This window comes from Triticum dicoccoides, chromosome 2B (genome assembly GCF_002162155.2).
Source record: "Triticum dicoccoides isolate Atlit2015 ecotype Zavitan chromosome 2B, WEW_v2.0, whole genome shotgun sequence".
In the NCBI taxonomy this organism is placed as follows: Eukaryota; Viridiplantae; Streptophyta; class Magnoliopsida; order Poales; family Poaceae; genus Triticum; species Triticum dicoccoides.
Window position 1 is genome coordinate 70,125,451 of NC_041383.1, and position 72,089 is coordinate 70,197,539.

Genomic DNA, 72,089 nt, shown 5'->3' on the forward strand with positions numbered 1-72,089 from the left:
TCAGAACGACGATGACGACGATACATTTGGCAACGTCGATCAGTACTTTGCCGAACATGGGTACGATGGCGACTTCATGGGGGCTCCTTCTAAAGAACCCAACCCAACAAAAGACGTGCGCGATCTAGCTGATATCGCGGAGAAGCCAAGTTGCAACAGGCGTCATCTGCCGTTCAGCTCTCAGGAGACGCCTCCAGCTGCCGATTTCACTGAGCCTCAGATAGGCGAGGTGCAAAATATTATCAGCCCAAACAGACTCAAGAAGGAGGTATGTGAGCAGAACTCAGTCCCATTACAGGAGAAGAAGAAGGCACGCAAAAGAAAGACTAACAAGGGTGCGAGCCAGCCGGCACCGAGTACGATCCGTGCTCAGGACGGGCCACCTTCACCTGAGGATATCTCGAGGAGGGTGCATGTGGAGGGTAGGGCGATGCTACCGACAAATATGCTCAATGCTGCAAGCGGTGCTATGCGGAGTCTGCATGACAGTGTTCTTTCTTTGGAGAAGCAGCGTCTCAGAGAGAAGGATGTGGCATACCCGGTTTTCGCGGCCAACGTGCCAGAGGGCAAGGGCTTTGTGGATAACTCCATCGGGCGTACGATCATCCTGCGGTTTGATGACATCCACGCTATGATGAACCTTCATCCGCTGCACTACACCTTCGTTCGGCTATTTTCGCTGAGTATGGAGATGCGGATCATTCGCGACAAGACCCCAGACATCGTGATAGTCGACCCCTTCTACATGCGTGCCAAGATCTTGGGCAGCGCTGGGGACCGGCAAGTCACGAGTTCTTACCTCGAAGGCGTCATTCTGGCAAACCAAGATAAGGATAACTTCCTCGTGCCTTACTTTCCCAAGTAAGTCCTCCCCTCAACCGGCCCGTAACATATGAATTCTTAGATTTCGATCGTTTTTCTTTTAACATTCCGTGTTTTCTGCAGTGACACACATTGCACGCTCATCCTCCTAAGCCCCAAATATTCCATGGCCACCTATTTCGACCCGGACCGTCAGTCGAACGTAGAGTACACAAATGTCAAGAAGGTTCTTCATGATGTTCTCCCCGGCTACGCCAAATCTGGAGGCACCTTCACCAGGCCTATTCGTAAGTACGGCAAGCACGTGTTCTCCCACAATACGACGTTCTGCTGTGTCAAGCAGCCGCCTGGCGGTCAAAAGGGTGCCTACTACACCATCCATCACATGCGGGCGATCGTACGGGACCATCATCAACTTCTGCTACCGAGTAAACTCAAAGATTGGGCCGCGAGTGTGTCGGCAATCCAGGACGCGGACATCAGACAAGAATTCTTTCGCATCCAGTCGGAGTTTGCGGAAATCATCCATCAAGATGTCCTTCGTACATCGGGGCAGTTCTACCTCAGAAATCAACCATCCAACAGTGACATCGACACAATGCTACAAATGCAGGCTGACAACGCCCGTTCTTTCATGACTCCCACGATAGACGGCGGCTTCATCCATGCTCCGGTCCCTTGAGTCGAGTCGAAAGCAGTGATGCTGTGTGTAGTTCTGAAACATCGATTGGCTCATGTTGTAATTAAACTTTAATGAACTTGTAGTATGTCTCTTTGGTTTTGAGAGTCGTTCAACTTAGATGTAATCGATGCTATTAATGTCTTGCTTTTCTCTTCTGATCTTCTGTTGCATACTTATATATTTCTTATGTATTGTCTATGAATTGGTACTAACGTTTCGTTTGGCTAGTGCATAGCGATGCCGTCGTATGTCGTGTACAAGGGTAAGGTTCCCGGAGTCTACGACGACTGGGAGGAGTGTCGGAGACAGGTTCACCGATTCAGCGGTAACAGTTACAAAGGGTACACCACTAGGGCCGAGGCCGAATCTAGATACGCCCGCTATCTAGCGGGAGAGGGGAGGGAGCGTTGGAGGAACCGGATGAAGACGAGTTTCATCGTGATGATGCTCATCGTGATGACCGTAGCTCTCTTCTATGTGATGGTAGTTTAGATGATCGATATCGACTTGTAATGTGAAGACAAACTCGCTACTCGCTATCTCGAGACTTGTAATATAATGTTCTATCTTTGTTCGGTCTTTTCAATTCGGAGACTAATATGATGAATTGTATTCAGAGACTAATATGATGAATTGTATTCAGATACTAATCTTCTATTGTATTCGATGAATCTGTTGTTGATGTGTGCTGTCTATATTTTGTCCAATTATACATTTTGTAACCTGTGCAAAAAACAGAAAATAAAAAAATAAAAAAACCTAATATTCCTACTAATGGCGCATCACATCACAGTGCGCCATTAGTATGCCAAAGGATACTAATGGCGCATCATTAAACAGTGCGCCATTAGTATGCCGAAGTTACTAATGGCGCATCTTGCTGTTATGCGCCATTAGTATGCCAAAGCACCTGGGTATACATGGCCCCCTGGGAGGCATACTAATGGCGCACTGTTGTATATACTAATGGCGCATCCTGTGGTGCGCCATTAGTATACCAGATACTAATGGCGCACCAGTGGTGCACCATTAGTAAAATATACTAATGGCGTGGCACTAATGGCGCACCACTAATGCGCCATTAATGGCCAAATTAGGTGCGCCATTAGTAGGCCTTTTCCTAGTAGTGATGTACTCCTACATGGCCTCTCATCGATACCTTTACCACATCGTGTTCAAAAACATCACTCTCATTACCAGCATGATCATTTCACTCTAGCCCATCACCCAGATGAACCAGACCTGACACGACTCTAAGCATAGCAGGCATAGCAAGGTAGGAACAACACATACATATGGCTCAATCAACTCCTACACATGCTAGTGGGTTTCATCTAGTTACTGTGGCAATGACAGGTCATGCAGAGGAAATGGGTTCAACTACCATAGCACACAGCAGTTTGAAACGCGTTGTCTTAATTCAGTAAAAAGAGAGCAGAGGCGAGAACATGGAATTGTATCGCTATGATCAAAAGGTTGGTTGCTTGCCTGATGGTTCGGTGCACTAGTATTGTTCTTTGTTAGGGTAATCGTGGTACTCCTCGAGGACAGAACCCGCCGCAGAGAGCACCGATACACAAACATCACCAAACAATATGCAACAATATGATGCATGCATGAGACATGACAAAATGACTGTATTGGGCTAATGCAACTAAGACCAGATGGGTTTTAACAATTTTGAACCAAAGATTCAAGTTTCAAACTCATAAATGGCCCTTTTAAGTGATTTATCTTGTTCTGCACTAAACATCAGGTTAGCTTGCTTAAACATGCATGAACCCAGTACAAATGGATAGATTGGATTTTTCTGATCATTTTTCATATATAACACTTTGCATTTGGAGCTACACATTAATTTCTATGATTTTTTGAAGTTTGTGATATTTTCTGGAATTTCCTGTGTAATAATAATTCCAGTAAATAACTTACTGCGTCAGCATTACGTCAGGATGACGTCAGTGGTCAACGGAACAGTCCAGGTCAAACCTGACTAGTGGGCCCCGCATGTCAATGTAATTTGTTTAACTAAATATTAGTTAATACTAATCCTAATTAGTTAACAGGGCTGGGTCCCACCTGTCATTGACCCAGGGGGTCAAACTGGGCCCACCCGTGGTCAAACGGGGGTCAACGGGGTCAACTTGCCAGCGTTTAGCCATCGATGAGGCCAAACGCGGCGGCACAGTTGCGGGTTTCGCCTACATGGCACCGTTCGAGGCGCCGCTGGGCTCTACGGTTAGCTGGGAGCGAGCCGTGGCGGGTGGTGTAGGTGGTTGGGCTTGGGGTCGCCGGAAACGGCGCCGGTGACGTGTTTGGCGGCGGACGGAGCTCGGGTGAGCTCGAACCCGTCGCTAGGAGGCACGACGAGGCACGAGAGTTAGTGCGTTGGGCTCCTGGGGGTGTGGTGAGACTAGTGGACAGGGTGGCGCGGCCGTTGTGTTGCCGGAACCTCGTCGGCGAAGAGCTCCGCGGCGGCGCGTGCGGGTAAGCTCGGTGTGCTCGCTGTGATGCACGAGAGCGAGAAAGCCAAGGGGAGAAGGTAGCTAGGCTCACGGCGGTCTTGTAGAAGCAGACGGCGCGGTCGGGGACGAGCTGGTGCGGCGGCGACGGCAAAGGGGATCTCCGGTGGTGGAGGAGTCGGGCGAGGTTGGTGCAGAGGCCTCGGGGCAAGCGAGCGCTCGGGGCTTGGCTAGAAAGGGGTTGACAACTTACTGAACCGTACCCTACCTATGGCAGGGACAAGTGGTAGTATGAAACAAGTGTGGGGGTTACTGGAACAAGACTCCATCTATGGTCGACTCAGGAGGTTTAAGTATTCCCTGCATGATTAGCATAACGAATATATTTCATCCAACAGACAGAATCGCCACTCATCATACCCCATCATGCCATACCGGGCACACTCGTCTCGACGAGGGACTAGGGACAAGCTCAGGTCTACCCAAGACAGAGACTTTACCGGCTTCCTTCCGGCAGGCACGAAAAGCATTCGAGAATGATTGCTGTCACAAGTATGACCATTTCCAACAGCAAGGACATCGCCAATATGCATTCATGCAAATGATCGTATCACCACATAAAATAACGAGTTCTACGTATTACGGTGGTGTTATAATCGTGTTAAACAACACAAAAAATATATTATGTCGGGGTTCAGAATGCTTGCCTTCAAGAATATGCAAGTGGGGGTGCATTTTTGAAAGATCCTTCTTCTTCAAAAACCTATTTTTGAAATTATTCAAATTAACACATAGTTTCAAAAACAGTGAAAACAAGTTGTCTGAAATTTCTTCAAATAAATCTTAAAATAAACTAGACTAAATTTGAGAGAAGTAGGAAAAAGAATCAACTTATTTGGAGTTTTGTTTTAAAAGATATAGCCAGTCAAAGTTTTGGTCAAACTCTGTTTTTAAAATAAACAGAAAAAGGAACACGCTTCGATACAGAATACGCCTTCGGGGTAGGGGATACGTACTCAAGAATTTACGCTTTCATTTATCCAGCGTGGACGGGCGCGTGGGTCACTGACAGTGGGTCCACGGGGCCCACTGGTCAGGTTTGACCAGTCGTCTCTCCCTCCTCTTCCTGTGCCCGAGCGGAGGTGGGACTCCGGCGCTGCTCGCCGGCGAACGGCGGCACCGTTCGAGAAACGGAGGCCATCCGCGGGCTCTAGGGGTCGAGGCGGTCCCTTCGGTGGTCACTATGGTCCCTGGGGTGGACGGAGTCGCCGGCGGCGAGCTCCGCAGCGGACAGTGGCCGTCGGCCAGGGTGGGGTTCTTTCCTCTGGCGGCTCCTGATCAAAATTGAGCAGGGGGATGGATTCAAGAGATGAAGGGAGAGCTTCTGGTGAAGAGAGTGGAGATGGGGAGGCCCTGGTGGCGCCGGAATGATCGAGACAGTGGCGGCGGCTGTGGTTGCCGGAGAAGAAGAAGACGACCTTCTCTGGTCTTTCTACTTCTACGGGAGGATCAGTGAGGGAGTGATAGCGGTGGTATGAGTTTGCTTGAGGACCTGGACGAGCTCGGGGGTCCTTAAATAGGCGATCGGGGTCGGTTCCGATGGTTGCCGTGGATAAGATCACCGGCGACCGCCATTCTTTAACAGCAGGGGGACGTGGCAGCGACGAGCGCTTGCGGACAAGCTTGCGGATGAGCTTGAGCTGCTCCAGGGGGCAGCTGGCGAGCGCTAGTGGCTCGGGCGGCGCCGTCCGGGGCCGGAGCCCACTGTGGCCGGTCGCTAGCCGCCGTGGCCGACCTGACGGCGGCGCTGTAGGGCGCCAGGGGCGGCTCTGCTGCGAGGGAGGGGGCGGGCGTGCTGGCTGCGAGTGGGGAGAGGCCAGAGCGGGCGCGGGGAGGCGGTCGTGCAATGCGGCGGCTCGGTGCCCGCACGTGCAAAATGTGCGCCCTAGGCGCGCCCAGAGCACGCACGAGACATGCTAGATAGAATGCCAGGGTAGCCTAGAGTGCTTGAGCGAGGCTCGCAAATAACAGGACTAGGTTAGAGCTAGTAAGGAGATCAAGTGACATGGTGGTTAGGTCAGGGGATCAAGTTCACAATGCAGACCAAAGATCATGCCAAATCTGTGCAAGCACCCAAGGTGTTCGACAGAATGCTAAGTGCATTTAGGCAACTCTTGGGGTGGCCAAAATCTCCAGATCCTAGTCTCTTTAGAAGATAGAGATGGTGGTAATGTTAGTTGGACAAGACTAGAAACTTGCTAGTGCAAATATTTGAGAAAACCAAATCTGGTCGGAAGGAAAAGGATAAGGTTTCATGGACCAAAAATACTCCCATGGGGCCACTCTCCTCGACTTAAGGGTTTGGTAAGGTGTACTACAAGCAGGAGAAAGCTCATGGTCACTAGAGTACAAATAGTTAGGGATGCAGTAGAAAACACCCAACTGGGCCAGAATGAAAAAGAGGTTCATTCACTCAAATTTTTCAAAGGACATGTCAGGACCCCGACTCAATGCCACATCGATCTAGCATGTAACACCTCATATCACTTTGCGACCTCACGCACGGTATTCCCACGGGTGTCGTCTTACCTTTGCCCGGGACCATTTGCGCCTTTTGGCACACGTATATGATAGTGTCTCTAGCATCCATATGATAAGGAGCCCGGGCTGACATGGCTAGTCGTGAACCCAAAGTGGCACAAACTTACAGGGACAGGCATCGATGACCCAGCATCGAACGTGTCGGTCATCAGCGAGTGAATCCGGGCTGTAGCGCTAGGCTAGCAGGACTCCGGTAAACCGGGCTGTAGCGGGCTAACAGGACTCCGGTATCCATCGCGTGACATTTCCCCGAAGGGACAGACACAGGAACGAAGAAGTATGCATGCCGGCCAGCCTAAGTGTTCCGGAGCAGTAGCAAGCTACCATGGCTCAATGAAAGCACTAGGAGGCATTTCCCGGTAAGAGAGGCTACTAAGGATAAACAACTAGATAGTCTGATCCCACACATATCAAGCATTTCAATCATACACACAATATGCTCGATATGTGCAAATACAACAAGGCATCACAACATGACTCTACAACACAAGTACTTTATTTAAAGGCTCAAAGAGCCATACATATCATACACACAAGTACGGGTCACACGACCCATCATTCAAGTCATAAAACATACAAGCCAACAGCGGAAGTAACTTGTCTGAGTATAGACAACTAGTAAAATAAAAGAGGCTTGGGTAAGCCTAGCTATACTACATGGTCCTTCACAAGCTCAGCATCACCACCTGGGCCTCAGTCTACTTATCAATGTCAACGTCTACGAAGAACCCGTCAGAAGGGGTTGTAGCATCTTCTGTAAAATTTAGAGACATTAAAACTGCGCATCTTTTCATCCATCTCAGGCCACAAGCATTTTCGGCCGTTGGATTTTCAGGTCTATATGTGCTTCCTTTCGTTGACTAGGAGCGCTACACATAAGGGCCGCTGCTCCTGTAACAAATTCGGGCATCTCTTGTTAAAATGGGCCTAATGGGCTTCCTGGTAAGATAGTTTTCTTGTTCGCCCCGTGAAAACAAATCCGGCCTCAGGCAGTGCCGCTCGCCTCGTCTCCTTCGCACACACACATCCGTCTTTCTTCTCGAAAAAAAGGAGCTCGGCCCGCACGGGCAGGCAGATAATGTGCGAGCCGAAGAACCAGGCGGCCAACAGCGCGTTCAGGTCAGGTGTGGCGGCCATGGCGATCCTAGACATGGTAGGACCGATGCAACCGACCGGGTACCCTCCTCGGGCGCGGCACGACGCGGTGATGCGGACATTGAATCGTCTAATGTCGATTCAAGTTTGTTTCCCGGCGATTCCAGAAGTAAATCGCAGTTTCTACAAGCCATTAACGGCAATCGATATGCACCCCTGTCCGTCCTAACATAAGTAAGTCAGTTACATTGTTGATTCATGCTAATGCCTTTACTGGATGCGCCTCCATATAATTTGTCCTGCTGCTCCTTGTCCATTCCCCTTCTTACTTCCACAAAATCTTCTCCAGCAGCCATGATTGATGCTTACCCGACCCCCATGACATATGTGACCTACTGGCTACTTCCTACCTCACATGCTCCCCTATATTGTGTGTATCCAATTTTTTAATTCAGACTGTTCTTCATGTTCCCAAATGGATGCAGGCTCTCCAGCTCGATTGATTGGAGCTTTCTTATGCTTGGTTTGATCTTTGCTGCTTCTGCTGGATTGCAAGGTGAAGCACTACTTACAACATTGTTGATTTCTGGGCTGAGTATTAACATTAAATGACCATGTATTATATTGTAAGTCATCTCTGATTAAAGTTATCTGGTAAAATCTCATGTCAGTATACTTGCGCAGATCCCCCGAACTTAAGCGGAGGATAAACATGTGTATGAACAATAGGTGTAGATATTTTCATCTTCTCCAACGTACTTAGAATTAGTTGTGCATGACATGTGCTGTTTTTTTGTGCTAATTATTGGTGAAGGTCAGGCGAGTACTAATCTTCTAATTCTGTTGTGCTTTTCTTTGTTCATATATGCTCAAATCTGAACTATTTGACTAAATTCTGTTTCTTTTTGGTGAATGATGTCTACAAAATTGCATCTATACAGTATGTGAACTCACTATCATCTAATTTCTGGAACATTGGCAAAATATGCATCGGTTTTCAGAACACACAATTATGAGTATATGCATCATTTCGGTACAAGTTCGAATTTTGGATGCAGATGTTTCTCTGTGACTTGTTTCACAACAGTGGTTGCTTACATGTTCCTTAGTGTAGTTCTCCTGATTATGATTACTTGCTGACTTGTCCATACAAGTAGACCATTCTTCATGTTTCTTATTAAGAATATATTTTTCAGACAATTAAGCTCCCTTTGAATAAACTGTGCACAACATCAAGGACTATCCAGATCCAAACATGCACATCTTCAAATGGATTTGGAAAACTGATGTTATGCCAAAAGTTTGCTTCTCTGTCAAAAAATTGTTAAGCATATGAACAAGCTGGATCTTCAAAAAGGTAAGTATTTTTTGGATTGTTAGTGCGTATTATTCCAGTCTGTACATTTACTTGACCCTATCTATGAACTTTCTATGACTTGATTCGCCCACATTGTACCTGGTACTGAAAATCAATGTACTATTACTATATAACCAGTAAATACATTCTCTCACATTTTTGTACCATCTATACAGCTCAAAGTGCAAGAGGAACTATTGAGATGGTGTATGCACAACCAGAACGTTGGTGCTACTACATAACAGAGGTGAGCCACCAATTGATAGAATGCATATGGACATGTTTCTTTTACAACGATCTGACCATTGTAAGCTCTTATAGTCCGTTTTATATTCATATGTAGACTTGAAAGCAACTGACTAACTCCAAACTAAAAGGATTTGGCACCTCAGAGACCAATTGTTTGTAGTCAAATTCTACACACTGGTCTCGCTTCCTCGTAGTTCCTTTGGAAAATTTTCTATCTCGATGATCAGTTTATTCTGATACGGTTCTTGTATTTTTTCTATATCACTAACCCTGACCAACTATGCTTATGTATCAAAGACTGCTTGTGATATTTTTCAATATCACTAACCCTACAGGAAAGATGAATTGCCAGCGCTTATACTCATCTATAATGTTATAACATTCTCCTATGTATGCCTACTTTGTGTTCTTGTATAACTATTTTTACGCTCTATTACTATAGTCTACATATGTAGACTGCCCCTCTAAAGAGCTGAATTATCTGAAGTTATGGCAATGCCTATTTGCATCGCCCACTATTATCATGTGTATGCTTTGTGCTTTCAATGATGCAGCTTCTTACAATATTAGGGTCATCATCTATGATGCTGCCTTGTAATGATCAATTAAAAAAAGAATATGCAGCAACATCTCAAATTCCCGATTCAAACTCCTCACGCGCGACACCTTAGTTGAAGCAATTTCAAGATAAGACCCAAGTTAAAAAAACCAAGTCCTCTCCTACCACTACACTACTTGGCTCTTTTCTATTGATGTCCAATATATAGGCAGTTTATGCAAATGTAATTTCCATGCTGTTTTGCCACTATGTTTTTTGACAGCATGTTTTATGACTATATATTTATAAAAAACATATTATTCAATTGAAATAATAGACGGATGCGGCAACGCGCGTCATCAATGATCTAGTGTAAATTAAAGCAACATGAGTACAAAGGTACTCAGCAAGACTTACATCAGACCCTACATACATGCACATTATCAAGAAGGGTTGGTGGGGTTATTGCAGCAAGCCAGCTTTGACTCTTGGCTACGCTATCCTACGAGACTCCAACTTGAAATGGTTTTGTGCACTTGAGTCCACTACTCACCACTTCAATACACCACCGAGGATCCACCTCCGTCATCCTACGGAAGAGCCATCCTCGGCACTCACGCTTATCTTGAGGCTTTTAGGAGTATCCATTTACTTGTCTATGAACTGTATAGGCAACCAAGTAGTCCTTTACCGCGGACGCGGCTATTCGAATAGATGATGTTAACCCTGCAGGGGTGTACTTCTTCATCCACGCTCTGACCACTTACCGCCGATTACATGACATGTACTCGGCAACCTTCAAGCGGAATCCCAACGTGGGTGTCGGCCATGACCTACCTAAAAACCTAAGTCTCTAGTCTAGGTTTATCGCCTATTCAGGTTTCATCCACAGGGAGTCCGGTCGAGGTTTCCACATACGGCCCCGAATGATGTGTGCAGGGTTCCCGAGATACCTAACGGGCATCCGGTACACCATGCCACGTACCTACCGCATCACAGCCCACCCCGCGGGTAAGCGCTGTCCACGGCCTCCAGTAGGCTACAAACACCAGAAACTACTTGCAACTCCTGGACAAAGGACTAGGGTGAATAAGAAGCCGAGACGGTCCATTGGTTTCGGGCCCAATGCATGGTAGTAGCTGATTCTTAAATCACACATACAGATCTCGGTGCTTAAGGACGACTTCAATGAAACAACCCACCATGTACTCCTACATGGCCTCTGATCGATACCTTTACCACATCGTGTTCAACAACATCACTCTCATTACCGGCATGATCATTTCACTCTATCCCATCAACCAGATGAACCAGACCTGACACGACTCTAAGCATAGCAGGCATAGCAAGGTAGGAACAACACATACATATGGCTCAATCAACTCCTACACATGCTAGTGGGTTTCATCTAGTTACTGTGGCAATGACAGGTCATGCAGAGGAAATGGGTTCAACTACCATAGCACACAGCAGTTTGAAACGCGTTGTCTTAATGCAGTAAAAAGAGAGCAGAGGCGAGAACATGGAATTGTATCGCTATGATCAAAAGGTTGGTTGCTTGCCTGATGGGTCGGTGCACCGGTATTGTTCTTTGTTAGGGTAATCGTGGTACTCCTCGGGGACAGAACCTGCCGCAGAGAGCACCGATACACAAACATCACCAAACAATATGCAACAATATGATGCATGCATGAGACATGGCAAAATGAGTGTATTGGGCTAATGGAACTAAGACCAGATGGGTTTGAACCATTTTGAACCAAAGATTCAAGTTTCAAACTCATAAATGGCCCTTTTAAGTGCTTTATCTTGTTCTGCACTAAACATCAGGTTAGCTTGGTTAAACATGCATGAACCCAGTACAAATGGATAGATTGGATTTTTCTGATCATTTTTCATATATAACACTTTGCATTTGGAGCTACACATTAATTTTTATGATTTTTTGAAGTTTGTGATATTTTCTGGAATTTCCTGTGTAATAATAATTCCAGTAAATAACTTACTGCGTCAGCATTACGTCAGGATGACGTCAGTGGTCAACGGTATAGTCCAGGTCAAACCTGACTAGTGGGCCCCGCGTGTCAGTGTAATTAGTTTAACTAAATATTTGTTAATACTAATCCTAATTAGTTAACAGGGCTGGGTCCCACCTGTCATTGACCCAGGGGGTCAAACTGGGCCCACCCGTGGTCAAACGGGGGTCAATGGGGTCAACTTGACAGCGTTTAGCCGCCGATGAGGCCAAACGCAGCAGCACAGGTGCGGGTTTCACTTACAGGGCACCGTTCGAGGCGCCGCTGGGCTCTACGGTTAGCTGGGAGCGAGCCGCGGCGGGTGGTGCAGGTGGTTGGGCTCGGGGTCGCCGGAAACGGCGCTGGCGACGTGTTTGGTGGCGGCCGGAGCTCGGGTGAGCTCGAACGCGTCGCTAGGAGGCACGACGAGGCACGGGAGTTAGTGCGTTGGGCTCCTGGGGGTGTGGTGAGACTAGTGGACAGGGTGGCGCGGCCGTTGTGTTGCCGGAACCTCGTCGGCGACGAGCTCCGCGGCGGCGCGTGCGGGTAAGCTCGGTGTGCTCGCTGTGATGCACGAGAGCAAGAAAGGGAAGGGGGATAAGGTAGCTGGGCTCACGGCGGTCTCGTAGAAGCAGACGGCGCGGTCGGGGATGAGCTGGTGCGGCGGCGACGGCGAAGGGGATCTCCGGTGGTGGAGGAGTCGGGCGAGGTTGGTGCAGAGGCCTCGGGGCAAGCGAGCGCTCGGGGCTCGGCTAGCTCGAAGGAGAGGAGGGCGGCAGAGCTCCTGGACATGGTGGCGCGGCGCAGGGACGACGGAGAGCGCGGGCTTCACGGTGGTGCGGGCGCGGCAACGTCATTCATGGTGCGGGAGAGCGAGGGAGAGAGGCAGGAGAGCGAGTGAGGTGTCCAGGGGGTTCGTGGCACGACGTGGAGGTCGTACCGGCCAGCAGAGCGGCGAGAGGAGGAAGCAGGGCGGCGGCCAGCTGTGTCGCGCGCGCTGGAGCTGCTGTCGAGCACCTGCCTGCCTGCCTAGCCAAGTCAAGCAGCTCGCTGGAGCGGCTGCTGGGCTGGGCCAGCTAGGTGGGCCGGCTAGTGGGCTGCCAGGTTAGTTCCCTCTCTCTCTCTTTTATTTATGTTTTCTATTTCTTGTGTAACTTTGTGGACTTTCTAAAAATACCTAGGCAACTCCAAAATTTAGCGAACTGCTTATGGCCACTACCTGGAATATATTCAGCATGGAACATTTTAGTTTAGGACTATCTGAGCATTTGAAATATTTTATATAATTTAAATGCCTAAACTCAAATACTTATGATTTAATTCAAAGACCTTAGGATGACCTAGAAATTTGTGCACCACTTTTGGCAGAGGTTCTGAATCAAGACAAAAATGATGGACATTTTAGAAGGGCATTTCAGGTTCATTGAAATTATTTTTAGTAAGCCCTAGTTGGATTCAGAAGGGGCTGGGGGTTCTGTCATCCCCATTTCAAGTTTTTGTTGAATGGAATAGACATGATGCAACACTCTAATGCATGAACTAGCTAGGGTGTGACAACTCACCCCCACTCAAAAGAATCTCGTCCCGAGATTTAGGTTCCTCTGGGAAGAAGGCGGGATACTCAAGTTGAAGACGATCCTCCCTTTCCCAAGTTGCTTCCTTCCCAGAATGGTGCGACCATTGAACCTTGAGAAACTTAATATTATGACGTCGAGTGGTACGCTCGGCTTGATCGAGGATACGAACGGGGTACTCTCGATATATGAGGTTATCTTGAAGATCAAGCATTTCGTGGTCCACTCCACGGATAGGATCCGAGAAGCAACGCCTGAGTTGAGAGACGTGGAAGACATCGTGAACTCTGGAGAGATGCGAAGGTAGTTCCAATTGGTAGGCAACTTCTCCTCGCTTGGCAAGAATGCGAAAAGGTCCAACGTAGCGAGGAGCCAATTTGCCTTTGATACCAAAACGATGGGTTCCCTTTAGAGGAGTAACCCGAAGGTTAGCCTTCTCGTCAACCTCAAAAGTCATAGCCTTATGTTTTCGGTCTTATTGACTCTTTTGACGAGATTGGGTTGTTTTCAACTTTTCACGAACGATGCGAACTTGCTCTTTTGCTTCCTGGATCATATCCGGGCCACAGAATTGTCTTTCCCCGGTTTCTGACCAGTTAAGAGGCGTTCGACACCTTCGTCCATAGAGAACTTCAAAAGGGGCTTTACCCAAGCTACATTGATAGCTGTTGTTATAAGCAAATTCGACAAATGGAAGGCATTTCTCCCAATCCATTCCGAATGAGATAACAGAAGCTCGAAGCATGTCTTCTAGAATCTGGTTGACGCGTTCTACTTGACCACTTGATTGAGGGTGAAAGGCAGTGCTAAAGGAAAGGCGGGTTCCCATTGCATTTTGGAAAATTTCCCAAAATCGAGAGGTGAAGAGACTTCCTTGATCCGAGTTAATTTCCAGTGGAACACCATGGAGGGACACTATTCGGGAGATATACAAGTCTGCTAGCTAACTAGCGGTTATACTCTCGCGAACAGGTAGGAAATGGGCCACTTTGGAAAGACGATCGACAATGACAAAGATAGCGTTATTCCCTCTCTTGGTCCTTGGAAAACCAGTGATGAAATCCATACCAATTTTATCCCATTTCCATTCAGGAATATCTAAGGGTTGAAGGGTGCCAGCAGGCCGTTGATGCTCTGCTTTTACACGACGACAGACGTCGCAGTTAGCAATATATTGAGCAATTTCTCTCTTCATCCTAGTCCACCAGAACCTCTGGCGTAGGTCCTGATACATCTTAGTGCTACCGGGATGAATGGTGAGAGGAGATTCATGAGCTTCCTTAAGTATCAATTGCCTCAGTTTTCGCACTTTGGGAACCGCTAGACAGTTCCCGAAGTATACGACTCCTTGATCATCAATGGAGAAACAATTTGCAACTCCTTTCTTGATGTTTCTTTTGATATGGGAAATCCCCGGATCTACCTTCTGAGCTTTGATGATCTGATCCGTAAGGGTAGGTTTCGCCACAAAGGTGGAAAGGAATCCTTGAGGAACGATGTGAAGGTTAAGCTTCCGAAATTCCTCATGGAGAAGTGGTTGACTTTGTTGTAACATCAGATTGTTACAATAAGATTTACGACTTAGTGCATCAGCCATGACATTGGCTTTTCTTGGGGTGTAAGTTATCCCTAAGTCAAAATCTGTGATCAACTCGACCCAACGTCTTTGCCTGAGATTCAAATCCGGTTGGGTGAATATGTACTTCAGACTTTGGTGACCAGTGAAGATTTCGCAACGATTACCGAGGAGGTAATGTCGCTAGGTTTTAAGTGCATGGACTACAGCTGCAAGCTCTAGATCATGAGTAGGATAATTTTCCTCATGTGGGTGCACTTGCCGTGAAGCATAAGAAATTACATGACGATCTTGCATAAGAATGCAATCTACTCCTTGTCGCGAGGCGTTGCAATAGATAACAAAGTCCTTAGGGAAATCTGGTGGCACCAATACGGGAGCAGATGTCAGGCGTCTTTTCCGTTCTTGAAAGTTGTGCTCACATTGTGGGGTCCACTCGAACTTTTTATCTTTCTTGAGGAGTTCAGTTAGAGGTTTAGCAACTTTGGAGAAGTTCTCGACAAAACGGCGACAATAGCTCGCTAAGCCAAGGAAACTCCGAACTTGCTTAACCGATTCAGGTGGAGTCCAATTAAGGACGGCTTGAACTCGCTCGGGATTGACAGCAATACCTTTAACAGAAATTACATGTCCTAGATAGGTCACTTCTGGCAACCCAAATTCGCATTTAGAGAACTTGGCATAAAGGCGATGCTCTCGAAGTTTCATCAACACTAGTCTTAGATGCTCAGCATGTTCTTCCTCATTCTTGGAGTAGATGAGTATATCATCGAGGTAAACCGCGACGAATTTATCCAAATACTCCATGAAGATTGAGTTCATTAACCGAGAGAAGGTGGCTGGAGCGTTGGTTAAACTGAAGGACATGACGGTGTACTCGTATTGGCCGTAACGAGTAACAAAGGCCGTTTTGGGAATGTCCCCATTCCTGATTTTGATTTGATGGTAGCCTAACCTCAAATCCATCTTAGAGAAGACTAAGGATCCAGCGAGCTGATCATACAGATCGTTGATCCCGGGGAGCGGATACTTGTTCTTTATTGTGACCAAGTTGACGGGTCGATAATCTACAACCATCTGATCCGTACCATCCTTCTTCTTAATGAAGAGGACGGGAGAAACCCATGGAGACGAACTAGGACGGATGAAACCCTTTTTCAAGGACTCATCGAGTTGTTTCTTAAGCTCGGCTAGTTCTAGTGGTACCATCTAATAGGGTCTTCTAGAAATTGGAACAGTTCCTAGAATGAGATCTATCACGAACTCGACATCTCTGTCAGGTGGAACACATGGCAATTCTTCTGGAAAGACATCCGGAAAGTCACGGACTACCGGAGCGTCTTCGTGGTCTGGCAAAGGACTGGCATTAAGAGAATATAGCTGTCGCTTGGCTACTCGGGTCAAGACATTGACTATCGTTCTCGAAGGATGTGTGAGTTGAACAGTCCTAGAGAAGCAATCAATCTTGGCATGATGGGCTGACATCCAGTCCATACCCAAGATGATATTAATATCCGAAGATTTGAGAGCTATCAATGACGCGAGAAAAACAAGTCTGTCGACTTGAATTTCATTCGCATGGCTTACTCTAGAAGTTTGCCATTTGGATCCCGGGGTTTGAATTACCATGGAGGTGGGCATCTCACAGAATGTGGTGTTATGCAGTCGAGCATAGCTCTCGGATATAAATGAATGAGATGCTCCAGTATCGAAAAGAACAGATGCCGGGTGGAAATTAACAAGGAGCGTACCGAGAACGATGTTGGGATCCTCCTTAGCTTCTTCCGCAGAGATACAGTTAACATGGCCACGTGCAGCGGTGGCCGGCTTGGCGTAGACCACTTTCCCTGTCGGCTTGCCATGGCCAACAGCTTTTCCAGACTGGCTGGGGTTGGTCTGGGGACACTCGCGCAGGTAGTGGCCCGATTCCCCACACTTGAAGCATGTCACGGAGCTGGTGCATGGAGGAGCATTGTTGGTTGGACCACCATAGGGCTTAGCTGGTGAATATTGTTAAGCTGGGCGAGGCGCCTGATAGGATGGCCTCGGTGTGAACCTGGGTGGCAGGGCAGTGTTAGGCACCCACACCCGGCGCTTGTGTGGTCCAGCACCGGATGAGGAACCCATGTCACGGCCATGCTTATGTGTTCCTTCATAATCAGTCTAACCAGACTCAGCACTGATGGCCTTGTTTACAAGCTTCTGAAAAGATGTGCACTCATGTAAACGGAGGTCACGGCGAAGCTCAGGGCTAAGTCCCTTGCGGAACCTTGCCTGCTTCTTGGCATCGGTGGAAACTTCCTCAGTTGCATAACGTGCTAGGTTACCGAACTCCCTGCTGTATGCATCCACAGAGAGTCTACCTTTAGTGAAACTGCAGAACTCCTCACGTTTACGGTCCATAAGACCCTATGGAATGTGATGATCACGGAAAGCCTCGCTGAATTCAGCCCATGTAGTGACCTGGCCCGCTGGGCGCATGGCTTCATAGTTCTCCCACCAGAGACTGGCAGGGCCTTCGAGATGATATGCAACAAATGTGACCTTATTAGCCTCAGCTACGAGTGCAGAGTGTAGCTTGTGAGTAATACTGCGAAGCCAGTCATGGGCGTCGAGAGGCTCGACGGAGTGGTGGAAGGTGGGTGGATGTAAATTGATGAAGTCACTGAGCGACACCAAGTTATTCCTCTAATGCTGTGCTGTGTTCTGTTCGATGCGCTCCAACAAACGGTTGGTCGCCCGCTTGTTTCTCTCAGCCTCCAGCATAACCTCGGCTAGAGAAGGAGGCTGAGGCAGGTTTACATTCCTGACTTCACTGCCTTCGGCCTGCTCCTAGGAAGCAGGGTTGTTGTGGGTGTTGACCATCCTAGGAAAACAAAACAATGGTTTAGTCCAGGATGATAAGATTCTGACATAGAGATGTAGAATGTAATGGATAACTCGGAATGCAAGATGATCATCCGTATGACATGGTAGATTGAAATGCCCCGGATTCGATGCGCCAGGTGTGTGCCAGTTATTCGCCGTCATTGCCATGTCATTTTCTTGCGTGTTGCATTTTGCCATGTCGTCATCTGCATTTCATCCGCATGTTTTTCAAAACTTGCATCCGTTCGGGTTCCCCCGGTTCTCTCCGTTGTCCGTTCCAAGCCCAGACACACTCGCACGCGCCCGCGGCACCTCCGAAATATTATTTTATAAGTGGCACAAAAATGTTCTCGGAATGGGATGCAACTTGGTATGCGATCTTATTATAGTGTAGACAGAGCGCCTGTCAAGTTTCGTCACATTCGAAGCTAGTTTGATAGCCCAACCGTTAAATATATAGCGGCACCGTTGCTGGTATTTACGTCGGACGTTTTTTTGTCGGGCTGCCTTCTCCCCCTCTATTCTCAGCCCGAGGCTTTCTACACAACCTACCTAGGCCTACCTAACCCCCCCTCTCGATCGGATCCGTCGGATCGCAATCGAAGGCTCCGAAACAGCCTCAAACCCACAACCTAACCCCTCTTTCTATAAATAGCAGCCCCCCTTGCCATTTTTGTCACCCCTAACCTCCCTCCTTGATTTCCGTGCCGTCCAATCATCAGCCACCGCCATCTCCCACCTTCTCCTTCGATTCCGGCGCCCTCCACCTCCACCGCGACACTTGGCGCGCCCCGATTGGCCCAACCACCACCATGCGGCGCCCCTGACCACTCCCGGGCCTCCACGAGTCCTTCCCGCGCCCCACTTTGCCACGGGCCCGCCAGGACCCAGATCTGGCCCTGGGAAGCCCGCCCGAGCCCGTGCACGCCACCGTCCGCCCGATCCCGCAGGCCCGCACATGCCTGGCTCGGGAGCTCCTCTGCCCGAGCTCCCTCGCCGCGACCCCGCCGCCTTCCGGCCGCCGTCTACACCGCCGGCGACCAGCGCCTCGCCGCCGACGACCACCCAGATCCCTGCCGTCGGGTCTCCAGGTTGCCCTGCCCCGCCGCGACTTCTCTTCCTCCTCCTTGCTCTCCCTCTCTCTCACGTCTCTGTCTCTCCTTCTGTACAAGGATTCGCCGCCGCTGCCCTGGGAAGCTTCGCCGACCCCCGCCCCCACCGGATCCGGCAGGTAGCCCACCGGATCCACTTGTTTTCGCTGCGCCAAGCCCCTCCTGGCCTCCCTGCCGACCGGCGCCAGCGCCGCCTTGCCATGGCCGCCTCCCTCCTGCTCAAGCGGGAGGAGGACGAGCGCCCGCTCGGGTTTGCCTCAGTCCCGTGGGCGCCGCGAGTGACTAGCCCAGCCCAGGCCTTCCGCCGGCCGGCCTCCTTCCCTCCTGGGCCAAGCCCACTCTGGTGAGAACCCGAGCCCAGTCCCGCTGCTCTATCTGCCGCCCTGTGCGCCGTGTAGTTATCCGACACTCAGTTTTCGTTCCAGCAAATTCGACTAAGTCCTGAGATTTTGTCAGCATGTTGCATTCTTGTGTGGCTTTTAACTTTCTACTCGTAGCTCCGATGCATGCATATGATATATCAAAATGTTTGCTAAGAGATGCTCTACATTTCATTCCATTGCATCATGTTCATTTGAGTCCATCTGGATGCCTGAATCATCGTTGCAAGAGTGCTATATGATGTTGTCTGCTGTCTGTTAACAGAACTTGCTCATTTGTCATTTTTGCCATGATTGATGTGTGCATCCTATGAGGTTGATGTCTACATGTGTTTTGATCTATGCCATGCCATCTTTACAGTGGTGTATGCCATGTATTTTTGTGGTCAATGTGGTGACTAGCACAAGCATGCAAACTAGGCTTCGTGATGTTGCTGATTTTAGTCCCTGTTCTGCTGTTATTTTGATGCCATGTAAACTTGATACTACAGAGAGATCCATGCATATTTGGAGATACTTCAGTAAGGATGTTTTGAACATATGGTTTTTATCTAGCCATTCATGCCCCTTTTTGCAATAATGGAGTAGTCTAGCATGTCATTTTAGTGCTCTACTTTTGCTACAAAATGTTTCCTAGCAGATTGTTTACATATTCAATTTTGCCAAGGTTGTTGTAGTTGATCCTTGCATGCTATGAACTTGTTCTTGCCTTGGTTTATTTCATAAACATGTCTTCTTGCTGATGCTATGCTTATATATTCATGCAATGACTTGTGGTGAGTGAATCGAGCTTGTTAAGTAGTGTACTTGCTGTTGCTGTTTTGCTAGGCTGAATCTGTTATTTCATGATGCTATATAAACCTGCTTCTACAAGTCATTCTATGCATAATCTGGAGATGTTCACTAAGGGTGTTTTGTTATACATGTCATGCTCTATCCATCCATGCCACTAGTTGCATTTATAGCTTGCTGTATATTGTTGTTATCTTGCTCCAAAGTTGCTATATAATGTTGCTGTCAGCCTGTTAACATTAAGTTCAGTTGTTGCCATGATTGTTGTTAGTGATACATGTACCCTATGAACTTGATCTTGCCATGTTTAGCTTCACAAACATGTCTTCTTACTGTTGGTTGCCTTCCCATGCCATGTATTGCTCTGTGGTGAGGGTACAAGCTCACAAACATGCCTTCTTATTGTTGTTCCTGCCATGTTTGAATCTGTAATATAACTTGCCATGTTTACATGGGTGCCATCATATTTTCTGTTCCTTTTTGGCTCATGGTCAGTAAGGGCCTTTTGTTCTATGCAATTAGAAGATTCATTCCATGCCTTTGTTTGCCATGATAAGTTCCTATAACATGTTTTTTGATAGCTCTAAACATTGCAACCTGATGTTATTTTTTGCAAAGTCTGAACTGTTATTATTTGCAATCTTGCCATTGTGTTTGAGCATGTTCTAGTGATTTCTGGAGTTAGCTCAGTGATCATGTTTTGTTATGCTTTACCTGTACATCATGCCCATGCCTTTAGTTATCATGTTGTGGTGCTGTAGCATATTGTTTTGATGCTTGCAAGATGCCTAGTTGCTGTTTTGGACAGCTTGTCCTTTAAACTTGTATAGTGTACATGTGTTGAACCGTTGCTCCGTTTTGAGTGTGCTCTATATGAAACTTGCTTGATTTTGCATGAAGTTTCATATTATCATGTTGATTCCTTGTTTTGGTGTGTTTGCTTGATGCTTGAATGCATTTTGCATCAATGCTATGTTTAACTTGTTTTGCTCATATCTTCTAGGCCGTAGCTCCGAACTAAATGAACTTTATATGTAACTTGACTAGAATCTCGTGTAGATCATCTTTGTGCATCTTAACTTGCTGTTTAACAACTTGAACATAAGGTTTATTCAGATCTGGACCAATTTCGAAATATGCATATGAGGACTTACTGGAATTGTTATATGTTGTTTTCGGCCTCATTTAAACTTGTCTTGGTATGTTGCTTTTGTTTGCATCATCTCTTGCCATGAGTAGCTTCATGTAGCCTTGCCATGCATCATACGTGTTTGTGCATCATGTCATGTTCATGTGTGGTGTGTTTACTATGTTGTGTGCTTCTTCTTGATAGTTCTCGTTTTCGTTGCGATCGTGAGGATTCGTTCGTCTACGCTTGGTTCGTCTTCATGGCTTCATCTTCTTCATGGACTCGTTCTTCTTCCTCGCGGTATTTCAGGCAAGATGACAGCTACCCTGGATCTCACTACTATCATTGCCATGCTAGTTGCTTCGTTCTATCGCTTTGCTGCGCTACCTATCATTTGTTCTTCAAGCCTCCCCAAATTGCCATGAACCTCTAACCTTTGACACCCTTCCTAGCAAACCGTTGCTTGGCTATGTTGTCGCTTTTGCTCAGCCCCTCTTATAGCGTTGCTAGTTGCAGGTGAAGTTGAAGATTGCTGCATGGTGGACAGGATTTTGTTGGGATATCACAATATCTCTTATTTAATTAACGCATCTATATATTTGGTAAAGGGTGGAAGACTCGGCCTTATGCCTGGTGTTTTGTTCCACTCTTGCCGCCCTAGTTTCCGTCATACCGGTGTTATGTTCCCGGATTTTGCATTCCTTACGCGGTTGGGTGATTTATGGGACCACCTTGATAGTTCGCTTTGAATAAAACTCCTCCAGCAAGGCCCAACCTTGCTTTTACCATTTGCCTCACCACCACCTATACCCTTCCCTTGGGTCGGCCAACCCAAGGGTCATCTTTTTTTAGCTCCCCGGGCCAATGCTTGTCTAAATGTTGGTCTGAACCGGGCAGACTGCGGGGCCACCTCGGGGCAACTCGAGTGCTGGTTTTACTCGTAGGCTGACCTATCCGGTGGTGCCCTGAGAATGAGATATGTGCATCTCCTATCGGTATTGTCGGTGCATCGGGCGGCTTTGCTGGCCTTGTTTTACCATCGTCGAAATGGCATGTAAACTGGGATTCTGAGTCTAATCGGGTCTTCCTGGGAGAAGGTATATCCTTCGTTGATCGCAAGAGGTTATCATGGGTATAAACTTTCGAAAGCCGTGCCCGCGGTTATGGGTAGATGGGAATTTGTTAATGTCCGGTTGTAGATAACTTGACACCAGATCCGAATTAAAACTCATCAACCGTGTGTGTAGCCGTGATGGTCTCTTTTCGGCGGAGTCCGGGAAGCGAACACGGTTTTGGGTTATGTTTGACATAAGTAGGTGTTCAGGATCACTTCTTGATCATTGCTAGCTTCACGACCGTTCCTTTTGCTCTCTTCTCGCTCTTATTTGCGTATGTTAGCCACCATATATGCTTAGTCGCTGCTGCAACCTCACCACTTTACCCCTTCCTTTCCCTTTAAGCTTTGCTAGTCTTGATACCCATGGTAATGGGATTGCTGAGTCCTCGTGGCTCACACATTACTACAACACCTGTTGGAGGTACAGGTTATGCGATGATCATGACGCGAGAGCGATGTTTGCTTGTCTTGAGTTCTTATTCTGCTTCTTCTTCGATCAGGGAATAGGTTCCAGGTCGGCAGCCTGGGCTAGCAGGGTGGATGTCGTTTGAGTTTCTGTTTGTGTTTCATCTGTAGTCAGATGGTGCTCTTATGTATGATGATGTTGTATTCGTGTGGCATTGTATGCCTTTTGTATGTATCCCCATCTATTATGTAATGTTGGTGTAATGATATCCACCTTGCAAAAGCGTTTCAATATGCGGTTCTATCCTTGGTGGGACCTTCGAGTCTCTTTAGGATAGTATCGCATATTGGGCGTGACATAGATACAGAAACTGCTTCTTTTATTCCATCGTCATACGCACCATACAAGGTTTAGTACAAAACCAAACGAAGTACTACTATGGTGAAAGGAAGATTACATCTCATCGGAGGCATTACAAGCTCCTATACATTATTTTTTCTACACCTCCGGAATTGATACCCACTAAGTCATATTCCACAGGTCACGCAGGACGGTGGAAATACAACTATTACAATATTAGTGAAACTACTACTAACTCAGACAGCTCCATAGTAGTCCTCATAGAAGTCGCCACCATAGCCTGGAAGCTCAACGTGATCATCCGGAAATAGACGGTCCAGTGGAGCTTGTGGACCATAGGGGCTAGGATGAGGTCTTGGACCAACAAACGGTGGCCTATGGGGACCACGGGGTGGGGTGATGCCTCCCACATCACGCCAATCCACCATGTCTGGCAAAGCAGATCTCACAGGATACAGATCCCTTGTATCCATACATCCAGCTTGCACAACTGGTGCAAACCGAGTCAAAGTGGCCCAATGATTAGCACGGGTGTTGAAAAGCTCCAGCCTCAAGGCACGGTTTCCACGGTCCTTGTCCCCAAGCAACTGTGCAGTGGTGCGGGTTAGTGAGTCCTCCTGAGTGGAGTCAGCATAGATAGCCTGGAGATATCCTTGTGCTCCCGGGAGTGAAGCTGGCATATATCGGAAGTCGGTGTTACGAAATAGGCCAGTCCTGACTCGCATGATGGTCATCATAGAGTAGGCAGCATCCTACACAGCCATCTCAATAGTAACCCCGAGTCCATAGGAACAGTGGAGGGGCTCGGTAGATCCAGGATAAGAAGGAAATATCCTGACAGTGCAGAGATATTGGATTTGATTAAAGTCTCGGAATTGCTCTTCGACAGTGTACTCGGGATACCAGTGGTATCCAGCCTCGGTGATTACCCGGACCAACATAGCAGTATGGCCGGGTACATTGAGGCATCGAGTCAGGCGAACCACTTGATTCTGAGGGCGGGAAGCCATCTGGAACATGATATAATACAAAGGCATTAGAATTTCTAGCAGAATTTGGACAGCATAACGGCTGTAAAATGCTCAAAAAGGATTTTGAGACATTTTGCAAAGAATTGCATAGACACTCAACAACATCATATCAAGGTTCTGGGTCCATCTTAGCAACATAATGGGGTAGTAGAACTGAACTAGGCTTGTAACCATCAAACCTATAAGGTACTACTGATTAGTAACACGTGAACCTGATAGAGAGAAGAGATCCTAATTCCATAACCCCCGGTGGAAGAATAGACTAACTCAGATCAGAATGCCATGAGGTAAAGGAGTAAAAAGAGCCTTACGTTCCATCCCACAATCAATTCCCCTACATATAACTAAAGCATTTCTAGACTCAACATCGACCAGTTTGGCTTGGAGAACCTACTGGCAGTCCGGCTCTGATGCCAACGCTGTCAGGACCCCGACTCAATGCCACATCGATCTAGCATGTAACACCTCATATCACGTTGCGGCCTCACACACGATATTCCCACGGGTGTCATCTTACCTTTGCCTGGGACCGTTTGCGCCTTTTGGCACACGTTATGATAGTGTCGCTAGCATCCATATGATAAGGAGCCCAGGCTGACATGGCTAGTCGTGAACCCAAAGTGGCACAAACTTACAGGGACAGGAATCCATGACCCAGCATCGAACGTGTCGGTCATCAGCGAGTGAATCCGGGCTGTAGCACTGGGCTAGGAGGACTCCGATAAACCAGGCTGTAGCGGGCTAACAGGACTCCGGTATCCATAGCGTGACATTTCCCCGAAGGGACAGACACAGGAACGAAGAAGGACACATGCCGGCCAACCTAAGTGTTCCGGAGCAGTAGCAAGCTACCATGGCTCAGTGGAATCACTAGGAGACATTTCCCAGTAAGTGAGGCTACTAAGGATAAACAACTAGATAGTCAGATCCCACACATACCAAGCATTTCAGTCATTCACACAATATGCTCGATATGTGAAAATACAACAAGGCATCACAACATGACTCTACAACACAAGTACGTTATTTAAAGGCTTAGAGGGCCATACATATCATACACACAAGTACGGGTCACACGACCCATCATTCAAGTCATACAAACATAGAAGCCAACAGCGGAAGTAACTTGTCTGAGTACAGACAACAAGTAAAATAAAAGAGGCTTGGGTAAGCCTAGCTATACTACATGGTCCTTCACAAGCCTAACTTGTCTACTCATCAATGTCAACGTCTAGGAAGAACCCGTCGGAAGGGGTTGTAGCATCTTCTGTAAAATGTAAATTAAAGCAACATGAATACAAAGGTACTCAGCAAGACTTACATCAGACCCTACATACATGCACATTATCAAGAAGGGTTGGTGGGGTTATTGCAGCAAGCCAGCTTTGACTCTTGGCTAAGCTATCCTACGAGACTCCAACTTGAAATGGTTTTGCGCACTCGAGTCCACTACTCACCACTTTAATACACCACCGAGGATCCACCTCCGTCATCCTATGGAAGAGCCTTCCTCGGCACTCACGCTTATCTTGAGGCTTTTAGGAGTATCCATTTACTTGTCTATGAACTGTATAGGCAACCAAGTAGTCCTTTACCTCGGACGCGGCTATTCGAATAGATGATGTTAACCCTGCAGGGGTGTACTTCTTCATACACGCTCTCACCACTTACCGCCGTTTACACGACATGTACTCGGCAACCTTCAAGCGAAAGCCCAACGTGGGTGTCGGCCACGACCTACCTAAACACCTAAGTCTCTAGTCCAGGTTTATCGCCTATTCAGGTTCCATCCGCAGGGAGTCCGGCCGAGGTTTCCACATACGACCCTGAACGATGTGTGCAGGGTTCCCGAGATACCTAACGGGCATCCGGTACACCATGCCACATACCTACAGCATCACAGCCCACCCTGCGGTCAGCGCTGTCCACGGCCTCCAGTAGGCTACAAACACCAGAAACTACTTGCAACTCCTGGACAGAGGACTAGGGTGAATAAGAAGCCGAGAGGGTCCATTGGTTTCGGGCACAATGCATGGAAGTAGTTGATTCTTAAATCACACATACAGATCTCAGTGCTTAAGGACGACTTCAATGAAACAACCCACCATGTACTCCTACATGGCCTCTCATCGATACCTTTACCAAATCGTGCTCAACAACATCACTCACATTACCGGCATGATCATTTCACTCTAGCCCATCACCCAGATGAACCAGACCTGACACGACTCTAAGCATAGTAGGCATAGCAAGGTAGGAACAACACATACATATGGCTCAATCAACTCCTACACATGCTAGTGGGTTTCATCTAGTCTCGATGGCAATGACAGGTCATGCAGAGGAAATGGGTTCAACTACCGTAGCACACAGCAGTTAGAAATGCATTGTCTTAATGCAGTAAAAAGAGAGCAGAGGCAGCAACATGGAATTGTATCGATACGATCAAAAGGTTGGTTGCTTGCCTGATGGGTCGGTGCACTGGTATTGTTCTTCGTTAGGGTAATCGTGGTACTCCTCGGGGACAGAACCTGTCGCAGAGAGCACCGATACACAAACATCACCAAACAATATGCAACAATATGATGCATGCATGAGACATGGCAAAATGAGTGTATTGGGCTAATGCAACTAAGACCAGATGGGTTTGAATCATTTTGAACCAAAGATTCAAGTTTGAAACTCATAAATGGCCCTTTTAAGTCCTTTATCTTGTTCTCCACTAAACATCATGTTAGCTTGCTTAAACATGCATGAAACTAGTACAGATGGATAGATTGGATTTTTCTAATCATTTTTCATATATAACACTTTGCATTTGGAGCTACAGATTAATTTCTATGATTTTTTGAAGTTTGTGATATTTCCTGGAATTTCCTGTGTAATAATAATTCCAGTAAATAACTTACTGCGTCAGCATTACGTCAGGATGACGTCAGTGGTCAACGAAACAGTAAAGGTCAAACCTGACTAGTGGGTCCCGCGTGTCAGTGTAATTAGTTTAACTAAATATTAGTTAATACTAATCCTAATTAGTTAACATGGCTGGGTCCCACCTGTCATTGACCCAGGGGGTCAAACTGGGCCCACCCATTGTCAAACGGGGGTCAGCGGGGTTAACTTGCCGGCGTTTAGCCGGCGGCGAGGCCAAACGCGGCGGCGCAGGTGTGGGTTTCGCCTACAGGGCACCCTTCAAGGCGCCGTTGGGCTCTACGGTTAGCTGGGAGCGAGCTGCGGCGGGTGGTGTAGGTGGTTTGGCTCGGGGTCACTGGAAACCGCGCCAGCGACGTGTTTGGCGGTGGCCGGAGCTCGGGTTAGCGCGAGCCCATCGCTAGGAGGCACGACGAGGCACGAGAGTTAGTGCGTTGGGCTCCTGGTGGTGTGGTGAGACTAGTGGACAGGGTGGTGCGGCCGTTGGGTTGCCGGAACCTCGTCGGCGACGAGCTCCGCGGCGGCGCGTGCGGGTGAGCTCGGTGTGCTCGCTGTGATGTACGAGAGCGAGAAAGGGAAGGGGGAGAAGGTAGCTGGGCTCACGGCGGTCTCGTAGAAGCAGACGGCGCGGTCGGGGATGAGCTGGTGCGGCGGCGACGACGAAGGGGATCTCCTGTGGTGGCGGAGTCGGGCGAGGTCGATGCAGAGGCCTCGGGGCAAGCGAGCGCTCCGGGCTCGGCTAGCTCGAAGGAGAGGAGGGCAGCGAAGCTCCTGGACACGACGGCGCGGCGTAGGGACGACGGAGAGCGCGGGCTTCACGGCGGTGCGGGCGCGGCAGCATCGGCCATGGTGCGGGAGAGCGAGGGAGAGAGGCAGGAGAGCAAGTGAGGTGTCCAGGGGGTTCGGGGCACGATGTGGAGGTCATACCGGCCAGCAGAGCGGCGAGGGGAGGAAGCAGGGTGGCGGGCAGCTGCGTGGCGCACGCTAGAGCCGCCGTCGAGCACCTGCCTTCCTGCCTGGCCAAGTCAAGCAGCTCGTCGGAGCGGCTGCTGGGCTGGGCCGGCTAGGTGGGCCGACTAGTGGGCTGCCAGGTTAGTTCCCTCTCTCTCTCTTTTATTTATGTTTTCTATTTCTTCTGTAACTTTGTGGACTTTCTAAAAATACCTAGGCAACTCCAAAATTCACCAAACTGCTTATGGCCACTACCTGGAATATATCCAGCATGGAACATTTTAGTTTGGGACTATCTGAGCATTCGAAATATTTTATATAATTTAAATGCCCAAACTCAAATACTTATGATTTAATTCAAAGACCTTAGGATGACCTAGAAAATTGTGCACCACTTTTGGCAGAGGTTCTGAACCAAGACAAAAATGATGGACATTTTAGAAGGGCATTTCAGGTTCATTGAAATTATTTTTAGTAACCCCTAGTTGGATTCAGAGGGGGTTGGGGGTTCTGTCATCCCCATTACAAGTTTCTGTTGAATGGAATAGACCTGACGCAACACTCTAATGCATGAACTAGCTAGGGTGTGACAGGACATAACTGGGTTTTTGCATAAAGTTGAATAATATACTCCTATTAACATCCCATAATTTTGGTGGAAGTTTTAAAGAAATATTTAAATAGGTTCTAGTGCAAAATTGCCCACTGGACCAGATTTGAAAACTTGGTGTAGAGCTCAAAATCCCTAATGAACAGAAGATATTTTTGCATAAAAGTGATTTAAAAACATCACATGACATCTCCAAATTTTGGTTGGAATTTTAAATAAAATTATCAAATGGTTGTAGTTCAAATAGAGCTCCAAAACTAATGAAAAATCATTTTAAGGAATAAAGCTCAGAGAGCAATAATTATGCAAATAAATCCACTGATAATAGAAATGTTTTATTAGAGAGGGTAAATAAGTCCAATAATGATTGAAAAGTTTTCCCTTGGGGTAAAAACTCCATAATAATAAAGAAAAGAATGGTTTTGAAATCAAAAGGAAATCCAGAAAATAAAAGTTTAAGTTTCCTGGAAAATTTTTTAATTAATAAAACAAGGTTAAAATTTTGGGGTGTCACACAAGCGCGGCGGCCGGAGCTCGGGCAAGCGTGACGCTACGGGGCACGGGGGAAGTAGCCGACGGTGGTGTTGGGTTTGTGGGAACATGCTGAGCACGTAGCGGTGCTTGGACAAGACGGAAACGACCTCTAGCCACGGTGGCTTAAAGTCCAGCGGCGGTGAGCTCACGGCTCCGGCGACTAGCGTGGTAGAGGGAGGAAATGACGGCAGGCTAGGGGGGGGGGAGAGAATGAGCTCATAGCGCGTCAGGCGAGGGTCTCAGCGAGCTCAGGGAAGGCCTGATGGTGGCGAATCAAGCGGCGGGGATCGCCGGCACCGAGGTTGAAGAAGATATCCAGGACGGCGACGCGGTGCTTCCTCGGTTTCTTGGCTCGGCGTAGACGAAGAGGATGACGTTGCGGAGCTCGGGGACGTGGAGAGGGAGCGAGGGTGTGGCTGTGGCCACGGTGGTGCTCATCAGCAGCGGCGGCGCGGTTTGGTGAGGTGGGTAAAAGGCGAGGAAGGAAGAACCAGAGGAGGGGAGATCTCCAGGGAGAGAGGGGATAAGTGCAGAGGGTCGAGGGGAGTGTGTGGCAGCGCCAGGGAGGGCTAGGGCGAAGCGGCAAGCAGGAGGTGGCCATTGGTGGCCATGCGCATGCTGGCGCACCGCGGGCGCACGCCCTTGTGCCTTCTGGCATGAGGTTGAAGGAGGCGGTGCTGGGCTGGGCCACTACAGCAGTGGGCTGGGCCAACAGTGCTGGACCAGCACAGGAACTGGGCCGGTTGGTGGCGCCAGGTTAGTCCTTCTCTCTCTCTGTTAATTCTGTTTCTGTTTTCTATTTTTATTCCTCTGTTTTGAATTAGTAAAAATGCTAATTCATTTTTAAAAACTCCCGAGACAAATTGTGGACACTAGTTGGTTTATTCCAAAGGCCCACAAATGATTCCACAATATTTGGAGCATCTAAAATATATATAGAATTCAAATGCCCCAATTCAAATACATTATGATTTAATTCGAAAATCCAGGAATGACCTAGAAACATGTTCATTGTTTTTGGCAGAGGTTTTCTCCTTTATCAGAAATCATGAACATTTTCAAAGGGCATTTTGGGATCATTGAAAATGATTTTATTTGAACCTTTTTGAATTCATTTGGTGCTAGGGCTTGCATCAATCCCCATTTCAAGTTTCATGAAATTTAAACACGATGCATGATGCAATGCCACTAGTTACAAGCAAACTCTAGGGTTGTGACAACTCACCCCCACTAAACAAGAATCTCGTCCCGAGATTCAAGACGTGAGGTAAGAAGACAGAGGGGACACAAGCTAACACAATCTTCGCGATCCAATTGCCCTTCTCGAGGATGTTGATTCATTGCATCATCTTGGTCTCGACGACTTGCTTTGACAACTTCATCCAACACGACAATGAGAAGAAAGGGAAACTCTATAGAGTCGATCTTCTCGAAGATTGAGCAACTCACTATCAACTTACTAAATGAGACATTGAAACATCTCTTGAGCTGAGGCACAGAACATACAACTAGAGGGATGGAGTGAAACAAATGACGAAGGTTCACTAGGTAGGCGATAGTTCCACACTTAAGAAGGTGGAGAACGGTTGTCAATGTAGCGAGAAGTTGAGTTGCCATGATTCTATAACGGGGCACCTTAGAGGAGATGATTCATAGAATTATCCCTTAAGTGGCAAAAAGAATTACTTTTGATACACAAATCATTGAAACTCTTCTTACCAGGCTAAGGCAATTCACAAATGATTGTTTGACAGAGTTCGAAGAAATTGCATACTCAGGTCGGGAAGGAAACGATGGTTATAGAACAACTCGGCAAACGGAGGGCATATTCCAATTCATACCTAGAATATAACCCAGTGACTGAGCATGCTCTCACGAACTTGAGCATTTCCATATTCATCAAGGTCTTACCAACATCCGTGCCAAGGATCCTGGCCACAACGTACTACCATCATGAATAAAGATGGAGGATGCAGGTGCAGTGCAGGACAACACTTTCTCAGATTTTACCTTGACGTTGCCAAGGAAACAAAATCTGGAGGATCGACCGAGAGACATTTAGCACTCCTCTTCTAATGTTCTCCTTGAGGTTCTAGGTACCATGATCATGCTTAAAAGCATCGACATGGCCATCAAGTAAAGGTCGGACTTCGGAATACAAAGGATCCATAAGGAACAGCTTCCATAATAAGTCACTCGGAATCCTCATGGAGAAGATGGTCGACTTGCTCAATCAAGATACTACAATGATAGATCTTCCGGCTAGGTGTGTCTGCCAGAACATCAGCCTTGTCGGGACCTACATCATAGATCTTGGAAAGGTTCCAACCATCATATCTGCCTGAGATTCAGATCAGGTTGGTAACTGAATATTTTAGACAACATGTCTGGAAAAGAAAGTTTGCAACACAAACCGACAAGATGACGTTGCGAGATTCTCAGGATAAGAACTATGATAGCAAGCTCCAAAACATGAGCTGGTTCTGCTACATACATGCGAACATGATGTCCAAGACAAGCGTGACTACATAGTAGTCTTATGATAAAACACTACCGAGTTCTGGATGGGAATCATCACCGAGGATATCAAAGTCCTTGCATAAGGCTTGCTCTTAAGAAGAAACTTCTTCTCCTTGAACAACTCAATCAGTTGCTTGGTGTGCTAGGGAATACATATGGAATGGAGGTAATTAATCTACCAAACCATAGTATACTTTGCACATGCATGACTGACTTGGGACGACTCCAAAGGAAGAAAAAACAATCTTTCTCGGATCCATGGCGGCAACTTACACTAGGTGCACATGAATTAGATAAAGTCACTAAAGTCACTTCTTTCATCCGAACGTATGCTTCATGAACGGAACATGAAGGCAATGCTTATAAAGTTTCCAACACTAGCTTAATATTCCACAAAATCATGGAGGAGATAAGGATGTTGTCGATGGGCTCAACAACAAATCATCGAGATTTCCATATAATGGAATTCCACAATCATGTGAACAAGGTGATAGCATTGGTCAGACCAAAGGATGTAATGGTGTATGCTTGAGGAATCAACCATGAGTAAGACAACATTACGAACATCATTGGTTCTGATTTGATTTGACGATAACCCACACTCAAATCAAAGTTTTGGTAAGATAATAGGTCCAAAAATTCACCACGAGGATCAATCAATAAAGATATCATCTTTATTCAACACATACACACAAAGATATCCCTTTGGAATGAACTAAGTCGGACAAGCTTTTATCTTCCAACTCTCCAAGTTGTTGTCTATCTTAACCAACATGCTCAGGGGTATCCAACATAGATTCTTGGAGAAAGGCGTGGCTACAAGAAACCAACTTGATCACGAACTCAACATAGAGGTCAGGTGACAACCTGGTAACACTTCCGAGAAGATATTCGGAAAATCACAAACCACCGATATGTTACTAAGCTCGAGAACAATCTTGCTTTTCAGGGCAACACGATATGATCAAATGAGTTATGATTTGAAAAAATCTTAACTCATCAATTTAAGAGTGCACCAGGAATGTGGATTAGGTAGCACAATCAACCTTAGGGTGATGTTTCGGGATCCAACATGATAAGAATGAATTTGTTGTCCATTAGACTATCAAGCAACGGAGTTGCTAGGAGTATAGAACACACACATCACGATTCACTTGTCGGCGTTTCGGTTACAACAACACGGGGACCGAGGAGTGAATAGTGATGGCAAGAAGTATCACTGTATCAAGAGTTCATATGATGGTGTTCACTTCCCAAGATATTCCTGATATAAAGATGGTAATACTTCAAGGTGGAACGGACCAGAAGCTGGGTTGGCATTTTGATCTGCGAGATACAACTACTTTGACCCAATCCTGGATATGGAAGAGGTACTGGAGTTTGTTTCTCCTAGTCATTCCGGATAGAATGGCTTGACGGACCACAAGAATAATAATCATCGATAAACATGAATGCACGACTACTCCTGACTATCAATTGGTAGACGGGGGTCAGAATACAACTAAAGAGGAACAACTCAAAAGAATATATGATTTTCTGAGTTGTGGATGCATGGACTAGCATGTCGAACGAGTGCAACATATTTCTTCAGGATAACCCATGCAGAAAGGTAAGACTGGCAGATTCACAATTCTTGAATGGAGAACCCATTAAGAGCGCTCTTATTGTGATCTTTTGGTTCAAAGAGCTTCTGCCATATTGGTTCATGGTATTGGAAGAAGGAAATACCACAGACCTCGAGGACTATCGCAAAGGTTGATAATATCCTAAAGGAACTAGCAAACACTATCAACACGAAGTAAGTAGCCTGAATCTCGGGTTCAAAAACCCAGTAATAGAATACCTACTAACTAAATTGCATCACGGGATGTTTTCGAGGATGACGGCCAGAATGATCACACTGGGAACACAAAACATGGCTAGAATACTAGGTGATACTCTGGACACCTAGGGTCATAATAATAGCTCCAGCATAAATGTCGAGGCAGTAAAGTACCTCAACACACTAATTAGTGTGGTTGATCTGTCACAAAGGAACTTCAGAACGGTAGGAAGGAATTTGCAAATGCTTCAGATTGTTTAGAAACCTGGGATGACTCGGACAACATAACAGTTGTAAAGGCTCGAAAAGATTTGAGACATTCACAAAGTTTGGCATTGACACTTAACAACATCATATCAAGGTTCTGGTTCAGCTGACAACATACTAAAAGTAGTAGAAACTAAACTGAGGCCTGAAACCAACAATCCTAAGATTCTACGGATTAGTAACATGTGATTCTGATAGAAGGAAGAGAGCGCCTAGTTCCTTAACCCCGTAGGAAGGATAAGATGACTCAGATCAGAAGGGCATGAGGTATAAGGAGTAAAAAGAGCCTTACGTTCCATCCCACAATCAATTCCCTTATATAACTAAAGAATTTCTAGACTCAACTTCGACCAGTTTGGCTTGGTAATCCTACAGGCAGTCAAGCTCTGATACCAAAGCTGTCAGGACCCCGATCCTAAGTCACACCGATTTAGCATGTAACACATCATATCACTTTGCGGCCTCATGCACGGTATTCCCACGGGTGCCACCTTATCTGGCCTGGGACCGTTTGCGCCTTTTGGCTACCACTACTAGGAAAAAGCTTATAGACAGACACTTACTAGTAGCGCGGGTTTATACCTCTCGCTACTACTACTTACTTGTAGCGCGGGTTTTTACCCCTCGCTACCACTAAGTTGATAGTAGTAGCGCAGGTTTTTACCACTCGCTACTATTAAGCGGTCTCTATCGGGACATGCCGTAATAGTAGCAAGGGGTATAAACCCGCGCTACTACTAAGTGAATAGCAATAGCACAAGTAAGATACCCATGCTACTACTGAGCGTATCCCTCCCTTGGCGCACCACTCCCACCCCGATCCTAAAGAAAAACATCCACTCCCACCCCACCAAACTCTCTCTCTCTCCAACCTCACCCCACCCCTCAGTTGACTCATATCCCCCACGACCTCCTCGCCCCGCCAGCACCCACACCGGCCAGTTCCGGCGAGCTCCGGCCGCGCGGAATACGCCCCCAATCACCCCAAACTCCGCCCCTCCATACCCTCCTCCCAGATCCGTGCCTCAAGGCCTGCACCCTTGCCTTCAGGCGGCGAGGGGGAAGGCGGCGGCGGAGAGGCAAACGGCGAGGAGGAGCAGCACGCGGCTCTTCCACCCATCGGCCGCGGAGTCGTCGGTGCGGGCCGTCAGCCTCACCGAGAAGTGGAGCAGCACGATGGCAAAGACGACGAGGGAGAGGACGTCGTGGCTGAGGACGAGGCACGCGTACAGATCCCTCCCGCAGGCGCTGTCGGGGCCGGAAGGCGTTTCCGATGACGAAGAAAGCGGTGAGATTAATCCTGAGCTGCTCTAGCAGTGAGAATCCCGAGCTGCGTCAGAACTTCAGATCTCCAATCATCTCGCTATCCCTCAGTTTAACACATTCTTTTTCAATCAAGGATATGCAATTTTTCTTGAGTTGCTGAAGACATTGGGGTATGCCTCCTGTTAATTAGCCTGAGCATAAGGGAAAATGTTTAGCCTGCGAACTTAACATACATGCAGTATGCATGTGCCCTCCATGATAGAAATTGCCATTTTTTGTTACACAAGAGTCCATGTTGGCTGAGTCGTGGATCATTCAGAAGCATATAGTTCAGTCCTTGCCTATTTATGAGCTTCACATGGCCTCCCTTCATGGCAGTTTCTGAAGGCAGGACAAACCATGTGAAAATGAGAACAGATGTACGGGCATGGTTCTGTACAGGTGTTAGGTAAGTGTTTTTGCTGATTGTGTGAAATTTTGCAGGTATTGGTAGCATGCTATATTAATGCTTTGGATGAAATTCGTCACCCCTGCTTAGCTCAGAGAGGTACCTCAACCCGTCATCCCCTGATCTCTGAATCTCAATGCTTTGGACGAAATTACATTATGAAACTTATAATCTTATATGCAATAAGGCCTAGATTGGCAGTGTAGTTTTTAAAATACCGCAGTATTCGAAAAATTCGGTATCATGTTTAACTAGTGTGGAGCATGGTATGCAGAGGCGTAGTTTGCCATCTTGATAATTGTGCTTTCAAGTTACAAACCAAGCTGACAGTTTGAGAAAAAAGAGGTCTGGATCTCTTTTTCTGAAGTTAGAAAAAAACATTGTATCAGGAATACAAGTGAATATGAAACTATTGTTGTTGGTTTAGCCAAACACCTCACAGTTTTCAAAACTACAATTTTGTAGAAACCATAGTATTCAGATTGAGATAAGCTAGCAGTGTATCTTCACCTGTGGGAATCAAGGTGCATATGCTCCTTGTCTTTTTTCACTTTCTAGACTAGATTAAATAACAGGAATTGTCAATCAACTGTAAAAAATAAATTTAATTACCAATCTGCACGCACAAGACATATATCTTTCTCATCATTTAAAACAATAATCATTGATACTCCACGTATACATTTTCTAAGAATTACTTCATATATGTAGGCTGGCAGTGGTGTTCACAAATCACCACGGAGAAAGTAAAGATCTCGAGAGGATTCCGTTTGCTTGCTCTATGTATTGTCCTTCGAAGCGCAGGAAAAAACACAAAAAAATGCTAGTTCATTTTACTGCCTTTTGTAGCAAAAGAAAATAAAAATCACAAAAAAATGTTTGTTTCTCTGGCTTTTGTAGTAATGGAGAATGAAAGTCACAAAAAAATGTTTGTTTTCAGGGGAGAGTAGTCTCTTGGTTTGTTGTTCACTCAAAAAAAATTTTGCTTTTCGAGGGTTCGATGTGTGCATTGTGCATCAGCATACACTGCTAGCTACCCGTGGAGATCAGCACTAATGAATAAACAAATCCTGGTTGTTCTTTCATCTTGGATGCTTATGCCATCCAGAGCAATGAGCATGGAATAGCAGCTCGAGACAGAGGCGCATTTGATTGGGAACTAATTCCGGTGTGTGCATTATTTGAGGACCCCAAAACTCTTCTTCTGTATGAACTATTGTCTCTTAGTACCAGTATGCTATCACAATCTTGACTAAAGCATTTGAATTTAAGCTAGTAGATATTGAACTTTGTGATTCAAGTGTGTGTGTTTAATACCTCTAAACTCGCAATTTCATTCAGAATTATGATACTGCTTAGTGTAGCATTGTAGCTTTATTTTTAAACAGTCAGATTACCTTCGGTATGCAGCATCAGCCAAACTATACTGTATAACTTTAGTAGTAAATGTATCATCTTAAGAGTGTACTGAAGCCATATTAATTCTCAGCTCGAATTTTAGGCTTTCTCCATGGTTAATATAATTTATGTAAAGCAATGTTTACTTGGAAGTGTAACTGTAGTGCCATTCTCATCTTTTAATGTACAACGACGGTGCTGCTGCACTTGTACTAGTCAGTAGGGAGAAAGCTAAGAACCTTTTTCTTCAAGTTCATGTAAGGATAAGAGGGTATGCTGATGTTGCTCAGGTAAATCTTACATGCCTCGCCATTAATCATTATTGGTGAAACAAATGTCATTTGAGAAATCTCGGCCTATTGTTCTTGTTAATGAATACGGTTACCAACATTAACCTTTCTCGTGTCTCAAAACTGTCAACCTGACTCATAGAATAATCTTTTTCTTTAGGATTCATGGTTATTTTTTCTTTTTTATTGTTATTATGCATTACTATGAGTTCATTGTATTAAGATTCCTTACAACTTAAGGCACCTGAGCTATTTATAGAAGGAGGGGACCCGGCGTTCTTCACGACTCGTGGCACTATCCTCCTTTGATTCGCTCATGCAACAAGTAAGGACCCGCCCTTCTTCACGTCTCTTGCAACAAGTAAGGACCAGCCTCCGGCTATTACTATTGATTCATGTGCATGTTCTAAAAAGTAAGAAAATACCCTACTGGATTGGGACGCTGACGAGAAGTAACAACTTTTCACTTTCCCGACGTGGCCACAGGGGTGATCGACGCGGAGTACCGCTGCCCGGTGGGCGTCGTGTTCTTCAACCACTCGGAGGTGGACTTCACCGTGAAGCCTGGCAACTGCGTCGCACAGATGATTGTCCAGGTGAATGCGACGCCGGAGGTCACTGAGGTGGAGGACTTCGATACCACAGTTTGGGGGGAGGGAGAATTCGGGTCCACCGGCGTCTAAACTCCGAGCCTTGGTAGATACATCTAGAGAAGTGGTATGTTTAGGCTAATGGTGAAACACTAGGAAAGGTACCCACATTTGGTTGTGTGCGTTTACTGTTAAATGGAATCTCGTGATGTCTTCCCGTTGAGATGTTCAATGTTGCACCCATGAACGTGCAAGTGTTAAAATGGTCCTGTGACCTTAATTTATTTTGCACTGGACGTGTCTCTGATCTTCATCCATGAATATTGCATCTAATTTTTATTTTTTTAATTCCTAATTCTTTAGTAGTCGCGTGGGGGAAAATGTGCGCTACTAGTATTTATGATACTAGTAGCGTGTGGTATAATAGATGCGCTACTACTACTTTGTTATTAGAAGCGTGGGTTCCATATAGTAGTAGCGTGGGTGGCACCCGCGCTACTACTAACTTTTAGCTGTAGCGCGATACTAGTAGCGTGGGTACCCAAGCTACTAGTAGCCAATTTACTCGCGTTACTAGTAGCCTTTTCCCTAGTAGTGTACGTATATGATAGTGCCGCTAGCATCCATATGACAAAGAACCCGGGCTGACATGGCTAGTCGTGAACCCAAAGTGGCACTAACTTACAGGGACTGGCATACATGACCCAACAACGAACGTGTCGGTCATCAGCGACTCAATCTGGGCTGTAGCAACTGGGCTAGCAGGACTCCGGTAAACCGGGCTGTAGCAGGCTAACAGGACTCCGATAGACACCGCATGACATTTCCCCGAAGGGATAGACACAGGAACGAAGAAGGACACATGCCGGCCAGCATAAGTGTTCCAGAGCAGTAGCAAGCTACCAGGGCTCAGTGGAAGCACTAGGACACATTTCCCGGTAAGAGAGGCTACCAAGGATAAACAACTAGATAGTTAGATCCCACACATACCAAGCATTTCAATAACATACACACAATATGCTCGATATGTGCAAATACAAGATGGCATCACAACATGACTCTACAACTCAAGTACATTATTCAATAGGCTCCGAGGAGCGAGATATTAGAAACATGGGTCTCATGACCCAACATTCAGAGCACACAAGTCAAAGCACAAGCGGAAGCTTAACATGTTTGAGTACCGACATCTACAAATGAAAAAGGCTAAGAAGCTTGACTATCTACTAGATCCTGCCGAGGGCACAAGATCGTAGCTGAGGTAACAAGCTAAACGTCAAAGTCCACGTGGAACTACTAGCGAGACTGAAGTCTCTCTACAAAAACATAAATTAAGCAACGTGAGTACAAATGTACCCAGCAAGAATTACATCAGAACTAACTACCATATGCACCATTATCAACAAAGGGGTGATGGGGTTTAACTGCAGCAAGCCAGCTTTGGCTCGGTGGCTATCCTGAACTATGACTGCAAGTAACTCTTTTGAGGTGGCGCACACGAGTCCACACATTCACCATATCAATACACCACTATGGATCCGCGCCCGTCTCCCTACGAGAACGCCATCCATAGCGCTCACACTTATCTTGCATATTTTAGAGTATCCACTTTCACTTGTCTATGAACTGTACAGGCAACCCAGAAGTCCTTTACCGCGGACACGGCTATTCGAATAGATAATGTTAATCCTACAGGGGTGTACTTCTTCACACACGCTCTCACCACTTATCGCCGTTTACATGACATGTACTCGGCAACCTTCAAGCGGAAGCCTAGCGAGGGTGTCGGCCAGGACCTGACTAACCACACAAGTGTCTTGTCTAGGTTTATTGCCTATTCGGGTTCCATCCGCAAGGAAATCCGGCCGGGGTGTCACCCACGGCCCCAAACAATGTGTGCAGGGTTCCCAAGCCCACCATCCTAGTGTAACTTGGTACACTGGGCCACTGTGCCTAGTCTGTCCCAAGCCCACCTGTACCGGGTGCAACTTGGTAGACTACTAGCACTGCCTACAAACACCAGAAACTAGTTGCAACTCCTGGACAGAGATCGAGTTGATTAATAAGTCGAGAGGGGCACTTAAGCATTCCAATGCGTGGTAGTAGCTGTTCATGTTTCACAAACACAGAACTCAGTTCCTGAGGACGGCTGCAATGAGACAACCCACCTTGTACTCCTACATGGCCTCTCACAGCTACCTTTACCAAATCGTGTTCACACACTTAGCTCACACATAGTAGGACATGTTCACACACCTCCAATTCATCCTAGATGAATCAGACTTGACTCAACTCTAAGCAGTAGCAGGCATGACAAACAAGCATGAACGAGTAGGCACATCAGGGCTCAAATAACTCCTACTCATGCTAGTGGGTTTCATCTATTTACTATGGCAATGACAGGTCATGCAGAGGAAAGGGGTTCAACTACCACATCATGTAATAGTGGAGTCATTGTTGTCCTAATGCAGTAAAAGAGAGCAGGAGCGCGAGAGTGGGATTGTATCGGAATGAATAACGGGGTTTTGCTTTCCTGGCACTTCTGAAGATAGTATAGTTCTTCATCGGTGTCATCGAACTCATCGTCGGCACGTCGTTTACTGAGAGGGAACAGACACCGGCAAACAAGGAAGAACACAATCAATGCAATGCAGAATATGATGCATGATCATGACAAGTTAATATGCTGTGATTTGAGCTAATGCAACTAGCAATAGGTTAAATGAAGTTGATTTGAATCAAAGATTCAAATTCAAACTCCATATATGATGGTTGAAATGACCTTTATATGATTTGTACTAAACAACAGCTGTAGGTTGTTCTAACATGCATGAAAATGGTACAGATGGATATATTGTATTTTTCTGATCATTTTTCATATATAATTTATCTTATTTGGAGTTACGGTTGATTTTCTATGATTTTTAGAAATTTGAACATTTTCTGAAATAAATAAATCATTTTTGATTTATTTATAATCCCAGAAGACATTACTGCATCAGCAACACGTCATGCTGACGTCACTGGTCAACAGACCGTTCTGGGTCAAACCTGACCTATGGGTCCCGCATGTTAGTGTAACAAGGCCTAAACAGAGGCTGACCAGTGGGACCAGGTCAACGCTGACTGGGCAGGTCAATCCTGACAGTATGGGCCCACTATACTTAATCTAATCCTAAACAGAAATAAAATTGGAGTTAATTAGGGCATGGGTCCCATGTGTCATTGGCTCAGGGGGTTGTTTAGTGGGGTGATTAGCCGCTAATCACGTGGCCACGTCGGACGCGCCGGCGATTAAACGACGACGACCACGGCTCGCGGCGGTGACGCTCAGGATCGAGCTGTAGGCCACGGTTTTGAGAGCGGTTTGGTCCTGTGAGACGCTGGTGCTCGTCCGCATCCAACAGAGCCATCAGCTCGCACTGGGGTGCACCGTAGTGACAGCGGTGACGGCAAGCGCGGCGGCCGGAGCTCGGGCAAGCTCGACAACGACGCTGCAGGGCACGGGCGAACTAGCCGACGGTGGTGTTGGGTTTCTGGGAACATGCTCAGCATGTAGCGGTGCTTGGACGAGACTGAAATGGCCTCTGGCCACGGTGGCTCGAAGTCCAGCGGCGGTGAGCTCACGGCTCGGGCGACTAGCGTGGTAGAGGGAGGAAACGACGGCGGGCTAGGGGGGGGGGGAAGAGAAGGAGCTCACAGTGCGTCGGGCGAGGGTCTCAGCGATCTCAAGGAAGGCCTGACGATGGAGAATCAAGCGGCGGGGATCGCCGGCACCGAGGTTGAAGAAGATATCCAGGATGGCGACGCGGTGCTTCCCCGGTTTCCTGACTCGGCGTGGATGAAGAGGGTGACGATGCGGAGCTCGGGCACGCGAAGAGGGAGAGAGGGAGTGGTTGTGGCCGCGGTGGTGTTCATCGGCGGCGGCGGCGTGGTTCGGTGAGGTGGAGAAAAGGCGAGGGAGGAAGAACTGAGGGAGTCCTGGATAAGGGGGTATTCGGACAGCCGGACTGTACACATCGCCCGGACTATAGAAGCGTCAAGATACAAGAATCAAGACTTCGGCTCGTGTCCGGATGGGACTCTCCTTTGCGTTGAAGACAAGCTTGGCGATCCAGATATTATATTTCGTTCCTTGTAACCGACTCCATGTAAACCCTAGCTCTCCGGTGTCTATATAAACCGGAGAGGATGGTCCTTAGAAGGACGATCACAATTACAATTATACCATCATAGGCTAGCTCTTAGGGTTTAGCCTCTACGATCTCGTGGTAGATCTACTCTTGTACTACTCATATCTTCAATATTAATCCAGCAGGAATTAGGGTTTTACCTCCATCGAGAGGGCCCGAACCTGGGTAAACATTGTGTCCCTTGCTTCCTGTTACCATCCGCCTAAGACGCACAGATCGGGACCCCGTACCCTAGATCCGCCAGTTTTGACACTGACATTGGTGCTTTCATTGAGAGTTCCTCTGTGCCCTTGCTTCGAGGCTTGATGGTGTCTTCAATCGTCGACAACACGGTCCAGGGTGAGACTTTTCTCCCCGGACAGATCTTTGTGTTCGCCGGCTTCGGACTGTGGGCCAATTCTCTTGGCCACCTGGAGCAGATCGACAGCTACACCCTTGGCCACCAGATCAGATTCGGAAACTTGAACTACACGGCAGATATTCGCGGAAACTTGATCTTCGACGGATTCGATCCTGTGCCAGGAGCGCCGGAAAGTCACGACGAGCACGGCCTAGACCTGCTGTCGGACGATTCTCGGGACATCATCCCTGTAGCAGCCCCAGATCTAAATCTGGGGCAGGTTGCGTTGCCTGTGGACGGAGGGCTGGGCCTAGCCCCGCAGGCCGCACACTCATTAGCGGTGGAGCCGAACACAGGTCTCACCTCTGTGGAGGCTTGTAACCCTGGCCCCCACACTCATATCCGGTTGTTGGCTCATGTCCGCACTCTCTCGAGCCAGCCGAGCTAGGTTGGGCTCCGGTAATGGAGTTTACCGCTACGGACATCTTTCAGCACTCGCCTTTTGGCGACATGCTGAACTCATTAAAGTCTCTCTCTTTGTCAGGAGGCTCTGGGCCGAACTATGTCCAGCTTGAGTGGGAAGGAGGCGACGAAGGAATTCGCTGCCCACCCACCACCCACTTCGTCGCCACGATCGATGATTTAACCAACGTGCGCGACTTCGACTTCAAAGACATCGACGGTATGGACGACGATGCAGGAGACGTACAGGAGCCACCGCTCACAGGGCGGTGGACAACCACCTCTTCATACGATATATACATGGTGGACACTCCCAAAGAAACCAATGGCGATGAGGCAACGGGGGATAACCCCTCCAAGAAGAAAGAAAAGCATGGGCATCACCCGCGCCACTCCAAGCCCCGCCAAGGCAATACCGGCACCGGAGACGAAGACAATCCGGACAGTGCCGACGATGAATACAACCCCGAATAGCCCGCCTTCGAGCAGGCCAAACAGGATGATGGGCATGACAGCCCAGATGAACAGGCGACAGACGGGTATCCGGAGGAGGACAACTACATGCCCCTCTTCGAAGACGAGATTAGCCTCGGCGACGACGAGTTCGGCGTACCTGAAGACCCCCCGAGCAGGAGCGCTTCAAGCGTCGGCTTATTGCCACTGCGAGAAGCCAGAAGAAGAAGCAGCAGCAGCTTCAAGCTGATCAAGATCTGCTCACAAATAGATGGACAGAAGTCATGGACACCGAGGAATATGGACTCGAGCGCCACACGGCAGACCGGCCGCCTCGAGGTCGGGCTAAATCGGCATATCAGCCCGAATACCATCCCCCACCCCCGCACTAGTTTACCACGGCCCGGGGCAATACTCAGGACCTGCGCGATAAACTGGATAACGCTGCAGGACAACCAAGATCGATCTATGAATCACGGGGGCTCACCGCAGCACATGACTATGACCGTCATACCGGATACACTAATTGTAAATCCGGTCGGGCCGAATATAACTAGTCAGACGCAGCTGGACTGCGTCACGACATAGCCCGGCAAAGAGGCACCGCACACCCCCTCTGCTTCACCGATGAAGTGATGGATCATGAATTCCCAGAAGGGTTCAAACCCGTAAACATCGAGTCATACGATGGCACAACAGACCCCGCGGTATGGATCGAAGATTTCCTTCTCCACATTCACATGGTCCGCGGAGATGATCTACATGCCATCAACTATCTTCCCCTTAAGCTCAAAGGACCCACCCGGCACTGGCTAAACAATCTGCCCGCAAATTCCATTGGCAGTTGGGAAAACCTGGAAGACGCATTTCTTGACAACTTCCAACGCACATATGTGCGACCTCCGGATGCCGATGACTTGAGCCACATTACTCAACAGCCCGGAGAATCAGCTAGGAAATCCTGGACTTGGTTCCTAACTAAAAAGAACCAAATAGTCGACTGCCCGGACGCCGAAGCCCTGGCAGCCTTCAAGCATAATATCCATGACGAGTGGCTCGCCCGACACCTCGGCTAGAAGAAACCCAAGTCTACGGCAGCTCTCACGACACTAATGACCCGCTTTTGCGCGGGCGAGGACAGTTGGTTGGCTTGCAGCAGCACTACGCCACATTCTGGCACGTCAGACGTCCATGACAACAATGACAAGCTACGGTGCAACAGACACAAGCGACGGAACAACGGCGACACAACCGAAGACACGACAGTCAATGCTGGATTCAGCTGGTCCAAATCCGGTCAGCGGAAGAGGCCATTCAAACACAACAATCAGGGTCCGTCTAGTCTAGATCGTATACTGGAGCGCTCATGCCAAATTCATGGCACCCCGGACAAGCCAGCCAACCACACCAATAGATACTGCTGGGTATTTAAATAGGCCGGCAAAATAAACGCCGAAAACAAGGACAAGGGGCTGCACAGCGACGATGACGAGGAGCCTCGGCATAATAAACGCCGAAAACAAGAACATGGGGGGACAGAAGAAATTTCCCCACAGGTGAAAATGGTCAACATGATCTACGCAACCCACATCCCAAAGCGGGAACGGAAGCGAGCACTACGGGACGTCTACGCGATGGAGCCAGTCGTCCCCAAATTCAACCCATGGTCAGCTTGTCCGATCACCTTTGATCGTAGGGATCATCCTACTAGCATCCGTCACGGCGGTTCAGCCGCATTGTTTATAGACCCAATCATAGACGGATTTCACCTCACAAGAGTCCTTATGGATGGAGGCAGCAGCCTGAACCTGCTTTATCAGGACACAGTGCGCAAAATGGGCATCGATCTTTCAAGGATTAAGCCCACCAAAACCAACTTTAAAGGTGTCATTCCTGGAGTAGACGCCCGCTGTACGGTCTCTATAACATTGCAAGTGGTCTTCGGATCTCCGGATAACTTCCAAAGCAAAGAGCTAATCTTTGATATCGTCCCTTTCCGCAGTGGTTACCATGCACTGCTCGGACGAACCGCATTCGCTAGATTCAATGCGGTACCACACTATGCATACCTCAAGCTCAAGATTCCAGGCCTGCGCAGGGTCATAACAGTCAACGGAAATATGGACCGCTCTCTCCGTACAGAAGAGCACACGGCAGCCCTTGCGGTCGAAGTACAATGCGGCCTCCTCCGGCAAACCACCAATCCGGCGACGACAACCTCAAGCTCCGTCAAGCGAGGGCGGAACACCCCGCAACAGGATCAACAGGCACGCCAAGAGCACGACTAGCAGTCTGGCCTCCGCTCAAATCCCATCAAAGCTGCATCCGTGCCACGCGTACACAATTACGCACTCAAAATACCATGGGCATAGGCGGAGGCGTAGCAGTGGCCCAGTCAATAGTATGGTATCGCTTCGTAACCTTTCCATTTACCCTTAAGGACATTGCTTTAGTGCAGCTTCTCCAGAAGAGCCGGATTGTCGGACTTACATAGGAGAGGAAACCCAGGAGGCAACAGGCTTTGGGCACAGCAGGAAACACCCAGGTGGAATCTATTTACGATCGTTGTTTCTGCTTTATCTATCTGTACGTAGCCTGCCCCTGGATAGGATATTTCAAATAATCCTATTTGTCTCCGCTTAATGCATTCATTGTAAACATACGCTTAAACGTATTATTCCTCAATCGGAGACCATATATACCGTCAGCTTATTATTCTTATTTGAGAATTTTTTTACAAATGTCTATTTGATTTTGCATCCATACACTTTGGTACGCTTAGTTCTCCAGGGGCTTCTTATGACGCCCGACAATACAACAAGAAAAGTCCGAACACTTTCATTAGTGCGGCACCCCGAACTTATAGCATTATATGCATCAGCTTCGAATCATGTCTTGGGTCTACAGTTGGGATAGCCCGGCTCCCTTGTTTTGGTGCCTTACGTTCCGTTAATTCGGCTAAGGTAGCGCAGGGAGAACTACTGCGATTGTGCCCTGGTTCTTCCGGACGAGCACCTCAGTAGAGAAAGCACAAAACTAACTGGCATGATGTGGCGAGAGATGGTCGCTGTTTGAGAGGTCTTAAAATCCTTAAAGATTTTTTGGCTTTAGGTGATAATTTGGCTTTGTCCGATATAGGCGTGTATAGCACCCCAATTCGGCCTTACGGATTCTAGGGGCTTAGCCGAAATTTAAAATTGTAGACTTCTATGGCTAAGTGAAGGTTATAAAGTCGTATAGTCCGATCGCCTTGTTCGCTGCACTGGACACCTCCTTAAGGGACCAAACATTTGGATAAAGAGTGTCCGGGTTTTCCACGAACACCCTAGTACTAGTTACACGGGGGCGGAAGCCAACGACAGGCCTACTTTTAGAATTTGATAAACAGCCGCATAGAAGGTAATATTTTAAATAACCAAAGTGCTACATAGTGCAAGTAACTTCGTCTTTAAATTACAAACATGACAGAGGTGAATTCATTCAAAAATTATGTATTTGGTACATTCATCGGCCACGAGGCAAGCACCCTTCATAACGCCATCATAATACTTCTCGGGGACGCGATGCGGCTTGCCCTCTGGCGGCCCGTCCTTCAACAGCTTCTCCGCATCCAGCTTGCCCCAATGCACCTTTGCACGGGAAAGGGCCCGGCGGGCACCCTCAATGCAAATGGATCTCTTGATGACTTCCGGCATCCACCATCCGCTTGATCAGGATGAAGTAGCTGGTGGGCAGAAGCTCACCAGGCCATATCTGGACTATGAGATCCTTCATAGCCACTTCGGCCGCCTTGTGGAGTTCGACCAACTGCTTCAGTTGGTCACTCAGAGGCGTTGAATGTTTGGCCCCTGCATACTGGGACCAGAACAGCTTCTCTGTTGAGCTCCCCTCCTTGGCATGGTAGAACTCCACGGCATCTGATACGCTGTGTGGCAGATCTGCGAATGCCCCTGGAGAGCTCCGGACTCGGGTAAGTAAAAGAAACGCCTCCTCCACATGTTTGCCTTGCATAAAGAGGAGGTACTTCGGAGGCCTTGAACAACACCTTCCACGCGTTTTTGTGCTTCATGCCGTAGAGCCTCTGGAGCGTCTGGTGTTCGACTGGGACGAACTCCCATAGATTAAATGCCCGCCTTTGGCACGGTAGAATCCGGCGAACAAGCATGACGTGGATCACGTTGACAAGCTTGATGTTCTTGTCCTTCATGCCCTTGATGCAGTTGATGAGTCTGGTCAGCTCTGTAGATTCACCCCATAACAGGCCCTTCTGTTCCCAGGAGGTGAGCCGCATAGGGGTTCCAGATCGGAACTCGGGGGCCGCCGCCCAGTCGGTGTCGCGCGGCTCGGTGATATAGAACCACCCCGATTGCCACCCCTTCACAGTTTCTGCAAAGGAGCCATCGAGCCAGGTGACGTTAGGAATTTTGCCCACCATGGCTCCTCCGCACTCTGCTTGCTGGCCGCTCACGATCTTCGGCCTTACGTAGAAGGTTTGCAGCCACAAGCCGAAGTGAGGCTTGATGCGGAGGAAAGCCTCACATACGATGATGAACGCCGAGATGTTGAGGACGAAGTTAGGGACTAGATCATGGAAATCTAGCCCGTAGTAGAACATGTGCCCGTGGACGAAGGGGTGGAGTGAAAAATCCAGTCCACGGACGAAGTGGGCAAGGAACACGACCCTCTCGTGGGGTCGTGGAGTTGGGATGACCTGCCCGCCGTCTGGTAGCCAGTGTGCTATGTCTGCGGCCAATTATCCGGCCGCCCGAAGACTTGCGATGTTCTTCTCCTTCACGGTGGAAGCCACCCATTTGCCTACTGCTCCGGACATGTTTAGCTGTGCGGAGAAGACTAGGGCGTCGGAGCTCAAGGAGGCAAGAGTGGGCAGAGGAGGAAGAAGGTGTGGGTAAGAATGGGGAACTCTTATCCTTTTATAGAGGCGACGAAAGCGGTGCGCCTCCCACTAGCCTGTTGAGAATCGCTTACTTACCAAGCGCCATGATTAATGGCATGGGGGGATTACCCATACCCGTATTGATGAGAATCCCGTGATAAGGGGACATGATCTCTGTTTTGACAAGACGTGTCGAGGAAACCGCCTCGGAATACGCGCTCTGGCTGGTTGTGAAAAGAAAAACGGTTTGAATAATAACCTGACCGTAATGACATATCACGTCGTCTAAAAGGTTCTCAGCTGAAGTATCATTCTCTCTACGATGGTATGTGAAGATCATTTTGCAGATCCGGACACGGCCTACGTGTTTCATTATAACCTTGGAGTGTTCGGAAGAAGGAACCCGCCTTGCAATGCCGAAGACAAGACTGCGCGCCGGACTCATCGTCATTGAAGCCTAGTTCAGGAGCTACTGGGGGAGTCCTAGATAAGGGGGTATCCGGACAGCCCGACTATACACATCGTCCAGACTATAGGAGCGTCAAGATACAAGACTCAAGACTTCAGCTCGTGTCCGGATGGGACTCTCCTTTGCATGGAAGACAAGCTTGGCGATCCGGATATTATATTTTCTTCCTTGTAACCTACTCCATGTAAACCCTAGCTCTCCGGTGTCTATATAAAGTTGAGAGGATGGTCCTTAGAAGGCCGATCACAATTACAATCATACCATCATAGTCTAGCTCTTAGGGTTTAGCCTCTACGATATCGTGGTAGATCTACTCTTGTACTACTCATATCTTCAATATTAATCAAGCAGGAAGTAGGGTTTTACCTCCATCGAGAGGGCCCGAACCAGGGTAAACATTGTGTCCCTTGCTTCCTATTACCATCCGCCTAAGATGCACAGATCGGGACCCCCTACCCGAGATCCGCCGGTTTTGACACCGACAAGAACCAAAGGAGGGGGAGAGATCCAAGGAGAGAGGGGAGAAGTGCAGAGGGTCGAGGGGAGTGCGTGGCAGCGCCAGGGAGGGCCAGGGCAAAGCGACAAGTAGGAGGTGGCCGTCGGTGGCCGTGCGCGTGCTGGCGCACCACAGGCACACGCCCTCGTGCCTTCTCGCACGAGGTTGAAGGAGGCGGCGCTGGGCTGGGGCACTATAGCAGTGGGATGGGCCAACAGTGCTGGACCAGCACAGGAGCTGGGCCGGTTGGTGGCGCCAGGTTAGTCCTTGTCTCCCTCTGTTAATTCTGTTTCTATTTTCTATTTTTATTCCTCTATTTTGAATTAGTAAAAATGCTAATTCATTTTTAAAAACTCTCGAGACAAATTGTGGACACTAGTTGGTTTATTCCGAAGGCCCACAAATGATTCCAGAGTATTTGGAGCATCTAAAATATATATAGAATTCAAATGCCCCAATTCAAATACATTATGATTTAATTCATAAATCCAGGAATGGCCTAGAAACATGTTCATCATTTTTGGCAGAGGTTTTCGCCTTTATCAGAAATCATGAACATTTTCAAAGGGCATTTTGGGATCATTGAAAATGATTTTATTTGAACCTATTTGAATTCATTTGGTGCTAGGTCTTGCATCAATCCCCATTTCAAGTTTCATGAAATTTAAACATGATGCATGGATGCAATGCCACTAGTTACAAGCAAACTCTAGGGCTGTGACAAAACCCGGCTAAAATCCGAGCTTTGTCACAGTTGGCTACCCCAACAGATCTCAAACAAATCCAGAAATTAAGTGGATGCGTGGCAGCCTTAAGCCGTTTTATCTCCAGATTGGGAGAAAAGGCATTACCAATTTATTGCCTTCTTCGACGAACCAAACACTTCGAGTGGACGGATGCGGCGACGACCTGACTGGAAGAAATAAAGGCTCTTCTGGCAAGCAACCCAATCGTGACCGCACCAAACATTGGCGAACCCATGTTGTGATACATAGCTGCAACACACCAAGTTGTGATCGCAGTGTTTGTCGTCGAATGAGAGGAGGACGAACACAAGTTCCCGCTTCAAAAGCCGGTATACTACGTATCCACTGTCCTCACACCATACAAATCTCGGTACCCCCATTATCAAAAAATAGCATGCACGGTCTTCATGGCATCCCGGAAACTACGACACTACTCTCAAGAGTGTTCAATCATGGTGGCCTCCGAAGTACCACTCAATGACATAATAAACAACCGCGATGCAACGGGACGTATTGCTAAGTGGGCCATCGAGCTCCTCCCGTTCGACATTACATATAAACCACGGCGAGCCATTAAATTGCAAGTACTGGCTGACTTCGTCACCGAATGGACAGAGGCCGAACGCCCTAAAGAGTATGGCGCATTCTCCAATTGGATCATGCACTTCGACAGCTCTAAAATGCTGGCAGGTCTAGTAGCAGGCATTGTCCTAACATCCCCCACTGGAGATACAGTCCAATACGTACTCCAAATATTATGCACAGACTCGAACAATGCAGCCGAATACGAGGCTCTGTTGCATGGTCTTCGGATGGCTGTCTCCATGGGCATCCAGTGCCTGGAATTGCATGGGGATTCAAACCTTGCAATATCTCAAATAAATGGAGACTTCGATGCCAAGGATCCGAAAACGGCGGCTTATCATAATGTCGTCCTTCAAATGTCAGCTCGATTCGAGGGGCTTGAGTTTCATCATGTGGTTCGAGAAACCAATCAAGCGGCGGATATCCTTGCCCGCATTAGCGCTAAGCGCGAATCCGTCCAACCTAACACCTTTCTGGAAAGGCTTTTCAAGCCATCTGTGGTGTGGCAAGGGGAGACCGACAATACTAGTCCGGATCCGACCACAACCCCAGATTCCGAACACACTGGCATAATCGGGGGCTCGACCACCTAAATAACACCTTCGACACATCTCATCATGGTTGTCATCACCCCATGGACCGAACCCTTCTTAGCCTACCTTAAAAGGCAAGAACTCCCCGAGGATCAAAATGAGGCACGCTGCATTGTGCGGCACTCTAAAGCCTACAAGGTCCATGAGGGAAAGCTTTATAAGAAAAGAGCTACTGGAGTACTTCAAAGATGTATCTCCGAAGAGGAAGGACGGTAGCTCTTGGCTGAAATTCATGCTGGACTCGGCGGCCACCATGCCGCAGCTCGGGCCCTTGCAAGCAAGGCCTTCCGTACAGGTTTCTACTGGCCGATGGCCCGAGCAGACGCACAGGACCTCATCCAACATTGCGTCGGTTGCCAGCTCTTCGCCAACCAAAGCCATATGCTGCCCACCGCTCTCCAAACAATCCCCATAACTTGGCCTTTTGCGGTCTAGGGGCTCGATATGGTTGGACCCCTTAAAGGAGGAAGCCATAAGGAAAAATATTTGTTGGTCATGGTAGATAAATTCACCAAATGGATAGAGGCCAAACCAGTTACAACGGACGAATCCGGACTAGCGATAGACTTCATATCGGGGGGTGTGCACCGTTATGGTGTCCCCCACAGCATCATCACCGATAATGGCTCCAATTTCACAGCCGATGAGGTGAAAACATGGTGCGGCAACATGGGCATTAAGCTCGACTACGCCTCCGTCTATCACCCTCAAACAAACGGTCAAGTCGAACGAGCGAACAGTCTTATTATGAGAGGCATCGAACCCAGAATAGTGCGATCCCTAAAAGAATCAGACACGCTCTGGGTCGAGGAGCTTGACTCCGTAATCTGGGGGCTGCGGACCACGCCGAATTGCACTACCGGATACACACTCTTCTTCATGGTGTACGACGCAGAGGCTGTATTGCCCTGCGATATTATTCATGACTCACCTAGGGTGCGCATGTATGAAGAGAGAGAAGCTGAGCTTGATCGAAAGGACAATTTAGATGCCGTGGAGGAGGAGCACGACTTCGCAAAAGCCTGTTCCGCATTTTATCAACAACAGGCTCGCAGGTATCAAAGCAGAGAAGTACGGGCCAAAACTTATAATATTGGTGAACTCATTCTACGCCTATGGGAGAAGAAAAAGGACAAGCTCAAGCCCAAGTAGGAGGGTACCTTCATTATTGAAAAAGTTCTCACCGGAGGAGCGTACCGCCTACGTGATGCATTAGATAATCGACTTGAGCCGAACCCATGGAACGCGTCCAGACTCCGAAGATTCTACGCCTAACGTCGAACTCTTTGTTCGTCTCCTTCCCTTCGTTGTTTTCTATTTATTTCTTAGCTCTCTTTTGCTTTTTCTTTCGTAGCTCTAAAGCTTTAGTGTGGTTGGACCACACACTCGCGACGCACTAATCTTCATGTACATGCGATGATTATACCTGGGGGCTTCTTATACAGAAGCTTATTGCAATCACTTTTCGAGCATAACACTCGTCGCATATGTGTCCTTTTTTCCATATGTGCCTTTTCCCTACCATTATATGCATCGATATGACTTAAGTTTTGGCCAAGATGGGTTGCCTGGCTCCTGTGCTTATGCCCTATGTTCCCGTTAGTTCGGCTAGGGAATAAAGGGAGCACCTTTGTGATTGTTACTGCCGGGTACTCCGATTGTGTACCTCAGACTGGGTGAAGCCGAAAGCTAGCGTTCTTAAGGGAATATTCGGTCGGCGTACTAAAGACGTGTCTTATTTATAACACTTTTTTCACACCCTAGCTACTTCATGCATGGTTTACTAAAAATATTTTCAATGAACCTGAAATGCCCTTCTAAAATGTTCATCACCTCTGCCTTGGTCTTAAACCTCTGCAAAAAGTGATGCACAAATTTCTAGGTCATCCTAAGGTCATTGGATTAAATCATTAAGTTATTTGAATTTGGGCATTTAAATAATATAAATATTTTAAATGCTGAAATAATCCCAAACTAAAATGTTCCTTGCTGGATATATTCCAAACAGTGGCCATGTGCAGTTTGGTGATTTTTGGAAAAGCCTAAGTATTTTTCATAATACAACAAACCTACAGAAACAAATAAAACCGAAATAAATAGAAAACCCTCTTACCTGGCTTAACCCACACCCCGGCCCAGCACTGTGCTGGCCCGTGCCATCCAGCTGCTTCATCCCTGCCAGGCAGGCAGGGAGGTAACGCGAACGAGCGTGAGCTTTCCACGACGGCACCTGCTTGCCGCTTCGCCGCGGGACGGGCTGGACGACCTCCACATCGCGCCCGGAACCCCCTGGACACATCCATTCGCCCCTGCCTCTCTCCCTCGCTCCCCTCCGCCATTGCCGACGCTGCCGCAACCACACCGCCGTTGTAGCTGCAGCCACCGCCGTCTCTGCGCCACCCGACCGCGTCCACGAGCTCCACCATCGTCTTCTATGTCGAGCAGGCCGAGCCCCAAGGGCTCGCGTGCCCCGAAGTGACCGCATCGACCTCGCTCGACTCCGCCACCGCCGGAGATCCCCTTGATCGTCGTCGTCGCAGCAGTTCATCCTCGACCTTGTCGTCAACTCCGTCGCAACCGCCATGAGCCTAGCCACCTCTCCATCCTCTTTGTTCTCTCTCTCAAGCCCCATAGCGACTGCACGTAGCTCACTCGCACACGCCGCCGCCGAGCTCGTCGCCGACGAGACTCCGGCCACTCAACGGCCGCGCCACCTTGTCCACTAGTCCTACCACACCCCCAGGAGCTCAACGCACTACTCCAGGTGCCTCAGCGTGCCTCCTAGCAACGAGTCCGAGCTTGTCCGTGCTCCGACCGCTGCCAAACTCATCGCCGGTGTTGTTTCCGGCGACTCCGAGCCCAACAACCACCACCACGGGATGCGGCTCGCCTCCAGCATCATGTAGGTGCCCTCTGCCGCCTTTTTGGTCGCCGGAGCACGAAACCCGCACCGCACCACCGCGTTTGGCCTCGCCGGTGGCTAAACGCCGGCGAGTTTGACCCCGCTGACCCGTTTGACCATGGGTGGGCCCAGTTTGACCCCCTGGGTCAATGAAAGGTGGGGCCCAGCCCTTCTATTTAACTAGGATTAGTATTAACTAATAGTTAGTTAGACTAAAACACTGACACGTGGGACCCACTGGTCAGGTTTGACCTGGACCGTCCCGTTGACCACTGACGTCACCTTGACGCAATGCTGACGCGGTAATTTAATTACTGGAATTATTCTTATATAGGGAATTCCAAAAAATACCACAAACTTAAAAAAAATCATAGCAATTAATCTGTAGCTCCAAATGCAAAGTGTTATATATGAAAAATGATCAGAAAAATCCAATCTATCCATTTGTAGGTTTCATGCATGTTTAAACAAGTTAACTTGCTGTTTAGGGCAGAACAAGATAAAGCACTAATAAGGGCCATTTATGAGCTTGGAACTTGAATCTTTGATTCAAAATGGTTCAAACCCATCTGGTCTTAGTTGCATTAGCCCAATACACTCATTCTGCCATGTCTCATGCATGCATCATATTGTTGCATATTTTTTGGTGATGATTGTGTATCGGTGCTCTCTGCGGCAGGTTCTGTCACCGAGGAATATCGCGAATACCCTAACGAAGAGAAATACTAGTCCACGGACATGCAAGGAAAGCAACCAACCATTTGATAATATCGATACAATCCCATGTTCTCGCCTCTGCTCTCTTTTACTGCATTAAGACAACACGATTCAAACTGTTGTGTGCTATGGTAGATGAACCCATTTGCTCTGCATGACCTGTCATTGCCATAGTACCTAGATGAAACCCACTATCATGTGTAGGAGTTGATTGAGCCATGTGTATGTGTTATTCCTACCTTGCTATGCCTGCTATGCTTAGAGTCGTGTCAGGTCTGGTTCATCTGGGAGATGGGCTAGAGTGAAATGATCATGTCGGTAATAAGAGTGATGTGTTGAACACGATTTGGTAAAGGTATCGATGAGAGGCCATGTAGGAGTACATGGTGGGTTGTTTCATTGAAGCCGTCCTTAAGCACTGAGATCTGTATGTGTGATTTAAGAATCAGCTACTACCATGCATTGGGCCCGAAACCAATGCACCCTCTCGGTTTCTTACTCACCATAGTCCTCTGTCCAGGAGTTGCAAGTAGTTTCTGGTGTTTGTAGCTTACTGGAGGCCATGGGCAGCGTTGACCTGCGGGATGGGCTGTGATGCGGTAGGTACGTGGCACGGTGTACCGGATGCCCGTTTGGTATCTCGGGAACCCTGCACACATCGTTCGGGGCCGTATGTGAAAACCTCGGCCGGACTCCATGTAGATGGAACCTGGATAGGCGATAAACCTGGACTAGAGACTTAGATGTTTAGGTAGGTCGTGGCCGACACCCACGTTGGGCTTCCGCTTGAAGGTTGCAGAGTACATGTCGTGTAAACGATGGTAAGTATTGAGAGTGTGTATGAAGAAGTACACCCCTGCAGGGTTAACATCATCTATTCGAATAGCCGCGTCCACGGTAAAGGACTACTTGGTTGCCTATATAGTTCATAGACAAGTAAATGGATATTAATAAAAGCCTCAAGATAAGCGTGAGTGCCGAGGATGGCTCTTCCGTAGGATGACGGAGGTGGATCCTCGGTAGTGTATTAAAGTGGTGTGTAGTGGACTCGAGTGTGCAAAACATTTCAAGGTGGTGTCTCGTAGGATAGCTTATCCAAGAGTCAAAGCTAGCTTGCTGCAATAACCCCACCAACCCTTCTTGATAATGTGCATGTATGTAGGATATGATGTAAGTCTTGCTGAGTACCTTTGTACTCATGTTGCCTAATTTAGGTTTTACAGAAGAGGCTGCAACCCCTTCTGATGGGTTCTTCATAGACGTCGATCTCGACGAGTAGGCTGAAGCCCAGGTGGTGATCCTGAGCTCACGATGGACCATGTAGTATAGTCAGGCTTTCCCAAGCCTCTTCTATTTTCCTAGTTGTCTATACACATACAAGTTACTTCCACTGTTGGCTTGTATGTTTCTATGACTTGAATGCTGGGTAGTGTGACCCGTACTTGTGTGTATGATATGTATGGCTCTCTGAGCCTTTAAATAAAGTACTTGAGTTGTAGAGTCGTGTTGTGATGCCTTGTTGTATTTGCACATAATGAGCATATTGTGTGTATGATTGAAATGCTTGGTATGTGTGGGATCTGACTATATAGTTGTTTATCCTTAGTAGCCTCTCTTAACGGGAAATGTCTCCTAGTGCTTCCACTGAGCCATGGTAGCTTGCTACTGCTCCGGAACACTTAGGCTGGCCGGCATGTGTCCTTCTTCGTTCCTATGTCTGTCCCCATGGGGAAATGTCACGCGATGAGTACCGGAGTCTTGTTAGCCAGCTATAGCCCGGTTTACCGGAGTCCTGCTAGCCCAGTGCTACAGCCCGGATTCACTTGTTGATGACCGACACATTTGATGCTGGGTCATGTATGCCTATCCCTGTAAGTTAGTGCCACTTTGGGTTTACGAATAGCCATGTCAGCCTGGGCTCCTTATCATATGGATGCTAGCGACACTATCATATACGTGTGCCAGAAGGCGCAAACGATCCCGGGCAAGGTAAGGCGACACCCGTGGGAATACCGTGCATGAGGCCGCAAAGTGATATGAGGTGTTACATGCTAGATCGATGTGGCATTGAGTCGGGGTCCTAACAGCGTTCGCATCAGAGCCGGACTGCCTATAGGTTCTACAAGCCAAACTGGTCGATGTTGAGTCTAGAAATGCTTTAGTTATATGTAGGGGAATTGATTGTGGGATGGAACGTAAGGTTCTTTTTACTCCTTTACCTCATGTCATTCTGATATAAGTCAGTCTATTCTTCCACCGGGGGTTAAGGACTAGGATCTCTTCTCTCTATCTGGTTCACGTGTTACTAATCAGTAGTACCTTATAGGTTTGATGGATACAAGCCTAGTTCAGTTCTACTACCCCATTATGTTGCTAAGAAGGACCAAGAACCTTGATATGATGTTTTTGAGTGTCTATGCAATCCTTTGCAAAGTCTCTCAAAATCTTTTTTGGGCATTTACAACCATTATGTTGTCCAATTTCTGCTAGAAATTCTAATGCCTTTGCATTACATCATGTTTCAGATGGCCTCCCGCACCCAGAACCAAGTTGTTCGTCTGACTTGGTGTCTCGATGTACCCGGCCATACTGCTATGTTGGTCCACATAATGATCGAGGCTGGTTACCGTTGATATCCTGAGTACACCGTTGAGGATCAGTATAGAGACTTCAATCAAAGCCAATACCTCTGCACCGTCAGGATATTCCCTTCCTATCCTGGATCCACTGAACCCCTCTATTGCTCTTGTGGACTTGGGGTTACCATCGAGATGTCCATGCAGGATGCTGCTTATTCGATGATGACTATTATGTAACACTGATTTCCGCTATATGCCAGCGTCACTCCCTGGGGCAGAATATTACTTCACAGCTATTTACACCGACTCTTCTCATGAGGATTCGCTGCTCCGCACCACCGCATAGATGCTTGAGGATAAGGACCATGAAAATTGTGACTTGTGATTGGAGCTTTTCAACTCCCGGTCTGATCACTGGGCCACTTTGACCCGGTTTGCACCTGCTGTGTAGGCAGGGTATATGGATATGCGGGATCTGTACCCCGTGCGGTCTACTCTGCAGGACTGTATGGATTTGCGTTATGTAGGGGACATCACTCCTCCCCGTGGACCTCCTCTGCCGCAGTTCGATGGACCGATGCCACATCCGAGTCCTTATGGACCACAGGCTCCACAGGATCGACTGTTTCCAAATGATCACGTCCAGCTTCCAGGACATGGTGGTAATCTCTATGAAGATTACTACGGAAATGTCTAAGCTGATGGTAGCACCACTAGTATGGTAACAGTTATATCATCCACCGTCCTGCGTGACTCGTGGGATATGACTTAGTACGTACCACTTTCCGAAGGTGTAGAAAAATAATGTATAGGAGCTTGGGATGCCTCCGATGAGATGTAATCTTCCTTTCACCGCGGTTGTACTCAGTTTGGTCTTGTACTAAACCTTGTATAGTGTGTATGACGACGGAATAAATGTAGCAGTTTCTGTATTTACCATGTCATACGGATGATCATCTTGCATTCCGAGTTATCCCTTACATTCTGCACTTCTATGTCAGAATCTTATCATTCTGGACTAAACCATTGTCTTGTTTTCCTAGGATGGTCAACACCCGCAACAACCCTGCTTCCCAGGAGCAGGCTGAAGGCAGTAGAGCTAGAGATGCGAACCTGCCTCATTCTCCCTCTCTTGTTGTGGTCATGCTGGAGGCCGAGAGGAACAAGCGGGAGACCAATCGTTTGTTGGAACGCATCAAACAGAACACAACACTGCATCAGAGGAATACCTTGGTGTCACTCAGTGACTTCATCAAGTTACATCCACCCACCTTCCATCACTCCGTCGAGCCCCTCGAAGCCGATGATTGTCTTTGCAGCATTACCCATAAGCTACGTTCTGCACTCGTAGCTGAGGCTGATAAGGTCACTTTTGCTGCCTACCATCTTGAAGGCCCTGCTAGTCTCTGGTGGGAGAATTATGAGGCCATGCGCCTAGCTGGCCAGGTCACTACTTGGGCAGAATTTATTGAGGCTTTCCGTGAACATCACATTTTGGAGGGTCTTATGGATCGGAAGTGTGAGGACTTCTGCAGTTTCACTGAAGGTAGACTCTCTGTGGATGCATACAACACGGAGTTCGGTAACCTAGCATGTTATGCAACTGAGGAAGTTTCCACCGATGCCAAGAAGCAGGCAAGGTTCTGCAAGGGACTTAGCCTTGAGCATCGTCGTGACCTCCATCTGCATGAGTGCACTTCCTTTCAGAAGCTTGTAAACAAGGCCATCAGTGCTGAGTCAGGTCAGACTGATTAGAAGCAACACACAAGCATGGCCGTGACATGGGTTCCTCATCCGGTTCTGGTCCCCAGAAGCGCCAGGTGTGGGTGCCTAACACTGCCCTACCACCTAGGTTCACACCGAGGCCATCCTATCAGGCGCCTCACCTAGCTCAACAGTATGCACCAGGCAAGCCCTATGGTGGACCAACCAAGAATGCACCTCCACGCACCAGTTCTGTGACGTGCTTCAAGTGTGGGGACCGGGCCACTACATGCGTGAGTGTCCCCAGACCAACCCCAACCAGTTTAGAAAAGCCGCTGGCCGTGGCAAGCCAACAGGGAAAGTGTTCTACGCCAAGCCGACCACTGCTGCACGTGGCCATGTGAACTGTGTCTCTACTGAAGAGGCTCAGGAGGATCCCAACATTGTTCTTGGTACGCTCCTTGTTAATTTCCATCAGGCATCTGTTCTTTTTGATACTGGAGCATCTCATTCATTTATATCCGTGAGCTATGCTCGTTTGCATAACAGCACATTATGTGATCTGCCCACCTCCATGGTAATTCAAACCCCGGGATCCAAATGGCATTAGAGTGAGCCATGGAAAAGAAATTCAGGTCGACAAACTTGTTTTTCTTGCGTCTTTGATAGCCCTCAAATCCTTGGATATTAATATCATCTTGGGTATGGACTGGATGTCAGCCCATCATGCCAAGATTGATTGCTTCTCTAGGACTGTTCAACTTACACACCCATCGGGAGAGGTAGTCAATGTCTTAACCCGAGTAACCAAGCGGCAGTTATATTCTCTCAATGTCAGTCCTTTGCCAGACCTCATAGACGTTCCGGTAGTCCTTGACTTTCCGGATGTCTTTCCAGAAGAATTGCCAGGTGTTCCACCTGACCGAGATGTCGAGTTTGTGTTTGATCTTATCACAGGAACTGTCCCAATTTCTAGAAGACCCTATAAGATGGCACCACTAGAACTAGCCGAGCTTAAGAAACAACTCGACGAGTCCTTGAAAAAGGGTTTCATCCGTCCTAGTTCATCTCCATGGGCTTGCCCCGTCCTCTTCATCAAGAAGAAGGATGGTACAGATTGGATGGTTGTAGATTATCGACCAGTCAACCTGGTCACAATTAAGAACAAGTATCCGCTCCCCAGGATCAACGACCTGTATGATCATCTCGCTGGATCCTCAGTCTTCTCTAAGATGGATTTGAGGTTGGGCTACCATCAAATCAAAATCAGGAACGGGGACATTCCTAAAACGGCCTTTGTTACTCGTTATGGCCAATATGAGTACACCGTCATGTCCTTCGGTTTAACCAACGCTCCAGCCACCTTCTCTCGCTTAATGAACTCAATCTTCATGGAGTATTTGGATAAATTCGTTGTGGTTTACCTCGATGATATACTCATCTATTCCAAGAATGAGGAAGAACATGCCGAGCATCTAAGGCTAGTGTTGATGAAACTTTGAGAGCATCGCCTTTATGCCAAATTTTCTAAATGTGAATTTTGGTCTCCAGAAGTGACCTATCTAGGCCATGTAATCTGTGGTAAGGGTATTGCTGTCAATACCGAGCGAGTTCAAGCCGTTCTTAATTGGACTCCACCTGAATCGGTCAAGCAAGTTCGGAGTTTCCTTGGCTTAGCAAGCTACTGTCGCCGCTTTGTCGAGAACTTCTCCAAAGTTGCTAAACCTCTAACTGAACTCCTCAAGAAAGATAAAAAGTTCGAGTGGACCCCACAATGTGAGCACAGCTTTCAGGAACTGAAAACACGTCTCACATCTCCTCCCATACTGGTACCACCAGACTTCTCTAAGGACTTTGTTATCTATTGCGCGCCTCGCGACAAGGACTAGATTGCATTCTCATGCAAGATCGTCACGTAATTGCTTATGCTTCACGACAATTGCACCCACATGAGGAGAATTATACTACACATGATCTAGAGCTTGCAGCTGTAGTCCATGCACTCAAAACTTGGCGACATTACCTCCTCGGTAATCATTGTGAAATCTTCACCGATCACCAAAGTTTGAAGTATATATTCACCCAACCGGATTTGAATCACAGGCAAAGACGTTGGGTCGAGTTGATTACAGATTTCGACTTAGGAATAGCTTACACCCCAGGAAAAGCCAATGTCATGGCTGATGCATTAAGTCGTAAATCTTATTGTAACAATCTGATGTTACAACAAAGTCAACCACTTCTCCATGAGGAATTTCGGAAGCTTAACCTTCACATTGTTCCTCAAGGATTCCTTTCTACCTTGGTGGTGAAACCTACCCTTACGGATTAGATCATCAAACCTCAGAAGGTAGATCCGGGGATTTCCCGTATCAGAAGAAACATCAAGAAAGGAGTTGTGGATTGTTTCTCCATTGATGATCAAGGAGTCATATACTTCAGAAACCGTCTAGTGGTTCCCAAGGTGTGAAACCTGAGGTGATTGACCCTTAAGGAGGCTCATGGATATCCTCTCACCATTCATCCCAGAAGCACCAAAATGTATCAGGACCTACGTCGGAGGTTCTAGTGGACTAGGATGAAGAGAGAAATTGCTCAGTATATTGCTAACTGCGACATCTGTCGTCGTGTAAAAGTAGAGCATCAACAGCCTGCTGGCACCCTTCAACCTTTAGGTATTCCTGAATGGAAATGGGATACAATTGGGATGGATTTCATCACCGGCTTTTCCATTACCAAGAGAGGTAATAACACTATCTTTGTCGTTATCGATCGTCTTTCCAAAGTGGCTCATTTCTTGCCTGTTCGTGAGAGTATAAGCGCTAGCCAGCTAGCAGACTTGTACATCTCCAGGATAGTGTCTCTCCATGGTGTTCCACTGGAAATCAACTCAGATGGGGGAAGTCTCTTCACCTCTCGATTTTGGCAAAGTTTCCAAAATGCTATGGGAACCCGTCTTTCCTTTAGCACCGCCTCTCACCCTCAATCAAGTGGTCAAGTTGAACACGTCAATCAGATTCTAGAAGACATGCTCTGAGCTTATGTTATCTCATTCAGAATGGACTTCGAGAAATGCCTTCCACTTGCCGAATTTGCTTATAACAACAGCTATCAATCTAGCTTGGGTAAAGCCCCTTTTGAAGTTCTCTATCGACGAAGGTGTCGAACGCCTCTTACCTGGTCAAAAACCGGGGAAATACAATTCTTTGGCCCGGATATGATCCAGGAAGCAGAAGAGCAAGTTCGCATCGTTCGTGAAAAGTTGAAAATAGCCCAAACTCGTCAAAAGAGCCAATATGACTGAAAACATAAGGCTATGACTTTTGAGGTTGACGAGAAGGCTTACCTTCGGGTTACTCCTCTGAAGGGAACCCATCGTTTCGGTATCAAAGGCAAATTGGCTCTTCGCTACATTGGAACCTTTCGCATTCTTGCTAAACGAGGAGAAGTTGCCTAACAATTGGAACTACCTCCGCATCTCTCGAGAGTCCATGATGTCTTCCACGTTTCTCAACTCAGGCGTTGCTTCTCGAATCCTATCCGTGGAGTGGACCATGAAAAGCTTGATCTTCAAGATAATCTCACGTATCGAGAGTACCCCGTTCGTATCCTCGATCAAGCCGAGCGTACCACTCGACGTCATAATATCAAGTTTCTCAAGGTTCAATGGTCGCACCATTCTGAGAAAGAAGCTACTTGGGAAAGAGAAGATCGTCTTCGACTTGAGTATCCCGCCTTCTTCCCGGAGGATCCTAAATCTCGGGACAAGATTTTTTTGAGTGCGGCTGAGTTGTCACACCCTAGCTAGTTCATGCATTAGAGTGCTTGCATCATGTTTATCATTCATCAGAAATTGGAAATGGCGATGACAGAACCCACGGCACCCCTGAAATCAACTAGGGTTTACTAAAAAAATTTCAATGAACCTGAAATGCCCTTCTAAAATGTTCATCACCTCTGCCCTGGTCTTAAACCTCTGCAAAAAGTGATGCACAAATTTCTAGGTGATCCTAAGGTCATTGGATTAAATCATTAAGTTATTTGAATTTGGGCATTTAAATAATATAAATATTTTAAAGGCTCAAATAATCCCAAACTAAAATGTTCCTTGCTGGATATATTCCAAACAGTGGCCATGTGCAGTTTGGTGAATTTTGGAGATGCCTATGTATTTTTAATAATACAACAAACCTACAGAAACAAATAAAACAGAAAGAAATGGAAAACCCTCTTACCTGGCTTAACCCACGCCCCGGCCCACCTGGCGGCCCAGCACTGTGCTGGCCCGTGCCAGCCAGCTGCTTCGTCCCTGCCAGGCAGGCAGGGAGGTGAAGCCGACGAGCATGAGCTCGCCACAACGCCACTTGCTTGCCGCTTCGCCGCGGGACGGGCTGGACGACCTCCACGTTGCGCCCCGAACCCCCTGCACACATCCATGCGCCCCCTGCCTCTCTCCCTTGCACCTATCCGCCATGGCCGACGCTGCCGCAGCCACGCCGCCGTCGTAGCCGTAGCCGCCGCCGTCTCTGCGCCGCCCGACCTTGTCCACGAGCTCCGCCATTGTCTTCTACGTCGAGCAGGCCGAGCCCCGAGCGCTCGCGTGCCCCGAAGCCACCGCATCGACCTCGCCCAACTCCGCCACTGCCGGAGATCCCCTTCACCATCGTTGTCGCAGCAGTTCATCCCCGACCTCGTCGTCAACTCCACCACAACTGCCGTGAGCCTAGCTACCTCTCCATCCTCGCCGTTCTCTCTCTCGATCCCCGTAGCGACTGCACATAGCTCACCCACATGCGCCGCCGCCGAGCTTGTCACCGACGAGACTCCGGCCACTCAACGGCCGCGCCACCTTGTCCACTAGTCCTACCGCACCCCGAGGAGCTCAACGCACTACCCCACGTGCCTCGCTGTGCCTCCTAGCGACGAGTCCGAGCTCGTCCAAGCACCGGCCGCTGCCAAACTCGTCGCCGGCGTTGTTTCCGGCGACTCTGAGCCCAACCACCACCACTGGATGTGGCTCGCCTCCAGCATCATGTAGGTGCCCCCCGCCGCCTTTTTGGTCACCGGAGCACGAAACCCACACCGCACCGCCGCGTTTGGCCTTGTTGGAAGCTAAACGCCAGCGAGTTTGACCCCGCTGACCCCGTTTGACCATGGGTGGGCCCAGTTTGACCCCCCCGGCTCAATGACAAGTGGGGCCCATCCCTGTAATTAACTAGGATTAGTATTAACTAATAGTTAGTTATACTAAGACACTGACATGCAGGAACCACTGGTCAGGTTTGACCTGGACCGTCCCGTTGACCACTGACGTCACCCTGACGCAATGCTGACGCAGTAATTAAATTATTGGAATTATTCTTATACAGGAAATTGCAGAAAATACCACAAACTTAAAGAAATCATAGCAATTAATCTGTAGCTCCAAATACAAAGTGTTATATATGAAAAATGATCAGAAAAATCCAATCTATCCATCTGTAGTAGTTTCATGCATGTTTAAAAGAGTTAACCTGCTGTTTAGTGCAGAACAAGATAAAGCACTAATAAGGGCCATTTATGAGCTTGGAACTTGAATCTTTGATTCAAAATGGTTCAAACCCATCTAGTCTTAGTTGCATTAGCTCAATACACTCATTCTGCCATGTCTCATGCATGCATCATATTGTTGCATATTGTTTGGTGATGATTGTGTATCGGTGCTCTCTGCGGCAGGTTCTGCCCCCGAGGAGTATCGCGAATACCCTAACGAAGAGCAATACCAGTCCACGGACACGCAAGGCAAGCAACCGACCATTTGATCATATCGATACAATCCCATGTTCTCGCCTCTGGTCTCTTTTACTACATTAAGACAACACGATTCAAACTGCTGTGTGCTACGGTAGTTGACCCATTTCCTCTACATGACCTGTCATTGCCACAGTAACTAGATGAAACCCACTAGCATGTGTAGGAGTTGATTGAGCCATGTGTATGTGTTATTCCTACCTTGCTATGACTGCTATGCTTAGAGTCGTGTTAGGTTTGGTTCATTTGGGAGATGGGATAGAGTGAAATGATCATGTCGGTAATAAGAGTGATGTGTTCAACACGATTTGGTAAAGGTATCGATGAGAGGCCATGTAGGAGTACATGGTGGGTTGTTTCATTGAAGCCGACCTTAAGCACTGAGATATGTATTTGTGATTTAAGAATCAGCTACTACCATGCATTGGGCCCAAAACCAATGGACCCTGTCGGCTTCTTACTCACCCTAGTCATCTGTCCAGGAGTTGCAAGTAGTTTCTGGTGTTTGTAGCTTACTGGAGGCCGTGTGCAGCGCTGACCCGCGGGGTGGGCTGTGATGCGGTAGGTACGTGGCACGGTGTACCGGAGGCCCGTTTGGTATCTCGGGAACCCTGCACACATCGTTCGGGGCCGTATGAGGAAACCTCGCCCGGACTCCCTGCGGAGGAACTTGGATAGGCGATAAACCTGGACTAGAGACTTAGGGGTTTAGGTAGGTCGTGGCCGACACCCACGTTCGGCTTCCGCTTGAAGGTTGTCGAGTACATGTCGTGTAAACGGCGGTAAGTGGTGAGATCATGTATGAAGAAGTACACCTGCAGGGTTAACATCTTCTGGTCGAATAGCCGCGTTCGCGGTAGAGGACTACTTGGTTGCCTATATAGTTCATAGACAAGTAAATGGATACTACTAAAAGCCTCATGATAAGCATGAGTGCCGAGGATGGCTCTTCCGTATGATGACGGAGGTGGATCCTCGGTAGTGTATTGAAGTGGTGTAGTGGACTCGAGTGAGCAACACATTTCAAGGTGGTGTCTCATAGGATAGCTTAGCCAAGAGTCAAAGATGGCTTGCTGCAATAACCCCACCAACCCTTCTTGATAATGTGCATGTATGTAGGATCTGATGTAAGTCTTGCTGAGTACCTTTGTACTCATGTTGCCTAATTTACGTTTTATAGAAGATGTTGCAACCCCTTCTGATGGGTTCTTCATAGACGTCGATCTCGACGAGTAGGATGAAGCCCAGGTGGTGATCCTGAGCTCATGATGGACCATGTAGTATAGTCAGGCTTGCCCAAGCCTCTTTTATTTTCCTAGTTGTCTGTACTCAGACAAGTTACTTCCGCTGTTGGCTTGTATGTTTCTATGACTTGAATGCTGGGTCGTGTGACCCGTACTTGTGTGTAAGATATGTATGGCTCTCTGAGCCTTTAAATAAAGTACTTGAGTTGTAGAGTCATGTTGTGATGCCTTGTTATGTTTGCACATAATGACCATATTGTGTGTATGATTGAAATTCTTGGTATGTGTGGGATCTGACTATCTAGTTGTTTATCCTTAGTAGCCTCTCTTACCAGGAAATGTCTCCTAGTGCTTCCACTGAGCCATGGTATCTTGCTACTGCTCCGGAACACTTAGGCTGGCCGGCATGTGTCCTTCTTCGTTCCTGTGTCTGTCCCCACGGGGAAATGTCACGCCATGAGTACCGGAGTCCTATTAGCCCGCTACAGCCCGGTTTACCGGAGTCCTGCTAGCCCAGTGCTACAGCCCGGATTCACTCGCTGATGGCCGACACGTTTGATGTTGGGTCATGTATGAATGTCCCTGTAAGTTAGTGCCACTTTGGGTTTACGACTAGCCATGTCAGCCCGGGCTCCTTATCATATGGATGCTAGCGACACTATCATATACGTGTGCCAAAAGGCGCAAACGGTCTCGGGTAAGGTAAGGCGACGCCCATGGTAATACCGTGCGTGAGGCCGCAAAGTGATATGAGGTGTTACATGCTAGATAGATGTGGCATTGAGTCGGTTCCTGAAAACTTTGAACCCCCAGATCTCAAATATACTGCGATTTTTAATCACATATCGGACATCCACATTAATGCATGCACACCCAGTGAAAGGAACCCTTAACGGAACTATTTTCTCTAGAAGATGTTTCTTACTAGCGATGTAATATAACATAGCTAGTTGGGTACTTGTCTGTTCAAGCAACTATGACCCATACGCCTGGTTTCCACGCGTACCCCGGTTTTGCATTACTCAGCGGGTATTCGGAAACACTCCGGACTGCCGGGTCCGGAGGCCGAAGCGAAAAAGTCCGTAATGACAAATGATTTACAATCTGGATAGGGACAAACTTGTCATTTGAAGTACATAGTCATTTTGACTTAAAAACTTCCACTTCTATGCCATCCAACAGATTGTCTAGCTTACAATCCTGTTGGGAATACTTGGCCGCTAATTCTACCTGGTCGTATACCAGACTAACTGGAATTTCTTTCCTATCTGACCCTACAGGTCCATCCTGGGCCATATGATCCGGATCGAGCTTGGTATACCGTGTTTTCACCATGGCACACGCCTCCCTCGCGCCTTCTCGACAGGCTGATATCTTCCATAGTCGGAACTGCCGCCGCGCTCCCTTGAATAGCTATACAAGCTCCTCCATACTTCCTGGTAGGGAGGCGGATGGACAAAAGGCCTTGGCCACACTCCGCATCGCCTGCCGAACTTGCTCGTGCAGTTGCGAAAGCTCTTGTAGCAGATTGCCTGAGGATCCGGGCATCTCCTCTTCAGGACGGCCAGTCAGTATACCTACACACATAACTCTGTTAGCCCGTTTCTTCGTCGAACTATATAAAGGTTCGTTCGAGCACATACTAAAAATCCCGCGTTAAAGCCTTTTATTTTCTTTCACTGATTCAGCCAGCTGGGCCCGAAAATCTTTCAATTCTACGCTCAGCCGGGTATTGGCATCCTGGAGATCATTTTACTCCTGCCTGACCTATTAAGTATACGCTCGCCAGCGTCTAGCTGTTGTTGAGCTCTTTGTTCATCCTCTTGTAGAATCTCCGAATTCACTATGGGATTATCTGCGGAATCTGTTATCATATATGCAACGCGTCAACAGAAGACGCTGGATTGCTGCAATAACTCCACCAACCCTTCTTGATAATGTGCATGTATGTAGGATCTGATGTAAGTCTTGCTGAGTACCTTTATACTCATGTTGCCTAATTTACGTTTTATAGAAGACGCTGCAACCCCTTTTGACGGGTTCTTCATATACGTCGATCTCGACAAGTAGGATGAAGCCCAGGTGGTGATCCTGAGCTCATGATGGACCATGTAGTATAGTCAAGCTTGCCCAAGCCTCTTTTATTTTCATAGTTGTCTGTACTCAGACAATTTACTTCCGATGTTGGCTTGTATGTTTCTATGACTTGAATGTTGGGTCGTGTGACCCGTACTTGTGTGTATGATATGTATGGCTCTCTGAGCCTTTAAATAAAGTACTTGAGTTGTAGAGTCATGTTGTGATGCCTTGTTTTGTTTGCACATAATGAGCATATTGTGTGTATGATTGAAATGCTAGGTATGTGTGGGATCTGACTATCTAGTTGTTTATCCTTAGTAGCCTCTCTTACCGGGAAATGTCTCCTAGTGCTTCCACTGAGCCATGGTAGCTTGCTACTGCTCTGGAACACTTAGGCTGGCCGGCATGTGTCCTTCTTCGTTCCTATGTCTGTCCCCACGGGGAAATGTCATGCGATGAGTACCTGAGTCCTGTTAGCCCGCTACAGCCCAGTTTACCGGAGTCCTGCTAGCCTAGTGCTACAGCCCAGATTCACTAGCTGATGACCGACACGTTTGATGCTGGTTCATGTATGCATGTCCCTGTAAGTTAGTGCCACTTTCGGTTTACGACTAGCCATGTCAGCCCGGGCTCCTTATCATATGGATGCTAGCGACAATATCGTATACGTGTGCCAAAAGGCGCAAGCGGTCTCAGGCAAGGTAAGGCGACACCCGTGGGAATACCGTGCGTGAGGCCGCAAAATGATATGAGGTGTTACATGCTAGATCGATGTGGCATTGAGTCGGGGTCCTGACAACTTTGAATCCCCAGATGGCAAATATACTGTGATTTTTTAATCACAGATCGGACATGCACGTTAATGCATGCACACCCAGCGAAAGGAACCCTTAACGGAACTATTCTCTCTGGAAGATGTTTCTTACTATCGATGTAATACAACATAGCTAGTTTGGTACTTGTTTGTTCAAGCAACTATGACCCCTACGCCTGGTTTCCACGCGTACCCCGGTTTTGTATTACTCAGCGGGTATTTAGAAACACTCCGGACTGTCGGGTCCGGAGGCAGAAGCGAAAAGGTCCGCAACGACAAATGATTTACAATCTGGCCAGGGATAAACTTGTCATTTGAAGTACATACTCATTTTGACTTAAAAACTTCCACTTCTATGCCATCCAACAGATTGTCTAGCTTACAATCCTGTTGGGAATACTTGGCCGCTAATTCTACCTGGTCGTATACCAGACTAACTGGAATTTCTTTCCCATCTGACCCTATAGGTCCATCCCGGGCCATATGATCCCGATCGAGCTTGGTATACCGTGTTTTCACCATGGCCCAAGCCTCCCTCGCACCTTCTCGATAGGCTCATATCTTCCATAGTCGGAACCGCCGCCGCGCTCTCTTGAATAGTTGTACAAGCTCCTCCATACTTCCTGGTAGGGAGGCGGATGGCCAAAAGGTCTTGGCCACACTCCGCATCACCTGTCAACATTCTCGTGCAGTTGCGTAAGGTCTAGTAGCAGATCACGTGAGGATCTGGGCATCTCCTCTTCAGGACGGCCAGCCAGTATACCTACACACATAACTCTATTAGCCCGTTTCTTCGTCGAACTATATAAAGGTTCGTTTGAGCACATACTAAAAATGTCGCGTTAAAGCCTTTTATTTTCTTTCACGGAATCAGCCAGCTGGGCCCGAACATCTTTCAATTCTACGCTCAGCCGGGTATTGGCATCCTGGAGATCGTTTTTCTCCTGCCTGACCCGTTAAGTATACGCTCGCCAGCGTCTAGCTGTCGTTGACCTCTTTGTTCATCCTCTTGTAGGATCTCCGAATTCACTACAGGATTATCTGCGGAATCTGTTATCATATCTGCAACGTGTCAACACCACTGGTACACGTGATTATGTTTTTTCTCGATAGAGAGAAACGTTACCAGTTGAGGCCTTCTTGGATTCTTCCAGTTCGGCGGTGGCAGCCCTTAGCTGGGTTTGATACTTCTCCAGCTCTTGAGACAACAGATTATTCTTCTCTGTGAGCACCTATTCATACACTGATCCTTAAATCAGTTGTACTAACTGTTTCAAGTCTCAGGGACTACTGATATATATAATTATCAGATTTTACTTACCCGTATATCTTTTAAATACTGGTCTGTGGCTCTAGTAAGCCCATCTCGAGCAGCTCGGATGTACGCATCACCCGAGTTGAAGGCATTGAAAGCCTCTTCGGAAAAACTAGGGTCGCGGAGTGCGGCCCACCGACGCCGATGATTCATGGCGCTCTCCACTTCGGCATTTGTGGCAGATATTATATCCGAATCCTCCATATGAGGACCGTCCGGTGTCGCCTCTGTGTTAGCCTCCGCCCTCGAGACTGGTTTCGGAATCTGGCTGGTAGAGGCATGACGGGCAGGATCCCCGGACATAGTACGGCGGATGTTCTTTCTGCCAAGACACAACGGATAGTGTTATACTTTAATATAACAACCACGGAGCATGTTTAAAACTATACCTCTTTGATGATGGCTCGTTCGTGTTTCTGTTCGCCTTCCTTTTTGGAAGCCTACCTGAGGGAGTCCCGGACTAGGGGGTGTCCGGATAGCCGAACTATCATCATCGGCCGGACTCCTTGACTATGAAGATACAAGATTGAAGACTTCGTCCCGTGTCCGGAGGAGACTTTCCTTGGCGTGGAAGGCAAGCTTGGCGATACAGATATGTAGATCTCCTACCATTGTAACCGACTCTGTGTAACCCTAGCCCTCTCCAGTGTCTATATAAACCGGATGGCTTTAGTCCATAGGACGAACAACAATCATACCATAGGCTAGCTTCTAGGGTTTAGCCTCCTTGATCTCATGGTAGATCTACTCTTGTAACACACATCATCAATATTAATCAAGCAGGACGTAGGGTTTTACCTCCATTAAGAGGGCCCGAACCTGGGTAAAACATCATGTCCCTCGTCTCCTGTTACCATCCGCCTAGACGCAGAGTTCGGGACCCCCTACCCGAGATCCGCCGGTTTTGGCACCGACATTGGTGCTTTCATTGAGAGTTCCTCTGTGTCGTCGCAATCAGGAAGGATGCCTTTTCCCATCTTTAAAGACGGCGCCGTCGTCAAGGGAGCTTTGGCCGCCGGCGAAACTATCCGGCTAGGTGGCTTTCTTATGACCGCCTGTTCGGCCACCGCTCCGACGGTGACCTCTCAGGTCACCAAAAGCGATCTTCGCGTCAGCTCGGAATTCGCCGAGCAGTTAGATCCAAATTGAGCTCTCCTCCGTAAACGAGCTCTTGGATCGCATCGCCGCCCTGGGAGTCGCTACAGACTACGATCAGATCAGGCTTAATACCAATCTGAGGGAAATTAACTCTCCCCAGGCTACCCACCACATTGGTGTGGTAGAGGAACAATGCGCCGACTCTTCTTCTATGTTGAAAACCAACTATGTCCGGATTCCCGATCCCTCCATGCCGGATTCCCGCGGAGGGACGGACGCCAATCAAATACTGAACCTAGAGTCATGCATCGAACCAGATTCGTTGGGAAGCATCCAACAAACCAACCTTCCAAATCCGGAAGCTTGTTGGCCTTTGAGCCTCAGATCGGGCGGGGTTCCGAACTTAATTCCACCCGCCCACCCAAACATAAGCGATCTATCTCAAACACGGCAAGAGCCCGATGAAACAGTACATCGTTACTAGGCCAGATTCCTCCTAGTTATGAACAGGATAACGGACTGCCGTGAAGAAAGCGCGATTTCAATTTTCTGCAACAATTGCATGGACAAGGGAATCATAAACGCCACCAGTCATCGTGAAGTTACGCGCTTCGCCGACCTAGCGACCATTGTACAAAAATATTGTGCGATGGAGAGTGCTTGGAAAACCGAAACTAGGTTGTGGGACAATCCGGCCCTGAATACAACCCCAGTACGAAATAAAAGAGTGCGTCATACTCAAGCACCTGGGTTAAAAACCAAAAAGCAAAAAACCCCTAAAGGGTACAGAACTGTACTGGAGGGATGGCTCAACGGACCCTGC

General features: G+C 47.7%; 1 pseudogene; it reads left to right on the forward strand.

Annotated features, from left to right (window-relative positions):
- The first annotated feature begins 35,484 nt into the window (after positions 1-35,484).
- On the forward strand, positions 35,485-38,084 carry LOC119360493 (annotated as a pseudogene).
- The last annotated feature ends 34,005 nt before the right edge of the window (positions 38,085-72,089 follow it).